This window comes from Aegilops tauschii, chromosome 5 (assembly GCF_002575655.3).
Source record: "Aegilops tauschii subsp. strangulata cultivar AL8/78 chromosome 5, Aet v6.0, whole genome shotgun sequence".
Taxonomy (NCBI): domain Eukaryota; kingdom Viridiplantae; phylum Streptophyta; class Magnoliopsida; order Poales; family Poaceae; genus Aegilops; species Aegilops tauschii.
Window position 1 is genome coordinate 522,481,335 of NC_053039.3, and position 72,089 is coordinate 522,553,423.

Consider the following 72,089-nt stretch of genomic DNA (forward strand, 5'->3'; position numbering starts at 1 on the left):
GACGAGACCACTAGTTTCAAGAAAAGGGCAAAGGGAAGAAGGGGAACTTCAAGAAGAACGGCAAGCAAGTTGCTGCTCAAGTGAAGAAGCCTAAGTCTGGTCCTAAGCCTGAGACTAAGTGCTTCTAACTGCAAAGGGACTGGTCACTGGAAGCGGAACTACCCCAACTGTTTGGTGGATAAGAAGGATGGCAAAGTGAACAAAGGTATATTGGATATACATGTTATTGATGTGTACTTTACTAGTGTTTATAGCAACCCCTCGGTATTTGATACTGGTTCAGTTGCTAAAGAGTAGTAACTCAAATCGGGAGTTGCAGAATAAACAGAGACTAGTAAAAGGCGAGGTGACGATGTGTGTTGGAAGTAGTTCCAAGATTGATATGATCATCATCGCACACTCCCTGTACTTTCGGGATTAGTGTTGAAACTAAATAAGTGTTATTTGGTGTTTGCGTTGAGCATGAATATGATTTGATCATGTTTATTGCAATATGGTTATTCATTTAAGTTAGAGAACAATTGTTGTTCTGTTTACATGAATAAAAACCTTCTATGGTCATACACACCAACAAAAATGGTTTGTTGGATCTCGATCGTAGTGATACACATATTCATAATATTGAAGCCAAAAGATGCAAAGTTAATAATGATATTGCAACTTATTTGTGGCACTGCCGTTTAGGTCATCTTGGTGTAAAGCGCATGAAGAAACTCCGTACTGATGGGATTTTGGAATCACTTGATTATGAATCACTTGATGCTTGCGAACCATGCCTCATGGGCAAGATGACTGAAACGCCGTTCTCCGGAACTATGGAGAGAGCAACAGATTTGTTGGAAATCATACATACAGATGTATGTGGTCTGATGAATATTGAGGCTCGTAGCAGGTATCATTATTTTCTGACCTTCACAGATGATTTGAGCAGATATGGGAATATCTACTTGATGAAACACAAGTCTGAAACATTTGAAAAGTTCAAAGAATTTCAGAGTGAAGTGGAGAATCATCGTAACAAGAAAATAAAAGTTTCTACGATATGATCGCAGAGGTAAAATATTTGAGTTACGAGTTTGGCCTTCAGTAAAAACAATGTGAAATAGTTTCACTATTCCCGCCACCTGGAACACCACAGTGTAATGGTGTGTCCGAACATCGTAACCGTACTTTATTAGATATGGTGCAATATATGATGTCTCTTACCGATCTACCACTAGCGTTTTGGGGTTATGCATTAGAGACAGCTGCATTCACGTTAAATAGGGCACCATCAAAATCCGTTGAGACGACGCCTTATGAACTGAGGTTTAGCAAGAAACCAAAGTTGTCGTTTCTTAAAATTTTGGGGTTGCGATGCTTATGTGAAAAAGTTTCATCCTGATAAGCTCAAAGCCAAATCAGAGAAATGTGTCTTCATAGGATACCCAAAGGAGACAGTTGGGTACACCTTCTATCACAGATCTGAAGGCAAGACATTCGTTGCTTAGTATGGATCCTTTCTAGAGAAGGAGTTTCTCTCGAAAGAAGTGAGTGGGAGGAAAGTAGAACTTGATGAGGTAACTATACCTGCTCCCTTATTGGAAAGTAGTTCATCACAAGAAACGGTTCCTGTGACGTCTATACCAATGAGTGAGGAAGTTAATGATGATGATCATGAAACTTCAGATCAAGTTGTTACTAAACCTCGTAGGTCAACCAGAGTAAGATCCGCACCAGAGTGGTACGGTAATCCTATTCTGAAGGTTATGTTACTAGACCATGACAAACCTACGAACTATGAAGAAGTGATGGTGAGCCCAAATTCCGCAAAATGGCTTGAGTCCATGAAATCTGAGATAAGATCCATATATGAGAACAAAGTATGGACTTTGATTGACTTGCCCAATGATCGGCGAGCCATTGAGATTAAATGGATCTTCAAGAGGAAGACAGACGCTGATAGTAGTGTTACTATCTACAAAACTAGAATTGTCGCAAAAGGTTTTCGACAAGTTTAAGGTGTTGACTACGATGAGAGTTTGTCACTCGTATCTATGCTTAAGTCTGTCTGAATCATGTTAGCAATTGCCGCATTTTATGAAATCTGGCAAATGGATAAACAAAACTACATTCCTTAATGGATTTATTAAAGAAGAGTTGTATATGATGCAACCAGAAGGTTTTGTCAATCCTAAAGGTGCTAACAAAATATGCAAGCTCCAGCGATCCATCTATGGACTGGTGCAAGCATCTTGGAGTAGGAATATACGCTTTGATAAGTTGTTCAAAGGATATAGTTTTATACAGACTTGCGGTGAAGCCTGTATTTACAAGAAAGTGAGTGGGAGCACTACAGCATTTCTGATAAGTATATGTGAATGACATATTGTTGATCGGAAATAATGTAGAATTATTCTACAAAGCATAAAGGAGTGTTTGAAAGGAGTTTTTCAAAGTAAGACCTCGGTGAAGCTGCTTACATATTGAGCATCAAGATCTATAGATATAGATGAAGACGCTTGATAAGTTTTTCAATGAGTACATACCTTAACAAGATTTTGAAGTAGTTCAAAATGGAACAGTCAAAGAAAGAGTTCTTGCCTGTGTTACAAGGTATGAAATTGAGTAAGACTCAAAGCCCGACCACGGCAGAAGATAGAAAGAGAATGAAAGTCATTCCCTATGCCTCGGCCATAGGTTCTATAAAGTATGCCATGCTGTGTACCAGATCTATTATATACCCTACACTGATTTTGGCAAGGGAGTACAATAGTGATCTAGGAGTAGATCACTGGACAGCGGTCAAAATTATCCTTAGTGGAATAAGGATATGCTTCTCGATTATGGAAGTGACAAAAGGTTCGTCGTAAAGGGTTACGTCGATGCAAGTTTTGACACTAAATCTAGATGACTCTAAGTCTCGGTCTAGATACAAATTGAAAGTGGGAGCAATTAGCTAGAGTAGCTCCGTGCAGAGCATTGTAGACATAGAAATTTGCAAAATACTTACGGATCTGAATGTGACAGACCCGTTGACTAAAATTATCTCACAATCAAAACATGATCACGCCTTAGTACTCTTTGGGTGTTAATCACATAGCAATGTGAACTAGATTATTGACTCTAGTAAACCCTTTGAGTGTTGGTCACATAGACATGTGAACTATGGGTGTTAATCACATGGTGATGTGAATTATTGATGTTAAATCACATGGCGATGTGAACTAGATTATTGACTCTAGTGCAAGTGGGAGACTCAAGGAAATATGCCCTAGAGGCAATAATAAAGTATTCTATATTTCCTTATATCATGATAAATGTTTATTATTCATGCTAGAATTGTATTAACCGGAAACATAATACATGTGTGAATACATAGACAAACAGAGTGTCACTAGTATGCCTCTACTTGACTAGCTCGTTAATCAAAGATGGTTATGTTTCCTAGCCATAGACATGAGTTGTCATTTGATTAACAGGATCACCTCATTAGGAGAATGACGTGATTGACTTGACCCATTCCGTTAGCTTAGCACCCGATCGTTTAGTATGTTGCTATTGCTTTCTTCATGACTTATACATGTTCCTATGACTATGAGATTATGCAACTCCCGTTTACCGGAGGAGCACTTTGTGTGCTACAAAATGTCACAACGTAAATGGGTGATTATAAAGGTGCTCTACAGGTGTCTCCAAAGGTACTTGTTGGGTTGGCGTATTTCGAGATTAAGATTTGTCACTCCGATTGTCGGAGAGGTATCTCTGGGCCCACTCGGTAATGCACATCACTATAAGCCTTGCAAGCATTGTGAATAATGAGTTAGTTGCGGGATGATGTATTAGGGAACGAGTAAAGAGACTTGCTAGTAACGAGATTGGACTAGGTATCGAGATACCGATGATCGAATCTCGGGCAAGTAACATACCGATGACAAAGGGAACAACGTATGTTGTTATGCGGTCTGACCGATAAAGATCTTCGTAGAATATGTGGGAGCCAATATGGGCATCCAGGTCCCTCTATTGGTTATTGACCGGAGAGGTGTCTCGGTCATGTCTACATAGTTCTAGAACCCGAAGGGTCCGCACGCTTAAAGTTACGATGACAGTTATATTATGAGTTTATATGTTTTGATGTACCGAAGGTTGTTCGGAGTCCCGGATGTGATCACGGACATGATGAGGAGTCTCGAAATGGTCGATACATAAATATTGATATATTGGACGACTATATTCGGACACCGGAAGTGTTCCGGAGAAGTTTCGGATTAAACCGGAGTGCCGGAGGGTTACCGGAACCCCCTGGGGAAGTATTGGGCCTTAGTGGGCCTTGAGGGGAGAGAGAGGGCAGCAGCCAGGAGGTGGCGCGCCCCCTCCCAGGAGGAGTCCTAGTTGGATAGGAGAGGGGGGCACAGCCCCCTTTCCCTCTCCCTCTCCCTCTCCCTCTCTTTCCTCCCCCCCCCCTCTTTTCCTAGTAGGACTAGGAAAGGGGAGTCCTACTCCTACTAGGAGGAGGACTCCCCCCCTCTCCTTGGCGCGCCTAGGGGCAGCCGGCCTCCCCCTTGCTCCTTTATATACGGGGGCAGGGGGCACCTCTAAACACACTTGATATATGATATTTTAGCCGTGTGCGGTGCCCCCTTCCACCATATTACACCTCGATAATACCGTTGCGGAGCTTAAGCGAAGCCCTGCGTCGGTGGAACATCATCATCGTCACCACGCCGTCGTGCTGACGAAACTCTCCCTCAACACTCGACTGGATCGGAGTTCGAGGGACGTCATCGAGCTGAACGTGTGTAGAACTCGGAGGTGCCGTGCGTTCGGTACTTGATCGGTCAGATCATGAAGACGTACGACTACATCAACCGCGTTGTGATAACGCTTCCGCTGTCGGTCTACGAGGGTACGTGGAAAACACTCTCCCCTCTCGTTGCTATGCATCACCATGATCTTGCGTGTGCGTAGGAATTTTTTTGAAATTACTACGTTACCCAACAGTTTCCTCCCGTGCGCTTGTACTAATTGGAGAACAGAAAAGAAGCAGCACTGGCAGTGATGATAACCCGGTGGCCCGGTCGTTTTACCCTGTAGATTACAAAGGCTCGGCAGTTTATAGTCCAACATATATGGACACGGGTGGTGGTGCAAACAATGGTGCTGTGTCAGGCTACCAACCAAAATTGTCAGGGTTTATGCTCGACGAAAAAGGACGTCATACAGATGTTAAGTTAAAAAAGGGACGTCATACAGGTGAGAAGCAAGTCACCGCTCCACCTCCAACACAGATGAATCACCACCCGCGCTTTGGGCCTCCTCTCTTCCTGAGTCGCCTGGCCTCTTCAAATCGGCCTCTTCAGGTCGCCGGATCACCCCCGTCTCCGCTAAATCACCGAGCGCCTCGAGCCTCCCTTGCTGCTTCTCGCGAGCGAGCTACAGCGCGCCGAGTCACCCAAGTCCGAGCGCGCCGAGCTTGCCACCGTGTCTCAACCTCGCATTGCCCCCAGGCCAGGGTGGTGGCGGAGGTAAGTCGCCGCCGTAGCCCTGCCTTGCTGTTCCGATTCACCAGCGCGGCCTCGTCTCAGGCCTCAACCGCCGAGCCGCCAGCGCTAGGCCGGGCCCGCAACTGCCTCCAAGTCGCCGCCATGGGCTCGCCATGAACAGAAAACCAGCAGCAACACGTACTCCACTATTGACCTGCCTGGTGGTTCGCACGTCTAAGGCCCCATCTCTGAACCGCCGTCCACCCCCGACGGTCATGCCGCGCAGCATGGCCTTGCTTGCCTAAACCGCCACGGTCGTGGTGTACTTCGTCTCAGCGTTAAGCTGTTCCAGACACGACTCTGGGTCACCGTCGCCTTTTCTGGTGTGAGCCCCCCTGCTACTACCTTTTCTACAGTTGTGAGTCGCTGTGTGTTGACCCGCTTTTGCTAGGATCCGGCGCTGCCGAGCCGCCTCCGCTCAACCTCGGGTAGAGCAGCCGCCGCGGCCCCGAGTCGCCATCACCGCCACAAGCTGCCTCTAAGGCGCCGGTCTGCCTCGGCCTGGGCGTTTCCTTGATCCGCTGTCTCTGGCCGGAACCGCTGTGGGCAGACCCGGCTGCCTTCAATTTGACTCGTGTTGGATCCTTGTACGCCGAACAGCTGAGGCCTCGCTGACAATTGTGGTAGCACCTCTTCATCCGCCTTGAGCCGCCAGTGCCTCTCCAACCCGCCGCCGGTCGAACAGCCGCGTCGGTCCCGCTTCTAAACCGCCCGGTCGCCCATGCTGCGGCTCTTTTCCCGTGCACTTGCACTGATTGGAATAAAGAAGAAAAGTCAAAGTGGTCAAAGTACTCAAAAAAAAGAGAGAAGGGGGCCTTATAGAGCCCACAAGAGAAAAACGGACAATGGCTGATCATCAGAGTTCTTTGTTTGCACCGGATGGGCCGTACATCACCAGGTTATGTACATATGCTACATGCGGATCATCCGTCGTCTGAATACATCAGGTGATATTCGTTTCATCTATGTTAATAGCAAATATTAAATTCTTTAAGGACAACTACTGTGGCTCGCGATGCATTTTATGCAGGATAGTTTGTTCAGTGCAAGAGTGATGGTGTTGACATGGATATATAACTCGCGCCACGATTATCATGCACTAGCATCTAACCGTGTCATAATACTTGGTGAATATCTGTGCAAGTCGTCGCCTCTGCGGTCCAGTCTACATCAACATGACGCGGCTGAGTCGCCCGTCTGTGTGGCTTACCGCGACTGTGACTGACTCACCTGTCCGCACCGGTTTAAAACACCGTGGCTGACTCACCCGTGATTGATTTCAGCTTTACTGGGGTGATCATCAACTCTGCGGTGGATAATTTCTGGCCTAACATATCAGGTGAAATCCATCCAGTATATTTTTATATTATATATTGCTTTCTTTAAAAAGAGCAATTACTCCGGCTTACAAGTTCTCTAATGCAGGACAAGTTATCTACTGCGAAAGGGACTATTATATCACTGAGCTGTTGAAAGACTTATGCCGGTTTATATCACGGTTAAATGGAGAGTCTCAAGCCAACTCCTCGAGTAGTCTTAAGACTCGGGGGCTATGATGACATGACTCAGTAAATGTTGCCAGAACTCTGGGTCATTGGAGGGAAGATAACCCGGTCCCGGAGGCTACCGCCATATTGAAAATTCAAAGGCCGTCAGAAAAATTCCGGCTTAAAAAGAAGGATTCCGGTTTAAAACCCGGCTCAAGGGAAAGCTGTCTCCCACAAAGCTTTGAAGCTCTCAATATCCGATTTAAGAATTTCCGGTTCAAAAAGAATAATCTCTCGCCAGTTCGAGTTCTCAGAAAAAATTAAAGGGACCAAAGAGTCTGTTGCAAAAGCACAACTCAAACATAGGTTCCCCTTGAGCACAGCTCACAATATTACTTGGGGCTCTTTTGTTCTAAAGAACAAGAGTTGTTATAACCCTTGTGATAGGCTTAAAAACCAGGCTTGGAAGCCAGGTGTATTCACCCAAACCCCGGGTTATCCTGCCTTTTTAAGTAAGTCACTCCGCCCAGGTAATCCTGGAATGACCCGCCGAACGTTTGACAAGTCAATCTTATACAGACCCTGAACTTGTCAAAGTTAAAATGACGATTGGTTAATGTGAGGTCCATCTTAAAAGGTTTGTAATATGGTTTAACTCAGTGGCCTGGCAGCCCATGAAAAGCCTTGATTTTCGGCCTGGCGGCCCATGAAAAGCCTCGTTTATCCTTCCTTTTTTGCTTGTTTTTATTCAACACATTTTTTGAGGTTTATTTGATGAGGTTTATAATGATTTATGATTATAATTCACCAGTGTTTATTAACCCGACCTGGCTTTCGACTATAAGTCGCCAGTATGAGATAAGATAATATCCGGTGTTTATTAACCCGGCCTGGCTTTCGACTATAAGTCGCCAGTATATATTTGGATTGCGCCATTGGAATCATGCGCTTATAAATCATTGGGTATATTATTCAAATCTTTAATAGCCAACATGGCTAGATTTTATTTTGGTTATCAATAACCAGTATTATGATTGAGGTTTTCAAAGTCGCTTTAGCGCAATAGATATTATTTTATCAATGGATATGATTTATTCTACAATGGATGGAATAGCCCCGAGTCGCTGCAGGCTTACGACCCGGCACTTGGGGGCTACATTATTCAAGTTGAGATTACATCAAATATGCAAGTCCCATGTCACTTCCAGCATGCACCATGACACTTGGGGGCTAATGCAAAGTCATTTTTACTGGCCTTATTGAAGACCCAACTCATCACATCATAATGAGCCGGCCCTTGGGGGCTACCAATTGCTCCAGTCAAAAATTTAAGGTACACAAGCTGTAATCCATTATATTGAAAGGTTCACTGCTCAGTTGGTAAAGCACAAAGCTCTTAACCTTGTGGACGTGGGTTCAAGCCCCATGATGGGGGTTACATCATATGATGTTCTTTTTAATGAAGTATATATAAAGTTCCAGCTCAGTATTATCGTACTGACCCGGCCCTTGGGGGCTACACGTTGTTGTTCAAGTCTATATGATCATATTTATAAAGTCCCTGCTCATTATTGAATAATGACCCGGCACTTGGGGGTTACAATGGTTGAAGTTTTCATGAGCATAAGGCAATTTCAAGTCCCAGGTTGCTGCAAGCATGACAACCCGGCACTTGGGGGTTACATATGTGGAATACTCAGTTTATGACTAATGACTGAGATGAACAAATCGGATTTCTTCAAGGTTGTGACATTTATATTGAAGCAAGTCTTAAGTTGTTGCTACGCTACCTTTTTAAGACTTGGGGGCTACAAGTGATAGGCATATAAGGGGTATATCTTAAAGCTTGATGTTAACTACAATTATGACCCGGTGCCATCAATATTTATAAACCGACAATTTTGGCAATGATAAACCGGCAAGTTTTACATCCTTAAGCCGGCTGAAGATCAGATGAGTATTTCAAAGACCAATATTTTTGTTAAAGCACTGGGAGCTGAGTCAAATGAATTATTCTTCACAATATTTCTCTGTGACAAACCTATGTCAGCAAATTGATTATGAAGCTGGCCTATTGACCCAGATTTTCTAGAAGAAGGAAATAACAAGGACTTAAGGATGATCAGGATCAGTTTAACATGGATAAATCCAAATTAAACTGGGGGCTAATGTCGGGGATATACCCCGCGCTATGACCCGGCCGGAGTTATAACCCGGCTGGGACTTGGTAAACCGGCAGATGGTAAACCGGCAGATGTTAAGTCAGATGATAACCCGGCAGATGTTAAGTCAGATGATAACCTGGCAGATGTAAAGTCAGATGATAACCCGGCAGATGTTAAGTCAGATGATAACCCGGCAGATGTTAAGTCAGATGATAACCCGACAGATGTTAAGTCAGATCATAACTCGGCAGATGTTAAGTCAGATCATAACCCCGCAGATGTTAAGTCAAATCATAACCCAGCAGACAGAGTCGACTGGGGTTAAGAAGCCCGAGATGTTAAGAAGCCCAAGATGTTAAGAAGCCCATGAAGAGATGTCAGAATAGTTTAAGTCTTAGTCCGAGATGGACTCTACATGTAACCCACCCCTTCAACTTATATAAGGAGGGGCAGGGCACCCCAAGAGGGGGGAAGAAATAATCTTTAGGCTAGACATAACTAGGAGAGCCGGTTTACGGCGAATCCCTCGTGATGATAATGAGACCTAGCCACAAACAGCATGTAGGGTTGTTACCGGATGATGTTTCCCGGGGCCCGAAGCTGTCTAAACCCTTGTCTTGTGTTGTGTTTCTTGATTCCGCTCAACCCCTCTCAAGCTACCACATAGATGCGTTAGCCTCACGACTAAGTCCTCACACTAGGACATCTGCCGTGACAATTCCACGACAGGACCCATGTTTCTTCCAAGGAGAGCCGCCGCCGCGACAAGAGCATCTTGAGGACGTTTGGAGCACATATCCAGCGGGTCCGAGAACCACATCACTCCAGAGGCGGAATGGATGGCGAAGCAGGGGTATCGGTGGACTGAGTCTGAGGAGGAGCCCATCCCCGCTGCCGAGTCCGACGAGGAGCATGGCGAGTGATCACTTCAGCTTGAGCCACCACTTGTGTCGTAGGTGTCCTCTCTACCTTTTTGGTGTCTCGATGCCAAAGGGGGAGAGAGTGTAGGATTTGCGAGTCGTGTGTCGTGTTTCGTCTTGTCGCTTTGCTTTTTGTTCCGTTGAACCTCCTTTGCTTTGGTTTGGTTTGTGCTTGTGTGTCCAGAGTCTCTATCATATGGTGTAAGACATATGCACTCTATCGTACCCTTTTGAGCCTATGCTATATCTTGTGCCCGTTAAGTTATGCTCATAGTTATTATCTTATCTCCTTGTTTAGTGTTAGCTTTATCTTTACAACATATGCCTTGTCTATAAAATATAGGGGGAGTGTTGATCCTAGTATGTGTGCCGTGCAGTCCAAAGCACTTCTCTAGATAGCACACATCTAGGGGGAGCCCGTCTATATTTTATAGTTGTGGGGTTTGCCCATGTTCTTTGTTATCTCCCTTTATGCAAATACTGTATTGTCATCAATCCACCAAAAAGGGGGAGATTGTAAGGGCATATTATCCCTTAGTTGTTTTGGTGATTGATGAGAATGCTTTTGTGGACTAATCATGTGCATGGAGTATTTCAGACATATCATGACTAGGCACAAGACGGTTTGGTGCCCCTCGAATACTATTGAAGATGGCGTTTCTCTACGTTTCTTTTCGGTGGATTTCAGTCGTAGGAAAGCCGTACTATTAAGAGGGGGTCCGCTTTGGAAAGGTTTGGGTGGAATCATCACGTACACGTCTACTCCTTTTTGCACCACCTTTTCTTTGGCTCTTTGGAGCATCCTCCGTCTTTCATTGTCTATGCAAAATGAAGGTTTCCGTGCGTTGCTGAACTGGAGCATGCGGTAGTACTGCTCCCCGGAGCGGTAGTACCGCAGGCCCTTGCGGTAGTACCGGCCTCTGGCGCGGTAGTACCGCAAGTGCTCACGGTAGTACCGCACCTTGGGAGCGGTAGTACCATGGGCTCTGGCCAGGCTCAGCCGCAGGAGCAGTAGTAGGCGCGGATGTAATTTTTACATTCGCGCCCTACGCGGTAGTACCGCGCCTGGCCTGCGGTAGTACCATATCGGATTTTTGCATAGATCAAAACTTAGCGGAAGTAGTCACGGATGTATTTTTATATGTCCGTGCCTTCCCGGCCTAGTCCATTCCTGCCTTGCGGTAGTACCGCAAGGGGTCGCGCCACGCGGTTCTACCGCTCCTCGCCTTCGCGTTTCAGGACGGGTATTAGGCTCTGTCGTGGCAGCGGTAGTACCGCGATTCGCCGCGGTAGTACCGCTGTGTTGGTGCGATAGTACCGCAAGTCGCGGGCTGGTTTAGTGGATAACGGTTGGATTTGTCCTCGCACTATATAAGGGGAGACTTCTTCTCTGAGTTGACTACCTCTTCCACTCCCAAGCTCCATTGTTGCTCCAAGCTCCATTTTCGCCTGATCTCTCTCCCTAGCCAATCAAACTTGTTGATTCTTTAGGGATTGGTTGAGAAGGCCCCGATCTACACTTCCACCAAGAGAAATTTGATTCCCCCACCAATCCCTTGCGGATCTTGTTACTCTTGGGTGTTTGAGCACCCTAGACAGTTGAGGTCACCACGGAGCCATATTCCATTGTGGTGAAGCTTCGTGGTGTCATTGGGAGCCTCCAATTAAGTTGTGGAGATTGCCCCAACCTTGTTTGTAAAGGTCCGGTCACCGCCTCCAAGGGCACCAATAGTGAAATCACGGCATCTCGCATTGTGTGAGGGCGTGAGGAGAATACGGTGGCCCTAGTGGCTTCTTGGGGAGCATTGTGCCTACACATCGCTCCAACGGAGACGTACTTCCCCTCAAAAGGAACGAACTTCGGTAACACATCCTCGTCTTCATCGGCTCCACTCTTGGTTATCTCGTGCCTTTACTTGTGCAAGCTTATTTGTGTTATATCCCTTGCTTGCTTGTGTGCTTGTTGTTGTTGCATCATATAGGTTGCCCACCTAGTTGCATATCTAGACAACCTACTTTGATGCAGACTTTAAATTGGTAAAGAAAAGCAAAAATTGTTAGTTGCTTATTCACCCCCCCCCTCTAGTCAACTATATCGATCCTTTCAATGACAAACATCACATGCAAATAATAAAGTGACATGATATGGCCAATATCATCTTGCGCCTTTGATCTCCATCTTCGAGGCGCGGCATTGTCGGGGAAACGACACCTATGGGATCACAAGAATCCCTACTACGGCTGGCGGGGTGCGGGGTTGTGAGAAGAGCAGGTTTAAGAGCCAGACACAGTTCGTTTACCCAAGTTCGGGCCACGAGGATGCGTAATACCCTAGTCCTGCTTTGGTGTGTATTTGAGAGAGTTCTTGAGCTCTCGAACTAGCTATGGTGGCTGCGTAGTCCAAAAGAGCCGAATCCTTCTCCAATATGCCACGGGCCTCCTTTTATAGTCGAAAAGGGCTGCCACAGTGGCACACAGGAGGTGGAAAGGCCTACAGTACTGCGAGCTTATCGCCCGTATTATAGGACAAGATGCATTTAATGTGTCGCTTAGGTGTCCCTTAGCTTTATCAGGGACGGGAACGAGGCCCGTCTCGTCCGTCGCCGCTTCGCCTTGCTTTGACACGCGCCCAGGCCAGCGATGCGTGTGGCGCCATGTAGGTAGGCAGGCAGCTGAGGTGGCGCGGTGGTAGGGTATTCACGAAGATCTGCATGCCACCACGCAGGTGCTTGCTGAGTTGGCTCGGAAGCCGTTCATCGCCACGCAGGTGCTCGCCCAGCTGGCTGGGCCGGCAGCTGTATGGAAACGGTGGTGGAGTCTTGGCAGGTGCGGGCCTGGCTGTGGCCCCATCCATGTCCTCGGCAAGGGTCTTGTCGGGGCCCCGGCAAGGGCCTTTCCGCGGCATCGTAGTCATCCCCGGCAAGGATCTTGCCGGGGGTCTTGTGGCTTTCCTCGGCAAGGATCTTGCCGAGGGTCGTCGTCTTCTGGTTCTCATCTGATCTTGCGTATCTATGATCTTGACAAAGATCTGCATGCCACCAAGGACGTGCCTCCCGAGCCTTTGCCCCAACATGGTTTATTACTTCGAAAGCTGTGGGCTCAAGGGTGGCGCGCTCCGCTGGTGTTGGGCGAGCTGCCCCGGCAAGGCTCTTGCCGGGGCTACTGAGGCCGCCCCGGCAAGGGCCTTGCCGGGGGAACCTGCTTCGTCCCTCTGCTCTTTGTGTCTCTGATCTTGGTGTTATTTTGTTGCTCTTGTGCTCCGGCTCTCCTCCCTTGCCCTGCTAAGTGTGGTCGTGGTCGTGGCTCTGACTATTCGCGCACAAGTAAGGGGTAAAAAGGATAGCCCCTACTTTTGTACACCGACAGGCATGATCACCTTCGTCACCGGCATGACACCATGATCTCCATCATCATGTCTTCATGAAGTTGTCTCGCCAACTATTACTTCTACTACTATGGCTAACGGTTAGCAATAAAGTAAAGTAATTACATGGCGTTTTCACTGACTCGCAGGTCATACAATAAAATAAGACAACTCCTATGGCTCCTGCCGGTTGTCATACTCATCGACATGCAAGTCGTGATTCCTATTACAAGAACATGATCAATCTCATTCATCACATCCTTTTGGACATATCACATCACATAGCATACCCTGCAAAAACAAGTTAGACGTCCTCTAATTGTTGTTGCATGTTTTACGTGGCTGCTATGGGTTTCTACCAAGAACGTTTCTTACCTACGCAAAAGCAACAACGGTGATATGCCAATTGCTATTTACCCTTCATAAGGACCATCTTCATCGAATCCGATCCGACTAAAGGGGGAGAGACAGACACCTTCTAGCCACCTTATGCATCAAGTGCATGTCAGTCAGTTGAACCTGTCTCACGTAAGCGTATGTGTAAGGTTGGTCCGGGCCGCTTCATCCCACAATGTCGCCGAATCAAGATAGGACTAGTAACGGTAAGCAAATTGAACAAATCATCGCCACAACTACTTGTGTTCTACTCATGCATAGAATCTACGCATATACCTAGCTCATGATGCCACTGTTGGGGAACGTAGTAATAATTCAAAATTTTCCTATGTGTCACCAAGATCAATCTAGGAGATGCTAGCAACGAGAGAGAGGGAGTGCATCTTCATACCCTTGAATATCGCTAAGCGGAAGCGTTACAAGAATGCGGTTGATGGAGTTGTACTCGCGGCGATTCAAATCGCGGAAGATCCGATCCAAGCGCCGAACGGACGGCCCCTCTGCTTTCAACACACGTACAGCCTGGGGACGTCTCCTCCTTCTTGATCCAGCAAGGGGAGAGAAGAAGTTGAGGGAGAACTCCGGCAGCACGACGGCGTGGCGGTGGAGCTCGTGGTTCTCCTGCTGGGCTTCGCCAAGCACTACGGAGGAGGAGGAGGTGTTGGGGGGTGGAGGGCTACGCCAGGGGAAGGGGTGCGGCTGCCCTCCCAACCCCCCCCCCCACTATTTATAGGAGGAAGGGAAGACCGGGTCGGCCCCCTTAGATGCATCTAGAGGGGGGCGGACAGGAGGGGAAGACTTGCCCCCCAAGCAAGGTGGGAGGCGCCCCCTCCCCTAGGGTTTCCAACCCAAGGCGCCTTGGGCCCTTGGGGGGCGCACCAGCCCACTAGGGAGCTGGTTCGCTCCCATATTCAGCCCATTAAGTCCTCCAGGGTAGGTGGCCCCACCAAGTGGACCCCCGGACACCTTTCGGTGGTCCCGGTACAATACCGTTAACCCCTGAAATCATTTCGTCGACTGAAATAGGACTTCCCATATATAAATCGTTACCTCAGGACCATTCCGGAACTCCACGTGACGTCCGGGATCTCATCCGGGACTCCGAACAACCTTTGATAACCACATACTATTTCCCATAACAACTCCAGCGTCACCGAACCTTAAGTGTGTAGACCCTACGGGTTCGGGAACCATGCAGACATGACCGAGACATCTCTCCGGCCAATAACCAACAGCGGGATTTGGATACCCATGTTGGCTCCCACATGTTCCACGATGATCTCATCAGATGAACCATGATGTCAGGGATTCAATCAATCCCGTATACAATTCCCTTTGTCCATCGGTATGTTACTTGCCTGAGATTTGATCGTCGGTATCCCCATACCTCGTTCAATCTCGTTACCGGCAAGTCTCTTTACTCGTTCCGTAACCCATGATCCCGTGGATAACTCTTTAGTCACATTGAGCTCATTATGATGATGCATTACCGAGTGGGCCCAAAGATACCTATCCATCATACGGAGTGACAAATCCCAGTCTCGATTCGTGCCAACCCAACAGACACTTTTGGAGATACCTGTAGTGCACCTTTGTAGTCACCCAGTTACGTTGTGACGTTTGATACACCCAAAGCATTCCGACGGTATCCGGGAGTTGTACAATCTCATGGTATAATGAAATGATACTTGACATTAGAAAATCTCTAGCAAATGAACTACACGATCTTGTGCTATGCTTAGGATTGGGTCTTGTCCATCACACCATTCTCCTAATGATGTGATCCCGTTATCAACGACATCCAATGTCCATGGTCAGGAAACCACAACCGTCTATTGATCAATGAGCTAGTCAACTACAGGCTTACTAGGGACATGTTGTGGTCTATGTATTCACACATGTATTACCGTTTCCGATTAATACAATTATAGCATGAACAATAGACAATTATCATGAACAAGGAAATATAATAATAACCACTTTATTATTGCCTCTAGGGCATATTTCCAACAGTCTCCCACTTGCACTAGAGTCAATAATCTAGTTACATTGTGATGAATCGAACACCCATAGAGTTCTGGTGTTGATCATGTTTTGCTCGTGGAAGAGGTTTAGTCAACTGATCTGCGACATTCAGGTCCGTATGTACTTTAAAAATATCTATGTCTCCATCTTGAATATATTCACGAATGGAGTTGAAGCGACGCTTGATGTGCCCGGTCTTCTTGTAAAACCTGGGCTCCTTGGCAAGGGCAATAGCTCCAGTGTTGTCACAGAAGAGAGTCATTGGGCCTGAAGCATTGGGAATAACTCCTAGGTCGGTGAAGAACTCCTTCATCCAGATTGCTTCTTGTGCTGCCTCTGAGGCTGCTATGTACTCCGCTTCACATGTAGATCCCGCCACGACACTTTGCTTGCAACTGCACCAGCTGACTGCCCCACCATTCAAAATATACACGTATCCGGTTTGTGACTTGGAGTCATCCAGGTCTGTGTCAAAGCTAGCATCGACGTAACCCTTTACGACGAGCTCTTCAGCACCTCCATAAACGAGAAACATATCCTTAGTCCTCTTCAGGTACTTTAGGATATTCTTGACCGCCGTCCAGTGTTCCATTCCGGGATCACTTTGATACCTCCCTACCAAACTTACGACAAGGTTCACATCAGGTCTGGTACACAGCATGGCATACATAGTAGAGCCTATGGCTCAGGCATAGGGGATGGCACTCATCTTTTCTCTATCTTCTGCCGAGGTCGGGCATTGAGCTGTGCTCAATCTCACACCTTGCAATACAGGCAAGAACCCCTTCTTGGACTGATCCATATTGAACTTCTTCAATATCTTGTCAAGGTATGTACTTTGTGAAAGACCAATGAGGCGTCTCGATCTATCTCTATAGATCTTGGTGCCTAATATGTAAGCAGCTTCTCCAAGGTCCTTCATTGAAAAACACTTATTCAAGTAGGCCTTTATGCTTTCCAAAAGTTCTATATCATTTCCCATCAATAGTATGTCATCCACATATAATATGAGAAATGCTACAGAGCTCCCACTCACTTTCTTGTAAAGACAGGCTTCTCCATAAGTCTGTATAAACCCAAACGCTTTGATCATTTCATCAAAGCGAATGTTCCAACTCCGAGATGCTTGCACCAGCCCATAGATGGAGCACTGGAGCTTGCATACTTTGTCAGCATTCTTAGGATCGACAAAACCTTCCGACTGCATCATATACAATTCTTCCTTAAGGAAGGCGTTAAGGAATGCCGTTTTGATGTCCATTTGCTAGATCTCATAATCATAGAATGCGGCAATAGCTAACATGTTTCTGACGGACTTCAGCTTCACTACGGGTGAGAAGGTCTCATCGTAGTCAACCCCTTGAACTTGTCGATAACCCTTAGCGACAAGTCGAGCCTTATAAACGGTCACATTGCCATCCGCGTCGGTCTTCTTGTTAAGGATCCACTTATTCTCTATGGCTCGCCGATCATCGGGCAAGTCTGTCAAAGTCCATACTTTGTTTTCATATACATGGATCCTATCTCGGATTTCATGGCTTCAAGCCATTTGTTGGAATCCGGGCCCGTCATCGCTTCTTCATAGTTCGAAGGTTCACCGTTGTCTAACAACATGATTTCCAGGATACGGTTACCGTACCACTCTGGTGCGGAACGTGTTCTTGTGGACCTACGAAGTTCCGTAGCAACTTGATCCGAAGTTTCATGATCATCATCATTAACTTCCTCTCTAGTCAGTGCAGGCACCACAGAAACATCTTTCTGAGCTGCGCTACTTTCCGGTTCAAGAGGGGGTACCTCATCAAGTTCTACTTTCCTCCCACTCACTTCTTTCGAGAGAAACTCTTTCTCCATAAAGGTTCCATTCTTGGCAACAAAGATTTTGCCTTCAGATCTGAGGTAGAAGGTATACCAAATAGTTTCCTTAGGGTATCCTATGAAGATGCATTTTTCCGATTTGGCTTCGAGCTTTTCAGGTTGAAGTTTCTTGACATAAGCATCGCATTCCCAAACTTTTAGAAACGACCGCTTAGGTTTCTTCCCAAAGCATAATTCATACGATGTCGTCTCAACGGATTTAGACGGTGCCCTATTTAAAGTGAATGCGGATGTCTCTAAAGCATAACCCCAAAATGATAGCGGTAGATCTGTAAGAGACATCATAGATCACACCATATCCAATAGAGTGCGATTACGATGTTCGGACACACCATTTTGCTGAGGTGTTCTAGGCGGCGTGAGTTGTGAAACAATTCCGCATTTCCGGAAGTGCGTGCCAAACTCGTGACTCAAGTATTCTCCTCCACGATCCGATCGTAGGAACTTTATTTTCCTGTCACGTTGATTCTCTACCTCATTCTGAAATTCCTTGAACTTTTCAAAGGTCTCAGACTTGTGTTTCATTAAGTAGACATACCCATATCTACTTAAGTCATCAGTGAGGGTGAGAACATAACGACAGCCTCCGCAATCCTCAACGCTCATTGGACCGCATACATCAGTATGTATTATTTCCAACAAGTTGGTTGCTCGCTCCATTGTTCCGGAGAACGGAGTCTTGGTCATTTTGCCCATAAGCCATGGTTCGCACGTGTCAAATGATTCATAGTCAAGAGACCCAAAAATCCATCTGCATGGAGTTTCTTCATGCACTTGACACCAATGTGACCAAGGCGGCAGTGCCACAAGTATGTGGGACTATCATTGTCAACCTTACATTTCTTAGAATTCACACTATGAATATGTGTAACATCACATTCGAGATTCAATAAAAATAAACCATTAACCAGCGGGGCATGACCATAAAACATATCTCTCATATAAATAGAACAACCATTATTCTCGGATTTAAATGAGTAGCCATCTCGCATTAAACGAGATCCAGATACAATGTTCATGCTCAAAGCCGGCACTAAATAACAATTATTGAGGTTTAAAACTAATCACGAAGGTAGATGTAGAGGTAGCGTGCCGACGGCGATCACATCGACCTTGGAACCATTCCCGAGGCGCATCGTCACCTCGTCCTTCGCCAGTCTCCGCTTATTCCGCAGCTCCTGTTTTGAGTTACAAATATGAGCAACCGCACCGGTATCAAATACCCAGGAGCTACTACGAGTGCTGATAAGGTACACATCAATAACATGTGTATCATATATACCTTTGGTGTTGTTGGCCTTCTTGTCCGCTAAGTACTTGGGGCAGTTCCGCTTCCAGTGACCATTTCCCTTGCAATAGAAGCACTCAGTCTCAGGCTTGGATCCATTCTTTGGCTTCTTGCCAGCAACTGACTTACCAGGTGCGGCAACTTGCTTGCCGTCCTTCTTGAAGTTCTTCTTACCCTTGCCTTTCTTGAAACTAGTGGTCTTATTCACCATCAACACTTGATGTTCCTTTTTGATCTCCACCTCCGCTGATTTCAGCATTGAATATAACTCAGGAATGGACTTCTCCATCCCTTGCATATTGTAGTTCATCACAAAGCTCTTGTAGCTAGGTGGAAGCGACTAGAGGATGCTGTCAATGACCAAGTCATCTGGAAGATTAACTCCCAGTTGAGACAAGCGGTTGTGCAACCCAGACATTTTGAGTATATGCTCGTAGACAGAACTGTTTTCCTCCATCTTACAACTATTGAATTTGTCGGAGACTTCATATCTCTCGACCCGGGCATGAGCTTGGAAAACCATTTTCAGCTCTCGGAACATCTCATATGCTTCGTGCTGCTCAAAACGCTTTTGGAGCCCCGACTCTAAGTTGTAAAGCATGCCGCACTGAAATAGGGAGTAATCATCACTACACAACTGCCAGGCGTTCATAACGTCTTCAGTTGCTGGGAAAATAGGTGCATCACCCGGTGCTTCAAGGACATATGCTTTCTTGGCAGCTATGAGGATGATCCTCAAGTTACGGACCCAATTCGTATAGTTGCTACCATCGTCTTTCAGCTTGGTTTTCTATAGAAATTCATTGAAGTTGAGGGCAACATTAGCGTGGCCATTGGATCTACAGCATAGATTGTAAAGACAATTTTAGACTAAGTTCATGATAATTAAGTTCATCTAATCAAATTATTTAATGAACTCCCACTTAGATAGACATCCCTCTAGTCATCTAAGTGATACATGATCCGAATCGACTAGGCCGTGTCCGATCATCACGTGAGACGGACTAGTCATCAAGGATGGACATCTCCATGTTGATCGCATCTACTATACGACTCATGTTCGACCTTTCGGTCTCTCGTGTTCCGAGGCCATGTCTGTCCATGCTAGGCTCGTCAAGTCAACCTAAGTGTTTTGCATGTGTAAATATGGCTTACACCCCCTGGTGCGCCTCGGTCCTAAACAAACGGTTTTTAACCCCTTTCTGCGACGGCATTTGGAACCGTTGCCAAGTGAGTGTGGGCGATAGGGGGGTCCTTCCCACACGACCCAGAAATCATCGGGGATAGGCCCTCCTGGGACCCAGGCTGGGGCCGTGTGCGATCGGGCGAGGCATCGAAACCCAATCATTTCCGTAGGTATGTACATCCCACGCGGTAATCCGAGAAAAACATTTCCGTAGGTATGTACATCCCACATGGTGAATCCCAGAAAAACATTTCATTCGTATATATATCACACACAGTCAATCCAAGGAATACGTTTCCGTTCTTATGTACAACCCACACAGTCAATCCAGGGAAAATGTTTCCGTTCATATGTACATCCCACACAGTTTTATGTATACGCTCGTGTGTGAAAAGTGTAACTATCACACACGCTCTGCCTTGGTTAACTGTTTTCTTTCATTAACTACATCACACACGATTTAATGTAGAAAACTGTGTGGCATTGGGCTATCCATCACAAGAGCTTTTATTGCCAGAACCGTTTGCAAAGTTCCACGACCGTCTGTTCTCTTTTTATTTTTGCCTGTAATTTATCATTCGAATTGGAAATTTTGAAATATGAAACGTGCAATTCAAATTCTCAGCACAATTGTTCAACAACGAATCCATAAATAAAATTGCAGTACAATATGTTTAGTAATTGCAGGATTAGGCAGCAATTAACTATGATGAACCACAGTATTTAAAGGCGGTAAAGGTGAAGAGACAAGTGTAAATCATTTTGACTGCTGACGGTGTTGAAGAAGTGGAATGCCCATAATGTGCCTTCCTGCATGCCATAGGCACAAACCAGTTTTGTCCAACCCCTTGTGATGATCGCTCGCCCATCCTTCACCGCCTTCAGGAAGACTTCTAGAGCATTATCATGGTAGCATGAATTATATACTTTAACCTTAGTTGCCTCCACTCCGGTCATGTAGTTTGCAAGGTAATCGTCAGTAAATAGCTTCGGAAACCACTGAAAAGAGAAAAATATCAGATACTGAGGTCTAATAGAGTAACCTGTTGTGGGCAGGGGGAAAGGCAACACATTACTTACCATCCTAAAGTTCACTATTGTCTTCGACAAAGTGTAAATAAAGAGCTTAATTCCAACCACCCATTTCTTTCGCCTAACAATCTTCCTTAGTTTCCTCAGTTGACGCTTGTTCATGAATATCTCATTGCCCCATACGCAAAAGGGATCGAAGCATGGATCAACACCGCTCATATATGTACCTACAAGCAACCAGTAAATGTTAGAAGCTAAACTGAGATTGCACAAATGATGTAAAATACAACTACCTATGTTCCTAAGTACAAGTATTTGTTTTTGAGATTTCAATATGAACTACATATGGATGTATATAGAATTATAGATATAGTTTAGATTAGAATCTAGATTCACTCATTTTGCTCCTTATGTAGTCTATATTGGAATCTCTAAAAATACTTATATTTAGGAATAGATGGTGTATAAGACATGGGATGCAGCTAACCTCGACGACAAACAACAGCATCACCCATTGTAGCCCTGTGTAAGTACATGGAAATCCAATGTTAACTACAACAGGGTTAACATCCACCAAAAATAGCAAATGGTAATAAAACGACAACATCTGTAGTGATATCTTCATTTTGAAAGAGTAGCACGGTAGCAAAGTGACGGATTAAAAAATAGATACAACTGTTAATTGCAACAGGCTTAACAACATCCTAATTCATGTTTTTTAAGTTTGTAGCCATTGAAATACAACTCTTTAAAAATGTATACAACTGTTAATTGCAACAGGCTTAATGACCATTGAAACCGGTACTGATAAAAATGCAATTGGCAGAGTTAAACATCACAGTGCAGGTGCTGCCAGAGCAGATAATGTCCCATTTGTCTATAAAAAGGTAGGGAAATAGCTAAAACGTGTTAGGCATGTTTACTACAACATGCTTAATACATCGACCGTACAAAACATAGCCATTAATTGCAACTAGTATTGGTAAGATTGAACTGGTGAGTACATACTTGGTAAGTCCTTAGAGGTAGTTGCTCGGGCACTTCATCTTGGCCAGAGCCCGCCCAAAGTCAGCGGCGGCGGAGGCAAGCTGTTCCTCCGGGTCGAAGCGTGGATCAGTGCCACTGACATGTGTACCTACAGGCAACCAGTAAATGATAGAAGTTAAACTGCAATTGCACAAATGATGTGAAATACTGTAAGACATGGGATGCAGCTAACTCGACGGCAAACAACAGCATCGGCCGTTATGACCCTGCGTAAGTACATGGACAAGCATGTTAAGTACAACAGGGTTGGCATCCACCAAAAATAGCAAATGAGCAGCATCTCTAGTATATTTTCATTGCGGAGAGTAGCATGGTAGCAACTGGACAGATTGAAAAATGGATACAACTGCTAATTGCAACAGGCTTAACAGCATCCTAAGTCATCTTTTGTAAGTTTGTAGCCATTGAAATACAACTGTTTAAAAATGGATTCAACTGTTAATTGCAACAGGCTTAATAGACATTGAAATCAGTACTGATAAAAATGCAATTGGCATAGTTAAACATCACAAGGCAGGTGTTGCCAGAGCAGAGAATGGCCCAGATGTCTATAAAAAGGTAGGGAAAGTAGCAAAAACGTGTTAGGCATGTTTACTAGAACATGCTTAATACATCGACCGTACAGAACATATCCATTAATTGCAACTGGTATTGGTAAGATTGAACTGGTGAGTACATACTTGGTAAGTCCTGAGAGGTAGTTGCTGGGGCACTTCATCTTGGCCAGAGCCCGCCCAAAGTCAGCGGCGGCGGAGGCGAGCTGTTCCTCCGGGTCAAAGCATGGATCAGTGCCACAGACATGTGTACCTACAGGCAACCAGTAAATGATAGAAGTTAAACTGCAATTGCACAAATTATGTGAAGTACTGTAAGACATGGGATGCAGTTCACCTCGACGGCAAACAAAAGCATCGGCCGTTATGACCCTGCGTAAGCACATGGACAGGCATGTTAAGTACAACAGGGTTAGCATCCACTAAAAATAGCAAATGGGCAGCATCTCTAGTGATATCCTGAGTCATGTATTGTAAGTTTGTTGCTGGTATTGGTGAAATTGAGCTGGACACGATAATATTTGAACATCACACAGTGTGCATGCAGTACTAAAATAAACAAGGCACAAACATGCTTAATACATCAACCGTACAAATCATAGCCGTTGCAAGTGGTATTGGTAAGATTTAGCTGGTCAGATCTTACATGTTAAGTCCTGGGGGGTAGTCGCTGGGGCACTTCATCTGGGCCAGAGCCTACACCATGTCGGCGGCGGCGGAGGCAAGGTGTTCCTCCGGGTCAACACGCACAGCGGCTATCGTGCCATGGACCGCCATCAGCTCCTGGCGGGGGGGATTTGGAGGCATGAGGATGTTTCACAGGCGCCATTTAAGCAATCAGGCCGGGGCCGTGATAGAGAACGGTGGGTTAGCTGACTGGATCCGATCAAAACGTAGATGTGGTTGAAGTTGTGGTTGCAACGGCGGCAGTTTGAGATGCCGGTAGGGGGAGGCGCGAGGGGGGGATACTGAGGGTGGGGATGATGTTGGAGGAATAAATTCTGAAATCGCGCGCCTAATGAAAATTTCGCTACGAAACTTGAAACTTGGGCGGGGGAAACACACAATGCAGACGAAGCGCATAAAATACTCGTGTACGAGAAAAAAAGAAACTTGGCAGATCCCGTCTCCAAAAAAATGTACACGTGTACTTGATTTTTTTTCAGTCAATTGTAAGCCTAGTTTATTAGGAAACATCGCACAGGTAACTGACTTATGGGTCATTAATGCAAAAAAACGCAGATGGGTACGGCATAGAAACCGTGTGTTTTGTGATCTTCTAATGATTAACGCAAAAAACGCACACGGGCACACATGCTAATCAACGCTCAAAGCCCTCAAAGGATGCTCTTACCGACATTGTACATTAATACTACAAACTTAAAGTACTACTGGTAATTTGCTCTAATACTACAAACTTAAACTACTTCTCACATGCTGCCATCGGGGCATGCTGGCCAGATGCCGGCGTTCTCCTTCCCGGCCTTGTAGGCGGTAGCCCACCGTGCTTCGATCTCCGCCAAGCTCCCATCACCATGGCGTGCGGCCTCTTTTTCTTGCGGTGGCGGGACTCTCTTTTCTTGACTGCTTTCTGCCTTTTCTGCTCCTTCTGTCCGGCTTTGGCCGCCTCTAGATCCACCACCCATTCAGCCATGGCAGCCTCAAAGTCTGCCCATGTAACAGTCTGGCCGCTGGCGGCGAGATGCCATCGCTTCCTTACCATGTGTGTGGTCGCGGGCGGCAAGGAACGCGGCACGGCGGGATGCCATCGCTTCCTTACCAGTTACTGTGCGCCGCGGTGCCATGGGCGACACCTGGAGAGAGCTCTGGGATGGAGGGGCCGGGAAGCTGTACAGTGCGGTGGTATTCAAGAGCTCAACGACAAACGACAATGGAAATTTGGCTTTCCTTACAATTTTTCTCGTTCATTATCGCACACGGTTCATCTCCGTCGCTTCCGGAAACAGTGTGCGCTGAGCCTATTGTGTGTTGCATTATGATTGGCTGGAACCCCAGCCACGCGGATCGCGCGTGTGCATCGTAGGATGCGCCGCGATCGAACGGCAATCCACATCACACCCGTGCACCTGTAGCTGGATTGGATTTATATGCGCTAAATGCCTAGAAAATGCACATGATCCCCTAAATATGGTAAATGAGCCCGGAAAATGACAAATTTGAACACGGTGATTTGCAGGGAGTATGTTCGTCTTAGAAAAACACTCCAGGGCAAAGAACGAAGAAAATTTGGATTCCCCTTCAATCTTGGGGATTTCCCTCTCGAAAGCGTGGAACTACCTCGGTGATGGTTCGATTTATGAAGGGCGTGCATGACGACATAAGCGAAACCTTCTCAAATTTTTACCAGGGCATGGTGAGGTCATACCATGGCACCATGCCAGGCGTCATGATTTCTAAGCATTTATTCCATTTTTCTATAGTTGAAAACCCAACAAACAAACATTTGTGGTTGACTATTGCCACACATTTCATCGAAATATCTGTCCATTCCTTGAAAAGGCATGAGAAATTACTAAATGGCAGGAGCATGGTTTTCCAGGCCGTTCTTGTGGACCCTTTCATGCACCGATTGTTTGAACTTGCCCGAGTCGACCAAGAAAAGAGGGTAACATAAAAATTATGGACTACTGAGCAAGCTAACTGAATGGAACGGCATTAATGCCTAGGAAATGCACATAATCCCCTAAATATGGCAAATGAACCCGGAAAAGTGTCAAATTTGAACACGATGATTTGCAGGTTGTATGTTCATCGTAGAAAAAAACTCGTGGACAAAGGACAAAGGAAAGTTGGACCCCCTTCAATCTTGGTGATTTCCCCCTTGAAACCTTGAAACTCCTCGGTGATGGTTCGATTTTATGAAAGGCGTGCATCACGACATAAGGAAAACATTCTCCAATTTTTACCAGGGCATGGTGAGGCCATACCATGGCACCACGCTAGGCGTCATGTTTTCCAACCATGTGTTTCATTTTTTGTATAGTTGTTAACCCAGTAAACGACGCGTTTATGGTTGACTATTGCCACACTTTCCTTGAAATATCTGCCCATTCCTTGTAAAAGGCATGAGAATGTACTACATAACACCAGCATGGTTTTCCAGACCGTTCTTGTGCACCTTTTCATGCGCCGATTGTTTGAATTTGAATTATGTCCATTAATGCTTAGAAAATGCACATGATCCCCTAAATATGGTAAATGAGCCTGGGAAAATGTCAAATTTGAACACGTTGCATTTGAGGCGGTATGTCGATCGTTGGAAAAAAACTGAATGACAAACTAGGACAGAAATTTGGATTACCCTTCAATCTTGGGGATTTCCCTCACGAAAGCATGGAACTTCCTCGGTGATGGTTCGATTTACGAAGGGCGTGCATGACGACATAAGCCAAACCTTCTCAAATTTTTACCAGGGCATGGTCGGGTCATACCATGGCACCATTCCAGGCTTTATGTTTTTTAAGCATTTATTTCATTTTTTCTATAGTTGTAAACCCAACAAACAAACATTTGTGGTTGACTATTATGCCACACATTTCATCAAATATATGTCCATTCCTTGTAAAAGGCATGAGAATTTACTAAATGGCACGAGCATGGTTTTCCAGGCCGTTCTTGTGGACCCTTTCATGCACCGATTGTTTGAACTTGAATTATGTGCATTAATGACTAGGAAATGCACATAATCCCCTAAATATGGCAAATGAACCCGAAAAAGTGCCAAATTTGAACACGGTGATTTGCAGGTTGTATGTTCATCATAGAAAAAAACTCGTGGACAAAGGACAAAGGAAATTTGGACACCCCTTCAATCTTGGTGATTTCCCCCTCGAAACCATGAAACTTCCTTGGTGATGGTTCGTTTTATGAAAGGCGTGCATGACATTTTTACCAGGGCACGGTGAGGTCATACCATGGCACCACATCAAGTGTCATGTTTTCCAAGCATGTATTTCATTTTTTTCTATAGTTGTTAACCCAGTAAATGACGCGTTTATGGTTGACTATTGCCACACATTTCCTTGAAATATCTGCCCATTCCTTGTAAAAGGCATGACAATGTACTTAGCACGAGCATGGTTTTCCAGACCGTTCTTGTGCACCTTTTCATGCACCGATTGTTCGAATTTGAATTATGTGCATAATTAATGCCTAGAAAATGCACATAATCCCCTAAATATGGTAAATGAGTTCGAAAAAATGTCAAATTTGAACACGTTGCATTTGAGGCGGTATGTTGATCGTTGGAAAAAAACTGAATGACAAACTAGGACGGATATTTGGATTCCCCTTCAATCTTGGTGATTTCCCTCTCGAAAGCATTGAACTTCCTCGGTGATGGTTCGATTTATGAAGGGTGTGCATGATGACATAAATCAAACCTTCTCAGCTTTTAACCAGGGCACGGTGAGGCCATACCATGGCACCATGCCAGCCGTCATGTTTTTCAAGCACATATTTCATTGTTCTATATATAGTTGATAACCCAGTAAATGACGCGTTTGTGGTTGACTATTGCCACGCATTCCATTGAAATCTCTGCCCATTCCTTGTAAAAGGCTTGAGAAATTAGTACATACCACGAGTATGGTTTTCCAGACGTTCTTGTGCACCCTTTCATGCACCGATTGTTTGAATTTGAATTATGTGCATTAATGCCTACAAAATGCACATAATCCCCTAAATATTGTAAATGAACCCAAAAAAGTGTAAAATTTGAACATGGTGATTAGCAGGGTTTATTTTCATCGTAGAAAAAAACTCATGGATGAAGGACAAAGGAAATTTGGATTCCCATTCAACTGTTGGGGAATGCATTAATTTCAAAAAAAATCCTACGCACACGCAAGATCCATCTACGTGATGCATAGAAACGAGAGGGGAGAGTGTTTTCCATGTACCCTCGTAGACCGAAAGTGGAAGTGTTATGAAAACGCGGTTGATGTAGTCGTACGTCTTCATGATCGGACCGATCCTAGTACCGAAAGTACGGCACCTCCGCGATCTGCACATATTCAGCTCGGTGACGTCCCACAAACTCTAGATCCAGCTGAGGTCGAGGGAGAGTTTCGTCAGCACGACGGCGTGATGACGGTGATGATGAAGTTACCGACGCAGGGCTTCGCCTAAGCACTACAACGATATGACCGAGGTGGAAATCTATGGAGGGGGGCACCGCACACGGCTAAATAATCAACTTGTGTGTTCTAGGGTGCCCCCCTCCCCACGTATATAAAGGAGGGAGGGGGAGGCCATCCGGCCCTCCTTGGCGCTCCCCCAAGAGGGGATCCTACTAGGACTCCAAGTCCTAGTAGGTTTCCACCAAAAGGGAGAGAGGGGGAAGGAAAGAGAGGGAGAGGGAGAAGGAAAAGGGGGGCGCCCCCCCCTTCCTAGTCCAATGCGGACTCAAGGGGGAGGGGGCGCGTGGCCTGCCCTGGCTACCCCTATCTCTCCCCACTAAGGCCCATCAAGGCCCATTCGTTCCCCCGGGGTTTCCGATAACCCTCCGGCACTTCGGTTTTATCTGAAACTTCTCCGGAACACTTCCGGTGTCCGAACATAGCCGTACGATATATCAATCTTTATGTCTCGACCATTTCGAGACTCCTCGTCATGTCCGTGATCACATCCGGGACTCCTAACAAGCTTCGGTTCATCAAAACACATAAACTCATAATACCGATCGTCATCGAACGTTAAGCGTGCGGACCCTACGGGTTCGAGAACTATGCAGACATGACTGAGACTCGTCTCCGGTCAATAACCAATAGCGGAACCTGGATGCTGATATTGGTTCCTACATATTCTACGAAGATCTTTATCGGTCAAACCACATGACAACATACATTGTTCCCTTTGTCATCGGTATGTTACTTGCCCGAGATTCGATCGCCGGTATCTCAATACCTAGTTCAATCTCGTTACCGGTAAGTCTCTTTACTTGTTCCGAAATGCACCATCCCGCAACTAACTCATTAGTCACATTGCTTGCAAGGCTTATAGTGATGTGCATTACCGAGAGGGCCCAGAGATACCTCTCCGGCAATCGAAGTGACAAATCCTAATCTCGATCTATGCCAACTCAACAAACACCATCGGAGACACCTGTAGAGCATCTTTATAATCACCTAGTTACGTTGTGACGTTTGATAGCACACTAAGTGTTCCTCCGGTATTCGGGAGTTGCATAATCTCATAGTCATAGGAACATGTATAAGTTATGAAGAAAGCAATAGCAACAAACTAAACGATCATCGTGCTAAGCTAACGGATGGGTCAAGACAATCACATCATTCTCTAATGATGTGATCCCGTTAATCAAATGGCAACTCATGTCTATGGCTAGGAAACTTAACCATCTTTGATTCAGCAAGCTAGTCAAGTAGAGGCATACTAGTGACACTTTGTTTCTCTATGTATTCACACATGTACTAAGTTTCCGGTTAATACAATTCTAGCATGAATAATAAACATTTATCATGATATAAGGAAATATAAATAACAACTTTATTATTGCCTCTAGGGCATATTTCCTTCAGTCTCCCACTTGCACTAGAGTCAATAATCTAGATTACACAGTAATGATTCTAACACCCATGGAGTCTTGGTGCTGATCATGTTTTGCTCGTGAGAGAGGCTTAGTCAACGGGTCTGCAATATTCAGGTCTGGTACCTCCCTGCTAAACTAATAGCAAGGCACACATCAGGTCTGGTACACAGCATTGCATACATGATAGAACCTATGGCTGAAGCATAGGGAATGACTTTCATTTTCTGTCTATCTTCTGCAGTGGTCGGGCATTGAGTCTGACTCAACTTCACACCTTGTAACACAGGCAAGAACCCTTTCTTTGCTTGATCCATTTTGAACTTCTTCAAAACTTTATCAAGGTATGTGCTTTGTGAAAGTCCAATTAAGCGTCTTGATCTATCTCTATAGATCTTGGTGCCCAATATATAAGCAACTTCACCGAGGTCTTTCATTGAAAAACTCTTATTCAAGTATCCTTTTATGCTATCCAGAAATTCTATATCATTTCCAATCAACAATATGTCATCCACATATAATATTAGAAATGCTACAGAGCTCCCACTCACTTTCTTGTAAATACCGGCTTCTCCAAAAGTCTGTATAAAACCATATGCTTTGATCACACTATCAAAACATTTATTCCAACTCCGAGATGCTTGCACCAATCCATAAATGGATCGTTGGATCTTGCACACTTTGTTAGCATCCTTTGGATTGATAAAACCTTCGGGTTGCATCATATACAACTCTTCTTCCAGAAATCCATTCAGGAACGCAGTCTTTACATCCATTTGCCAAATTTCATAATCATAAAATGCAGCAATTGCTAACATGATTCGGACGGACTTAAGCATCGCTACAGGTGAGAAGGTCTCATCGTAGTCAACTCCTTGAACTTGTCGAAAACCTTTCACAACAAGTCGAGCTTTGTAGACAGTAACATTACCGTCAGCGTCAGTCTTCTTCTTGAAGATCCATTTATTCTCGATGGCTTGCCGATCATCGGGCAAGTCAACCAAAGTCCGCACTTTGTTCTCATACATGGATCCCATCTCAGATTTCATGGCCTCAAGCCATTTCGCGGAATCTGGGCTCATCATCGCTTCCTCATAGTTCGTAGGTTCGTCATGGTCAAGTAACATGACCTCCAGAACTGGATTACCGTACCACTCTGGTGCGGATCTTGCTCTGTTTGACCTACGAGGTTCAGTAGTAACTTGATCTGAAGTTACATGATCATCATCATTAGCTTCCTCACTAATTGGTGTAGTAGTCACAGGAACTGATTTCTGTGATGAACTACTTTCCAATAAGGGAGCAGGTACAGTTACCTCATCAAGTTCTACTTTCCTCCCACTCACTTCTTTTGAGAGAAACTCCTTCTCTAGAAAGGATCCATTCTTAGCAACGAATGTCTTGCCTTCGGATCTGTGATAGAAGGTGTACCCAACAGTCTCCTTTGGGTATCCTATGAAGACACATTTCTCTTATTTGGGTTCGAGCTTATCAGGTTGAAGCTTTTTCACATAAGCATCGCAGCCCCAAACTTTAAGAAATGACAACTTGGGTTTCTTGCCAAACCATAGTTCATAAGGTGTCGTCTCAACGGATTTAGATGGTGCCCTATTTAACGTGAATGCAGTCGTCTCTAAAGCATAACCCCAAAACGATAGCGGTAAATTAGTAAGAGACATCATAGATCACACCATATCTAATAAAGTGCGGTTACGATGTTCGGACACACCATTACGCTGTGCTGTTCCGGGTGGCGTGAGTTGCGAAACTATTCCACATTGTTTCAAATGAAGACCAAACTCGTAACTCAAATATTCTCCTCCATGATCAGATCACAGAAACTTTATTTTCTTGTTACGATGATTTTCCACTTCACTCTGAAATTCTTTGAAATTTTCAAATGTTTCAGACTTATGTTTCATCAAGTAGATATACCCATATCTGCTCAAATCATGTGTGAAGGTCAGAAAATAACGATACCGGCCACGAGCCTCAACATTCATCAGACCACATACATCAGTATGTATGATTTCCAATAAATCTATTGCTCGTTCCATTGTTCCGGAGAACGGAGTTTTATTCATCTTGCCCATGAGGCATGGTTCGCAAGTACCAAGTGATTCATAATCAAGTGATTCCAAAAGTCCATCAGAATGGAGTTTCTTCATGTGCTTTACACCAATATGACCTAACGGCAGTTCCACAAATAAGTTGCACTATCATTATCAACTCTGCATCTTTTGGCTTCAATATTATGAATATGTGTGTCACTACTATCGAGATTCAACAAAAATAGACCACTCTTCAAGGGTGCATGACCATAAAAGATATTACTCATATAAATAGAACAACCATTATTCTTGGATTAAATGAATAACCGTCTCGCATCAAACAAGATCCAGATATAATGTTCATGCTTAACGCTGGCACCAAATAACAATTACTCAGGTCTGAAACTAACCCCGAAGGTAGATGTAGAGGTAGCGTGCCGACGGCGATCACATCGACTTTGGAACCATTTCCCACGTGCATCGTCACCTCGTCCTTAGCCAATCTTCGCTTAATCCGTAGTCCATGTTTCGAGTTGCAAATATTAGCAACAGAACCAGTATCAAATACACAGGCACTATTGCGAGCATTAGTAAGGTACACATCAATAACATGTATATCACATACACCTTTGTTCACCTTGCCATCCTTCTTATCCGCCAAATACTTGGGGCAGTTCCGCTTCCAGTGACCAGTCCCTTTGCAGTAGAAGCACTCAGTTTCAGGCTTAGGTCCAGACTTGGGCTTCTTCACTTGAGCAGCAACTTGCTTGCCATTCTTCTTGAAGTTCCCCGTCTTCCCTTTACCCTTTTTCTTGAAACGGGTGGTCTTGTTGACCATCAACACTTGATGCTCCTTCTTGATTTCTACCTCCGCAGCCTTTAGCATTGCGAAGAGCTCGGGAATTGTCTTATCCATCCCTTGCATATTATAGTTCATCACGAAGCTCTTGTAGCTTGGTGGCAGTGATTGAAGAACTCTATCAATGACACTATCATCAGGAAGATTAACTCCCAACTGAGTCAAGTGGTTGTGGTACCCAGACATTCTGAGTATATGTTCACTGACAGAACTATTCTCCTCCATTTTGCAGCTGTAGAATTTATTGGAGACTTCATATCTCTCAATCCGGGCATTTGCTTGAAATATTAACTTCAACTCCTGGAACATCTCATATGCTCCATGACGTTCAAAACGACATTGAAGTCCCGGTTCTAAGCCATAAAGCATGGCACACTGAACTATTGAGTAGTCATCAGCTTTGCTTTGCCAGACGTTCTTAACGTCATCAGTAGCATCTGCAGCAGGCATGGCACCTAGCGGTGCTTCCAGGACGTAATTCTTATGTGCAGCAGTGAGGATAATCCTCAAGTTACGGACCCAGTCCGTGTAGTTGCTACCATTATCTTTCAACTTAGCTTTCTCTAGGAACGCATTAAAATTCAAAGGAACAGTAGAATGGGCCATTGATCTACAACAACATAGACATGCAAAATACTATCAGGTACTAAGTTCATGATAAATTAAAGTTCTATTAATCATATTACTTAAGAACTCCCACTTAGATAGACATTCGTGTAATCATCTAAGTGATCACGTGATCCAAATCAACTAAACCATGTCCGATCATCACGTGAAATGGAGTAGTTTTCAATGGTGAACATCACTATGTTGATCATATCTACTATATGATTCACGCTCGACCTTTCGGTCTCAGTGTTTCGAGGCCATATATGCATATGCTAGGCTCGTCAAGTTTAACCCAAGTATTCTGCGCGTGCATAACTGGCTTGCACCCGTTGTATGTGAACGTAGAGCTTATCACACCCAATCATCACGTGGTGTATCGGCACGACGAACTATCGCAACGGTGCATACTCAGGGAGAACACTTGTACCTTGAAATTTAGTGAGAGATCATCTTATAATGCTACCGCCGAACTAAGCAAAATAAGATGCATAAAGGATAAACATCACATCCAATCAATATAAGTGATATGATATGGCCATCATCGTCTTGTGCCTTTGATCTCCATCTCCAAAGCATCGTCATGATCATCATCGTCACCGGCGCGACACCTTGATCTCCATCGTAGCATCGTTGTCATCTCGCCAACTGTTGTTTCTACGACTATCGCTACCGCTTAGTGATAAAGTAAAAACAGTTACAGGGCGATTGCATTGCATACAATAAAGCGACAACCATATGGCTCCTGCCAGTTGTCGATAACTCTGTTACAAAATATGATCATCTCATACAATAAAATTTAGCATCATGTCTTGACCATATCACATCACAACATGCCCTGCAAAAACAAGTTAGGCCTCCTCTACTTTGTTGTTGCAAGTTTTATGTGGCTGCTACGGGCTGAGCAAGAACCGTTCTTACCTACGCATCAAAACCACAAAGATTTTTCATCAACTATGCTGTTTTAACCTTCAACAAGGACCGGGCGTAGTCACACTCGATTCAACTAAAGTTGGAGAAACTAACACCCGCCAGCCACCTGTGTGCGAAGCACGTCGGTAGAACCAGTCTTGCGTAAGCGTACGCGTAATGTCGGTCCGGGACGCTTCATCCAACAATACCGCCGAATCAAAGTATGACATGCTGGTAAGCAGTATGACTATTATCGCCGACAACTCTTTGTGTTCTATTCGTGCATATAACATCTACGCATAGACCTGGCTCGGATGCCACTGTTAGGGAACGCAGTAATTTCAAAAAAAAATCTACGCACACGCAAGATTCATCTAGGTGATGCATAGCAACGAGAGGGGAGAGTATTGTCCACGTACCCTCGTAGACCGAAAGCGGAAGTGTTATGACAACGCGGTTGATGTAGTCGTACGTCTTCACGATCCGACCGATCCTAGTACCGAAAGTACGGCACCTCCGCGATCTGCACACGTTCAGCTCGGTGACATCCCACGAACTCTAGATCCAGCTGAGGTCAAGAGAGAGTTTCGTCAGCACGACGGCATGATGACAGTGATGATGAAGTTACCGACACAGGGCTTCACCTAAGCACTACAACGATATGACCGAGGTAGAAATCTGTGGAGGGGGGCACCGCACACGGCTAAACAATCAACTTGTGTGTTCTAGGGTGCCCCCCTCCCCACGTATATAAAGGAGGGAGGGGGAGGCCGGCCGACCCTCCTTGGCGCGCCCCCAAGAGGGGAATCCTACTAGGACTCCAAGTCCTAGTAGGTTTCCACGAAAAGGGAGAGAGGGGAAGGAAAGAGAGGGAGAGGGAGAAGGAAAAGGGGGGCGCCTAGATGCTCATATTGGTTCCTACATATTCTACAAAGATCTTTATCGGTCAAACCGCATAACAACATACATTGTTCCCTTTGTCATCGGTATGTTACTTGCCCGAGATTCAATTGTCGGTATCTCAATACCTAGTTTAATCTCGTTACCGGCAAGTCTCTTTACTCGTTCTGTAATGCATCATCTCGCAATTACTCATTAGTCACATTGCTTGCAAGGCTTATAGTGATGTGCATTACCGAGAGAGCCCAGAGATACCTCTCCGACAATCGGAGTGACAAATCCTAATCTCGATCTATGCCAACTCAACAAACACCATTGGAGACACCTGTAGAGCATCTTTATAATCACCCAGTTTCGTTGTGACGTTTGATAGCACACTAAGTGTTCCTCCGGTATTCGGGAGTTGCATAATCTCATAGTCATAGGAACATGTATAAGTTATGAAGAAAGCAATAGCAACAAACTAAATGATCATTGTGCTAAGCTGGGTCAAGACAATCACATCATTCTCTAATGATGTGATCCCGTTAATCAAATGACAACTCATGTCTATGGCTAGGAAACTTAACCATCTTTGATTCAACGAGCTAGTCAAGTAGAGGCATACTAGTGACACTCTATTTGTCTATGTATTCACACATGTACTAAGTTTCCGGTTAATACAATTCTAGCATGAATAATAAACATTTATCATGATATAAGGAAATATAAATAACAACTTTATTATTGCCTCTAGGGCATATTTCCTTCATCAATCTCGGTGATTTACTATCGCACACGATTCATCTCTGTTGCCTCTGCGAACCGTGTGTGTTCACTCACACATGCAAAAGGAAAAAAGAAAACCTCGCCCACTTCCTCCCCACTCACTCGCCGCGGACTCCTCCGCAACTCTTCACCCTAAGCTCGACGGCTGTTGGCGGCGGGCGTAGGTCGCGCTCCAAACGGCACCGGATTTCGCCCCTACCGCTTTCCGCCGCCTATCTGCATACCGACATTCTAGACTCTGGTCGACTGGGGTTTTCTGCGGGGATTGGGCCAGGGATTTTTCTCATGGAGAAGGTAATCAACTTAATTATCAAAATATTCACTCGTCTCTTATCGCAGTCCGTCCGTCGCTGTTAATCAACCGGCGGAAATCGTCGTGGAATCATTTTTGTTCTAGCTAATTCGTGGGTGTTTATTCATGTGTCCACAGTGCGAGCACAACTCGGGCAACTGTGGTCGTGGCCAGTCGGAAACGAAGTTCTATCTCACCATTCCGGATGACTTCAGGGAGCGCTCGGTATGTTCAATCTCAACCTACTACGGTCGGCATGGTTTAAATTTGTGAACATATACCGTGTGTTGCTACATTATCTATATATTTGCATCAAATCTTTGTTACATTATCTATTTTTAATCCTATATTTTTTGTACTTTGCTTTCATCTATATATGGATCTGTTTTATCAGTTACTCCCATATTTGCATCTTCCTCTGTTATTTCAATATATCTAATATCTTAATTTTCATTTCAAGCAGTACATCCCTTGCTTTGCAAGAACAGGAGTAGAAGGAAATCTTGGGCTTTACTTTGCTGATGACCCCCAGGATGTCATATTGACAATGCAGCATGGATTTACAATGACGGTTAGCGTAAAACTTGATAAAGGTTGTCACTCGTATTTTAATGCGGACCTTTGGAGCAAAATGTCTAAGTGTTATGAACTGAAAGCTGGCAATAAATTTCTAGTGCGTGCACCACAGCCTGGTCTAATTAACATGGATGTTTACTTCCCCAACGTCATCAGCCGATCAAAGTCTGATCAAGGTTAGTGTCCTTTCAACTTTCTCCATGTTGTCATATTACTATTTAAGCAACCAATTGATCACTATTTAAGCAACCAATTGTGATATCATATTCTGACTCCGTTCCTAGGCAGTAATAAATTCTATTTACCAATTTATGCGCACTACATATTCTTCTGCCAAGTTCTGAATAAATAATACCTTTCCACCTTTTAAGCGGGATATGTTGGATGCATAGTGAACGATCTGTATGTTACTAAGCGTACCAAATTTCACTGGAAGGACTTGAAGCATGTCATAAACTTTGTTGATAATCTGACAGAGATAGCTCAGCATATGAACGCTGGATTTTGGATGGGATTAATTAGACCTATGGTGCACACACTAAACAAGACCAATTGTGTGCACAAAGCGTTGGTAAAAAAGTCTTATTTTAATGTTGATGCTCATAAACTATATATATCTTCAACGATATGTTACAACTGTTTTTTATTCTACATGTCAATAGAAATTGCCCCCTGTAGCAGTTCCTAGATCGATTTCTCGGCGTGGTCGAATTACACTTGTGCCTGCTAATAACGCCAAAGTGATTGCAAGGTATTGCATTTCCCGCAAAAATGGAACCATTCAAATTAACAAGTTCTCGCTTCTCGTGGCAATGCATCCATATTGGAAAATTGGAGACACTGTTCTACTCATGCTCTACCAAGGCACAAGAGGGCTCTTCCTTTTCACTGACGAGATGTCGAGCCGCCGTTTCTGTTGTTCTGCCTCATTGCAGACAGTTTGAATGGATTAACCGTGTGTCCTTCATCGCACACGCAACTAAAATCTGAACCATGTTTGATGGCTCCGCCATCGCAAACGTTTTGCACCTTTTTTAATGTTTTTTTACACCACCGTTTGCGATTATTGCATCGCACACAGTTTCGGTAAAGGGTCTCTGATTGTAGTGTCGCGTTAGCAGTATCCTGCAGTAGTGACCCGTTGTATGTGAACGTTAGAATCTATCACACCCGATCATCAGGTGGTACTTCGAAACAACGATCTTCCGCAACAGTGCACAGTTAGGGGGAACACTTTTCTTGAAATTTTAGTGAGGAATCATCTTATTTATGCTACTGTCGTTCTAAGCAAATAAGATGTAATCATGACAAACATCACATGCAAATCATAAAGTGACATGATATGGCCAATATCATCTTGCGCCTTTGATCTCCATCTTCGAGGCGCGGCATGATCACCTTCATCACCGGCATGACACCATGATCTCCATCATCGTGTCTTCATGAAGTTGTATCGCCAACTACTACTTCTACTACTATGGCTAACGGTTAGCAATAAAGTAAAGTAATTACATGGCGTTTTCATTGACTCGCAGGTCATACAATAAATTAGGACAACTATGGCTCCTGCCGGTTGTCATACTCATCGACATGCAAGTCGTGATTCCTATTACAAGAACATGATCAATCTCATACATCACATATGTCATTCATCATATCCTTTTGTCCATATCACATCACATAGCATACCCTGCAAAAACAAGTTAGACGTCATGTAATTGTTGTTGCATGTTTTACGTGGCTGCTATGGGTTTCTAGCAAGAACGTTTCTTACCTACGCAAAAGCCACAACGGTGATATGACAATTCCTATTTACCCTTCATAAGGACCCTCTTCATCGAATCCGATCTGACTAAAGTGGGAGAGACAGACACCCGCTAGCCACCTTATGCATCAAGTGCATGTCAGTCGGTGGAACCTGTCTCACGTAAGCGTACGTGTAAGGTCGGTCTGGGCCGCTTCATCCCATAATGCCGCCGAATCAAGATAGGACTAGTAACGGTAAGCAAATTGAACAAATCATCGCCCAAACTACTTGTGTTCTACTCGTGCATAGAATCTACGCATAGACCTAGCTCATGATGCCACTGTTGGGGAACGTAGTAATAATTCAAAATTTTCCTACGTGTCACCAAGATCAATCTAGGAGATGCTAGCAACGAGAGAGAGGGAGTGCATCTTCATACCCTTGAAGATCGCTAAGCGGAAGCATTACAAGAACGCGGTTGATGGAGTCGTACTCGCGGCGATTCAAATCGCTGAAGATTCGATCCAAGCACCGAATGGACGATGCCTCCGCGTTCAACACACGTACAGCCCGGGGACGTCTCCTCCTTCTTGATCCAGCAAGGGAGAGGAGAAGTTGAGGGAGAACTTCGGGAGCATGACGGCGTGGTGGTGGAGCTCTTGGTTCTCCTGCAGGGCTGCGCCAAGCACTACGAAGAAGGAGGAGGTGTTGGGGGTGGAGGGCTGCGCCAGGGGAAGGGGTGTGGCTGCCCTCCCACCCCACCCCACTATTTATAGGAGGAAGGGAAGAGGGGACCGGCCCCCTTATATGCATCTAGAGGGGGGCGGCGGCCAGGAGGGGAAGACTTGCCCCCCAAGCAAGGTGCTAGGCGCCCCCCTCCCCTAGGGTTTCCAGCCCTAGGCGCCTTGGGCCCTTGGGGGCGCACCAGCCCACTAGGGGGCTGGTTCCCTCCCATATTCAGCCCATTAAGTCCTCCGGGGCAGGTGGCCCCACCCGGTGGACCCCCAGACACCTTTCGGTGGTCCTGGTACAATACCGTTAACCCCCGAAATCATTCTGGCGACTGAAATTGGACTTCCCATATATAAATCGTTACCTCCGGACCATTCTGGAACTCCTCGTGGCGTCCGGGATCTCATCCAGGACCCGGAACAACCTTCGGTAACCACATACAATTTCCCATAATAACTCTAGTGTCACCGAACCTTAAGTGTGTAGACCCTACGGGTTCGGGAACCATGCAGACATGACCGAGACATCTCTCCGGCCAATAACCAACAGCGGGATCTGGATACCCATGTTGGCTCCCACATGTTCCACGATGATCTCATCGGATGAACCACGATGTCGAGGATTCAATCAATCCCGTATACAATTCCCTTTGTCCATCGGTATGTTACTTGCCTGAGATTCGGTCGTTGGTATCCCCATACCTCGTTCAATCTCGTTACCGGCAAGTCTCTTTACTCGTTCCGTAACGCATGATCTCGTGGCTAACTTCTTAGTCACATTGAGCTCATTATGATGATGCATTACCGAGTGGGCCCAGAGATACCTCTCCATCATACGGAGTGACAAATCCCAGTCTCGATTCGTACCAACCCAACAGACACTTTCGGAGATACCTGTAGTGCACCTTTATAGTCACAACGTACGTTGTGACGTTTGATACACCCAAAGCATTCCTACGGTATCCGGGAGTTGCACAATCTCATGGTCTAAGGAAATGATACTTGACATTAGAAAAGCTCTAGCAAACGAACTACACGGTCTTGTGATATGCTTAGGATTGGGTCTTGTCCATCACATTATTCTCCTAATGATGTGATCCCGTTATCAACGACATCCAATGTCCACGGTCAGGAGACCACAACCATCTATTGATCAACGAGCTAGTCAACTAGAGGCTTACTAGGGACATGCTGTGGTCTATGTATTCACACATGTATTACGGTTTCCGATTAATACAATTATAGCATGAACAATAGACAATTATCATGAACAAGGAAATATAATAATAACCATTTTATTATTGCCTCTAGGGGATATTTCCAACATTCTCACCACGGGCCAAGCCCAGGTCGATGGAGAGGCCAAGGTAGGCCGGCTCGCTTGCTGGATCGGGTCGAGGTAGACCCGGTGCTGTCAACGCGCGCACACACTCGTGCCTGGACGGACGCGAAGCAGGGCCGGGTCGTTACATATGATCATTGTTGTAGTTTGCCGATCACGGATTTAGTCGATTGAGTTTTTCTTTTTCACCCGCCTACGCATAGTTTTGGTCTTATATGACTTTACATTTTGCGGGCGTGTTTTTTGTTTGCGTGCGTTGTGGTTGACTGTGTGCATCCTAGCTATGCAAAGGTCGGATGTGTGCTCTTTCTGTTTATCCTCTTGAGCTTCATTTCGAGCCAATAAAAATCACCCTTTTGTCAAAAAAAACTGATGTCACAAACGGGGAGCCCAAACTATGATCCTAAAGCTGGATTTTAGAAATGCCTATGACTCTGTCTCCTGGCTTCCCTTCTCAAAATCTTGCGACACCACGGTTTCCCAGACCGCTTCTACGCTTGGATCAATGACATCCTAAGCTCGGACAAAACTTATGTTCTATTAATTGGAGTCGAGGGTGATTGGATTAACTGCAAAAATGGTCTTCGTCAAGGTGACCCCCTCTCGTCGTACCTCTTAATTCATTGTGGTAGATATCTTGCAATAGCTAATCTGTAATGCATTCACTACATCTAATGCTGCTCTCCGGCACCCAATCTACCATGATCTCCCCCCGTGGTGCTTCACTACGTCGACGACACCCTAATTGTAACATGCATCTGATGAAGCAGCTGCCACTCTTAAATCAATCTTGGAATCCTTCTCCGCAGCTACTGGGCTTCACATAAACTTCTTCAAAAGCACCTTCGTCCCACTGCACTTAGACAACGCTACCGCTGCTACAATTGCTTCTACCTTAGGTTGCCCCATCTTTAATTTTCCACATAAGTACCTAGGGCCCCCTGTCACCCTACAAACTGCCAGCTTCCGCTTTGAAGCCGATCATCTCTAGCTGCCTAAATCGCCTGCCTGGATGGTGGGCCAAACTGCTCTCCCGTTCGGCACATTTAGTTCTCATCTATTCGGTTCTCGACTCGCTAGCCACGTACTTCATGTCTGTTTTCAAACTCCCTAAATAAACGGTGAAAGCCATTGATGCTATTCGGAGAGCGTTCTTCTGGGCCGCCGACGAGTCATGTTCTGGCGCTCAATGCCTTATTGTCGTTTGCAAACTGAAAACAAATTGGTGGTCTTGGCATAAAAAATATAGCTTTATAAAATGATTGTTTGCTAATGAAGTTTGCTCACAAGCTCCTCTCTGACAGCTCTCCTATTGTGCTGCCCTGGATTTCATGGCTAAACAAAGTACACACCTAAACAACCTGCCACACATTGCCTCCTGCAACAACCCCACCTTCCTGACCAAAATCATATAATGCCACATAAAAACCCTATGTTCCATCTCATCTGTGCTCACAAATAATGGCCTCAGAACTTTCTTCAGGCATGACACCTGGCTACAGCAAACCTCCCTAGCTTAGAAATTCCCAAGCCTCTACTCCCACTCAAGAGACCCACACATCCTTGTTTTCCACGTCATGCAGTACGGCTTACATGCGAACCTGACTAACCGGCTATCTAATGCTACTTCGGCCGAGCTTGTTGCCTTGAATGTACTGTTACAGGACTTCCAGCTCTCTGAAGGACCGGACGATCGGATCCTCAACCATGGTGCGCCATTCTCCTCAAAGGCAGCCTATGCGATCCTCACTCAGGGGGAAACTGAAGATGATCACGCGAACCTAATTTGGCGATCAAGAGCTCACCCCAAGCTAAGGCTCTTCGGCTGGCTCCTCTTAAACACGAGCTAACCAGTTTCACAAGCATATAATCTCAGATGCAGCCTGCCCATGCACCTCTAAAGACATTGCACATTTGTTCTTAAACTACCCCAAAGCGTGCCAAGTTTGGGTTCAACTTCAAATCAACCCTTCTCACAGGTTTTAAGACCTTTTGTCTGCCATCGCCCCGACTGGTCTTGATCCCTCCGTCTGACCTGAGGTGCTGCTTCCATCCTCTGGAAGATCTAGCAATCTAGGAACGCTGCCGCCTTCAGAAATGAACACCATGATGCTCTGCTTACTATTTGAAACTTATGAACTTTGGTGCAACCGGTTTTGGGAACCGGTAAGCAAGGTAGCAGCCAAGACAGACAAGGAGGCAGGCAATTTTTGGCTGACCCACCTCTCCTCACGGCTTGATGTGCCCTTATAAACTCTTATTGGCCTGGCCAATCTTTGAGAAATATACATTCGAATGTAAACACCAACTATAATACTGCACGAATACACTGAAGCAACTAAGCTCAATAGGAAGCAGGTAGCATTGGTAGCATCAAGGAGAACCAGAACAAGACCAGGTCGCATTGCACGGAGAACTACCTGATCAAATGATCTTCCATTCCATTCGACAGAATGAAGCATAGGTGATGGCAAAACGAATATCACCAAAATGCACCGCAAATGACGGCGGTTCCAACCAGATTAAGATCCATAACTGGAACGGGTCTTAGTGTCTTACAAGTTGAAATCGCTCAGGCAAACTATGTCCCAACTAAGCAAAGACAAGGACAAAACCAAAAGATAACTCTATGCTGATAAGACCTCACAACTCTCAGTGAATGAAGCTTCAGATTCATGGAAGACGATCACGAGCTCAGGACGCCTTCACTGAGACTCGGTTGCCGCCGGTACTTCTGGCATCACACCCGGAGTCTCCTCCTTGACCTCAGGCTCCACCTTCTGCCTGCCAAATGCCTGCCACCCATCACAAAGCATCAAGAGGTCAGCCATCAGATTCAATCAGACGCATCAGAAAACAGTAGCAGATTGGATATCACAATTCGGAAGTTCAGGACAGAATCCATTACAATAAATGGCATTGGCATCAGTAGTAACCAGAGCAAACTAGATACGTGGGGTGTTGTGACATCACAAGCAGAAACAGAGAAAGATTAGATGCCAAGATTTTTTCAAGATCTTTATCGCACATGCAAGGACTTCGTGTAGACAGTAGAAACTCAAAAATTCTAAGAAAATAGCCCCGTGGTTATCAGCTTGTGGTCATCAGGAGATGAAAACAGAACAATTCGTACAAGAACATGCATTCCGATCCAAGAAACAAAGAGGGAACCAAAGACTAGGAACAATGTTATCCAATTTTATGTCCCTATCTAAGAATCTACCACAAATTATCCAAGAAATATTTACCCAACAGTGGCTATAAGAACAGAATTTAGGAACAAATGACTTGTTACCTTTAAGCAAGGGCTTTATGAACTTCATAGCCCTTTAGCATAAGACCCAAGAAAGAATCCTGAACAAAATCTCCGAAGCACGCAACTGAGGCATAATCAAGCAATTCCCATGGCAACTGTAATTTAAACTAATCTTTAGAACAACAGCAAACAATAAAAGGGAAACAGTTATAATAAAGAGATTAGACATTTAGTACCACTTTGCCGTGCTCATTATGGTTTCGCAACATGAGTAAACAAAAAAAGTGCGCTTCTAGGTATGTATCGAAGCCACGCTTGTTCACTTGATAAGTAACCAGAGGTTCAAAAATGCAGTAACTTTTTGCAGCAGGCCACTTGGGGCAATCGATGCTGGCCAATGTTGACCGGAAAGCCTTCTGCTGAGTACCATTGAGCCGGAAATAAATCTTCAAAAGATTATCCAAAGCAGCAGCTACAATTGCAGTAAAAAAAGCAGTTATTCAATAATGTAACTGCAAATAGTTGTTAGTATAATGCATTAGTTAACCCAACAGTGGATAAAAGTGCAATTAAGCTATCACTAACTAAGCTACTATAAAATGACACAGTTTCTCAAAAAAATAAGTAAAAGCATAGAAGTTCAACAACAATTACCTCTTTCTAGTGGGGACATAAAAACCAAGGGGCGCCGCTTGTACGGTAGCAGTTCTGGATGATTTCTAAATTTGCTCTTCTCGATAAATGTAAGAAAGCCTTCAAAGTATGGTAAATTCTTCCCCTTTGGAAGGAATGTACCTCTCAACATTAATACGAGGACATGGATATCCTTGTCAAAATCATCTTGACTCGTAGCCACTCTTGGCTTTCTATTCACCACGATTCGACCATAGCTTACTTCAATATCTTCAAACATCAATTCTCCACCCCACGTCAAGTTCTCTTTGTGTGTGTCAAAGTAAGCTATAAGAAAACTACTACCGAGTACCCTACCGATGTCGTCAAAATCATATCTATATTCCTCTCTACCTACAACTGTAGAGGTACAGTCCTGAACTCTCACTTTGACGATGAAACTATCGCGATGTGCTTTAACATAGTCCACAAAAGGGACGCGACCGGCATTACTTATGTTGGATATTCTGTTGCCTCCCAAAGTTGGGTGATCGGCCGATTGAGATGAAGAACCCGATTCTTCCTTACGATGCCTTTTACGAGGCCTTCCAGTACCCGGACTGCAAAACAGTAATAACATTAAAGCTTGGCATAGAGAAAAAAGACAAACATTTATAGACTGGAAATAGTACTAAGATGTCAGTAACTAACTTGTCACCACCACCAAGAAGTTTAATATTTAGTTCCCCAGTTGAGCCGTCCCCTTCCATGTAGTGGCGAGTACAGACTCTAGCTTTTACATGAGCATAAAAAGCCGGTGCCACTGCAAAACATGTTAAATTTTAGGTTCTGAAAATAAACAGCACAAGATGTAAACGTCAAAACAGAGGACTAGGAAGCAGTAGAACAAAGGCCATTGGCAAAGCACAATTAAGCAGACATACAAGCAACTGATCCAATATTACGAGGCCTAAGCTGCACACTAGCATGATTATCTTATCTACTTAGAGGGAAAAAGAACAGACTTCAAGTAAAATTAAGGCAGAAACTGAACAAGAAAAAAAACTCACCTGTGGAGAGTCCTGGAACGCACCGAGCATAGCTGCAAAAGACAGATCAGAAGTGGTAAGATTCATAACACAGCGCAGCACAACACACACACACACACACACAGAGAAAGAGAGAGAGAGAGAAGATTACGTATTACAGAGCTTCTTCGTCAGGGATTGAAGCGCATCAGCCGTGAAATTGTTCTCATCATAAAGAACATGGTAATTACAACTTGTTCCCTGCGAGTATTTGCAAGCACTCAGTATGCAAACACTGAAGATCAAATGCATAGAAAAATGACATTTGGATCAAGTGCCTACCTGTATGTTGGTATTGTTGCACAGGTAAAAGCCAAAGTCTGTTGGGTGGCAGGTCATGAGTTCAAACACACTTCCTGCACGACAATAAAAATAGCAATCACAGTCAGCAATGCTTCAACAAGTAGCAGATAGTTGCTACGAGTGACATTGAACTACTAACCAGGAAGTATGTTCCCACTCTTGTCAGTCATATCACGCCTCCCATGAACATCAGGGAACAGCCTGGTGTGATCCCTTTTCTGGACAACCACAAAGGTGACTGGGGGCATATACCCCTCCTCCAATGAGGCGCAGGCCTTGCAACAGCAAAATTAAGAACCATCAGAATGAGAAAAGCCAAGGATAACATCAGAGGAGGTAGACAAAACAGAAATTTGCATGTAATCATATGCTGCAGGCTTACCTTCCTGATTGCGTCCATTTCATGAAGCAGAACATGGCTGAATTGGCCTTCACTTACGCCATCCCTGTACATGAGAATGATCGGTCAGGCAGTTCCATTGAATGGACAGGATGAAAAGAGTGTCATGAATTTGTGCACACACCTGTAGAAGAGTATCCTCTCAGGCCTCCGGCCTGTCTTCCTGCGGAATGCAATCAGTAACTCCCTGTAGAGACAATTATGTCAGGTTAGCAGTTGATCCACAGGGCAATTGCTAGCAAACGTCTTTGACTAATCACAAAACTCACCTGATCATGCCACCATTGACATTACCCCTCTTCGGATCTTTGGTGACACTGAAGAGGTCTTCGATTATCTCCTGCCTGTGTGGTTGAGCAGAGACAAGACCTCTGTACTTGGTGATCTCTGGCCAGTCCATTGATGCCACCACCTACATCAATCCAATAAAAGAAGCGGATAAGTCTATTTGTACTCAACAGGCATGTGCATCGAGATGATAATTCCATTTGAAACATAAAATCAGACAGAAACAAATAACGAATTGACAAACTGTTAGCTACGGGGAAAGAACTAACCGCAGCAATAGATGATGCAGAGTCCTCTCCAGGTGGGGGGGTGTAACATCAGCACCAAAGATGATTGTTGGGACTTCGGACACAAACGGTATGCCATTTCGCACAAAAGCTCTCTCCAGAACTGTGTTGCGTCCTCCGACCTAGTTAAGACACAGAATTATCACATTCAACAGAAACCGAAGCAGACAACAAATCAACAATCCATGGAAACTGAATGTAAAACATAGACCAGTTGGTTATGTTACCTTCACATTGATTTTGAGTGCAACATTCTCCAGATATTGCTTGTTCGGTCTGGCAGCATGCCTTGGCAGGCAACACTGAGACACGATCCCAAGGTCGGTCTCGCAAACCTTCTTGATTTTACCTGCAAAATTAAACGTGGCACACACATAAATCTACAGAAATCCAAGAGAAGGTGGAAGGGGATTGACCAGAGGAGACATATGCATACCATAAGAACCACTGACTTTAGGTAGGATTACGATTAACAGTTGTAGCTGTTTTTCGTGTCCCTGTTTTCCAAGCATTTCGGTAGTCCTCCTGTAGACATCCCTCAAGGCATTCTCGATGTGGTTGGGGTTAGCTGATCGGTTGTCTACAAGTGGCCTTGGATTGACAGACTACAGGGTTGGAAAACACAAGTCAGTCAGCTATAACATACACACATAAATCATAAATGCCTTAGAAACAGGAAAGCAATGCAAGCCTTTACCATTCCAGTCATATTGCACATCTGAATCAGATCACAACAGAACCTGTGTACCTCCTCAGGAGGCATGCGTGAAAAACTCACACAGGCCCAGTTGTCTATGATTCCTCCATTGATCATTTTCTGCAGTAAAAAAACTCAAATGAGACCTATCATTTGTACCATCATGGATATACTACATACAAAATAATGAGCCAAGTCGCAAACAAGCTCAACTGTTTCTCAATTTAAGTAACTAGTGTGAAAACTACATGATCAATAAAGTGTCAAGCAAAATAATTTGAGTTGCTACATACTCCTCTGTAAACTAATATAAGAGCGTTTAGATCACTACTTTAGTATTCTAAACGCTCTTATATTAGTTTAAGGAGGGAGTACAAAATGATGACCTGTCCAATACATTTAGAACAACCAAAGAAGAAATTCAACAAGTTCTCCCACTCCTTGTTCCAAGAAGAAGTAATGCTTAGTAAAATTGGGAGTGAAGACACTGAACAGGGAAATACCTTGTTAATCATGTTCCACTGTCCAACACTTGGCGCACAAGTTTTCTCCTTTCCAGAATCATGATAACTCAACTGAAACACATACGAAGGATGTGATTACTACAAATCCTTCCAGTTAAGTAACTCAGAGAAAGGGGAAAAAATGCAGCATCCTTACCATGGGGGGAGGCAGCACACGGGCTGGAACAGAGACCAGGTCACTGCAGACGTTGATTCCGAACTCCTGAGCAAACTTGTCCTCAGCATACTTGTTGTGCAGAACCATCTACAGTATGAAAAAGAGTGTTATGAGAAAGACTGCACATTACAGGCAAACATGACATACATGCCTTGAAAAAGACATTCCTAACTACATGAGTTACAACAGATTGGAATGGTCTACCACATGTGAGAAGATATGGGCAGGCATTTACAGAATCCAGTTGACAACAGGTACATACCTCACGAATGCTTTGCTCCCTCTGCTGGGGACGTTGACGGGTAGCTCTAAGTATGTTGGTGACCTGCTTGTCATTCAGTTTCTTAGAGTACCTTTGCCCTTCAACAATCTTGCACGCCTACAATCAATTTGTAGAGAACCATGAGCAAACAATGCATAATTCAAATATGACGAAGCAGGCATGGACACAATACCTCCATAGGCAGATACACAGGCCGAGCATCACTTCCAGACTGCAAACAGGGCCAAGAAGTATACTGCAAATTGTATTTGTATCGTTGCATGAAGTACTGAACAACTGACATTCTTGTTCCCTCTCATCAACAGGAAATCTAACAACAAACAAAACAACACGAGTAGAGTGCTATTAGAAAGGGAAAAATTATCATGGATAGATGCTAAAAAGGAAACAGTGGTCTAAACATTCATAAGGACAATTGTAAACAGGAAACAATTTCGCACAAACAGATCTTTGCTATGCTGCAGAAATCAAATGCATATGCCACAGGAAGAATGTTGTAAACAAAATTATTCCCCTAACCAGTTCCTGACACACCAACATCAATGAAGAAGCAATAACCCGGAAATCTCTACACAACTACGCATCTTTCTAATATTCCAGCAACCCTGATTAGTTGCACCCGAACATAGAGATAAAAGACATAATGGAGAATATTATAGCATTGGAGGGAAGTTATTCACATGAGCTGGCTCATGGGAACAGGAGTAATCCCTGTTATCTTGTATCTTCTGATCTGGTCTTCCTGGTGGTTTGTTTCGACACGCACCCCACGGAGTGCTTTCTTTATCTGCATATAGTGCATACGATGAGGTTAGTCAACTATTTCAAGACAATAACATGGTGCAATCTACATAACAACTCTAGAACTAGCTTAGCATAGATGAATAGTACCTTAACACGGTCCCTGTCTGTCAGAGGCCGCGAGGCATCACGTAAGTTGAGGAACTCTAGCACAAACTGGACCACTGTCACAGGCTTGAAGAAGGATGTTGCAGATATGTCTGGAAAATGAAGTGCAGATCATCAGATAAACAAGGCTAGGACACACTGCAATCGGATAACAGTAACAGTAACAGACAGGGGAGAGGAGAGGAGTACCTATATTGAGTGACAGCCCCATCTGGGTTGGCCGTAAGCTCTGGTAGTAACCTCTCCAGCACTCTAATCCTTCACCAATGTCTCCTCTGTGACCAAAGGTGGTGGAGAAGAAGGATCTGGACACTGTGAGATAGCTGCAATGAAAAGGAATTGCCAGCAATAGTGTTAGGGCTCCAGAAAACAAGCTAGTATGATGAAGAAAAACTGGTACCAAGAAACTGCTGGAAAGTGGATGTCATACTTCCAGGATGATGACTCCCTGAGGACAACATCAAGAACTTGGATGGTTTCTTGAGGCATATCCCTCTGTCTTCCTTTGAGAAACTGCTGGAGGTGGTACAGGTCTGTCCTCCCAGCAATCCTAATGGTGATCTTGTACTCCCTTTCAGCCCTGCAAATGATGAGGGAGCAAGTTAGTAGCTGCAAATACAATGGATAAGCAAGTTGGACAAGATTGAAGGTAAAGAATCCAATCTTACTTTTCTTTGTCTTTCTTTTCGGGATCAACCAGTGTAACAGAAAACTCCTCTGACTCAAAAGGGAGTGAGCCTGCAGTGTACAGACTCTTTCTTCCATCATAGGCAGGCAATTTGCCCCCAAGGGATGTCTTTCCGTGCAACTTGATTAGCTCACTGAGTACCTCCCTGTTCACAGCTCTTGATTTTGACTCCGGGTTAATTGAAACCTACAGGGACACATTTCAACATCATTATGTAACAAACAAGAGAGACTCTGTTCTACATTCAGTGTACAGAATAGAGACAATTAGCGCTCTGCTTTGTCCAATCACTTTAAACAAATCAAATGAAATATTTTAATTCTCAGTACTTATTCTATATTTCATTCAAAATGGTCGAATCGTGCAGATTTAAGTAACACACCATGGAATATGTGAGGGAAAACTACCAGATCTTAAGAAACCACTAAACCAAAATTAGGCAACAAAAGGAATTAGCAGCTACTGGCATCGCAGGACTGTAAATCTAGCAAGAACATACCACGTGGTGGCCTCCATTTGGACTTACAGAGCCCAGAAAAAAATCCACTTGAAACGGAGGAACTCTTAAGAGTCAATCAACTGGGGAAGAACTCTAGATCCCAAATCGAACACCCAAACTCAAGGGGGGGGGGGGGGGGGGGGGGGGGGGGGGCACAGTAAAGTAATTTTTTGGCACGGCCATACTTGGGGTCCTGACTAAGGGCCGCGGATGAGCAGGCCGGTAGCGGAGAAGGGGTGGCGGCGGTGGGCGAGGAGGGGTTGAGTGGGGGAGGTGGGGTGGTGTACCGTGTCCGTGTGTAGTAAAAAAAAGGACCCTGCATACTGTATATGTGGTATAAAAAACGACCTGCACCTAAAAAAAAGGACCTACGGAATATACAACAAAATACTTGGACACGATCCCTCAAAAAAAAATACTTGGACACGTACATAGTTTGCAAAAAAAAATGAGAAAAATGTATCAAACCCCACATCAAATTTTAGAGCTCAATGTAAAAAGTTGAAAAGCAAACAATAATATTAAACCTCACGTAGAAATTTTCGGGTAGATTTTCGAATTAAATCCCCGTACGTGCCGACCATTCGGCGAAAAAACAGATCTACAACTGTTGTTCCACCCACGCACACACAAAGAGGAAACGTCCAAGGCTGGACCGAGAGGGTAAAAAAATCTCCCGGAAAAAGAAATTTGACCACGCCGTACTAGATGCAAACACAGAGGGCCACGTGCCTGAGTGCCACACGGAGTAGCACTGGAAGTGGCGATACAGGAGATCCGAGCAGCGGAGGAGCACGGCCTCGGCGTTGCATGCTTTGAACCAAAGACAAAACCAAAAGCTGCATGGCCTGCCCCGGGCAACAAAGGTGGCAAGGGCAACATACACAGGCCTCCTGCTTTGCCAAAAACGTATGGCAGCCACGTCCACGGACGGATGGCTTTCTTTTTGTGTTGGTGGTACGTTGCTTTGCCCCTCTGTCGCCAAACGAGGACAAGGACCAGACCATGGACACAAGACCAAAACCATGCAAGAAGGCCAGAAAAAGACGCAGGAGACCAAAGCAAAAGGTTCGTGGCTTTGCATGAGACGAGGAGGCGTTGATCGGCACCCACAAGGATCGGATATCACGACCTCCCGCCTATAGCAAGCCAATACGGATCCCAAGAATCTGCATCCAAGACCGCAAAGTTGCCAAAAAAATGACTATTACTACTGCTAGTTTCCAAGATAACAACAGAGCCGAAACAAGAAGCGCTAGCTAGCTAGTGTCTGCTAGATGGCTTTGCACGGAGGCGATTAGCTTTCTGTGTGTCCCTTTCCAAGTGACGCACGTCCCATCTATACTACTATTAAACAAGAGAACACATTCTTTTCTGTAACCACCCCGTTTAGTGTACACCGTTAATTATCACCGTCTGATTATCTAGATTAATCAAATCTAACAGACCAGATTAATCTAATGAGATCTCATTGGTGTACTTAGCGATTACAATAGGCGGACGAAAACTCTGCCGCACGACGCCTCCCACCATCGCATCCCATCCCCACAATCCCCGGCACCCGCACTGCAACTATTCCCTGCCCGGTTCTTCCCCAGGCGACAGCCCGCCGATGCCTCTCATCCCCGCACTCGTCGGCAACCCCTGCCCCACAAGGTCCTCGGCGCCCCATAGCCACCTCGCTCGCACCTCCCTGCCCTATCTCTGGCCCCGCAACTGATCCTCTGCTGCCCCATGTAGGCCGCGGCCCCCGCCGATCCTCTTCTGCCGGACACGAGAGCAGGCCGCAGCCCCAGCCGTTCCTCCTCTGCTACTTCAGGTACGCCAGCGCCGAACAGACAGCACGGCCGCCGCTGCCGCCCGCCGCTCCTCATCGTCTGCACCCATGAAGTTGCTGCAATTAAGGTGCCTTAGCGCTCTGCAGATCGAGTGATTTGTAGGATTCGAATTCATTGGATTTTTAATGGTTTCTTAGCACTCTATTTGTGAGGAAATTCATATCAATTTCTGATTAAAATTCTTGTGGTCCTCCAATCTTGGACAGGTGTCACTCCAGTAGGAGGGGCGCTAAGGAAGGCGCATCAGGCACGTTGTTGCGGCGGCCGTGAAGGCCGGAGAAGAGGTGGATGGGTTTCTCACAGTTTCTGTGGCTCGCGGTGTTCATCCGACTCTCTAGAATAACTAGAAGATGAGTTCCCACAATTTCTACATCAAAGGTTGTATCTTTCAGCACTTTGTTATTGGGCGTGCCTACTTACTAATTCTATTTGATAAGTCAACCTGGGAAACTGCGGAATGGTGCTGAATGAAGTTGTTAATATGATTTCTTTTGTGTTTGCTACTGATATATCTCTAAACTTGCATTTCTCTGCTATGTTTGTCTGTCAGAGCTGTTGCTGGATAAGGCTGACGTGCACCAATGTAAACTTCAGATTGAGCTTACAACACGGTGAGGGTTTACCTTGATTCTGCATGATGCCGGACTACCAACATTTCAGATTTCACTGCAAGCACATATTTTTCTCTGAACTTTGGAGCTGAATCAAGAGTAACCACTGAGTATTTCAGTTATTTTCCGGCGAGTCATACTACCTCAATTAAACTGCCCCAGCATCATATATTTAGGAATGGAGGTAGTACATCAGACTTAATGCAGATCGACCAGCTGAAAGTTTATTTTTATGATATGTTTATTACTTGGTGATTCCAGCTGATGTACAACAAAAATTGTGTGATCCAGCATGATGTTCTTCCTGTTCTACAGGTTCATTCTAATGATTCTTATTTGCGTTCGGTCACAGGATTGTTCCCTCCAGCTGTTCGATTTGCACATGCGACAATCGAAGTGTGCCTATGTTTGGCTGCCCCGTTCACAGATATACAGGTTGAATTCTTCGTTCTTTATTATAGGCCGGTTCATGTGCTTTGACTTGTGATCTGGGTCGGCGCATCTATTATTTTCGGTCGCAAATGTGCGCTAGCTCATGCCTCTCTTGGGTGATATAATCTTTTTGGGGTTTCTCATAAACTGCAGTGTATGTATTATGCAGATGAACAAAAACCATTCAGGTTCCGCATCCACCCATCAGGTTCTCTATTATACTGCAGGAGGAAATCCTTTCTTATTGACCCTTCAAGCGGTAGTCTTTTAGAGGCAGCTTTTGTGCTTTTCCCTTCCGCTGGAACTGCATGCAGAGTTTGAGTTCATGGAGTGCCTTTGGCCTTCAGAAAGAAGAAGAATAAATGTGTCGTCGTTGATCTTTCTTATGTTCCTAGGTGCATTGTTTTAGGTTATGCCCTCATATGCAGAGATGGAAAATCACACATTTTGCATCCAGCTTTCAATGGGAATAAATTGAATTTTGTTTTGAAGCTTGCCGATGAATCAAGAATATATCTCTGAAAGCTGCTTCTTTTTTGCAAAAAAAAAAGAAGCTGATTTAAGCATCATTGCAATTCAAAACCTACACAGTATTTATTTCTGCATTTATTTGAAGATGAGAATATACTGACTTCAATATCGAGTGTCGATCCATTGTTTTCTGCAGGTAAGTATTATTTTTTATTTCCTAAAAAGGATTTGAATATCATTTTGATCTGTTATTGACTGAGGATCAGCATCTTGTACAGTATGAATTTATGGTTCCTCCTTTTTTTATCTCGGTCCTAAAATGTACAGTATGATTTTATGGAGTGCATTATGCCAATGGATTACTGCATTTTTATGTTAGTTTTTAGACTTTGAATGTAAGGACTATACATAATCTCTTTGACAATCTACGGCAAATCATTTTCTGCACAGAAAATTCAGTACATGCTTCTGTGAATATCTGCAATACAAGAAGCATAATTGTTCTTATATGTTGGCCTGCCGATTGGTATTGGCAGCCTTGCATGCATGTTTTTAAAATTCTTAATCCAAGCGCCACTTCTGTAGTAAATAAGCTGAACCTTGATTTAAATAACTAAATGTTGGTTTGCCGAAGTTTTCTTGTGACCGAACCACTGAATTATGGAACTTCCATTGTGCAGTTTTTACATATGGTCATGCAGTCATTTTGGCTATTTATATGTAACAACACATTGTCCAGTTTGCAAGACGTTCTGTCTATAGGTTCTTCTGTACTTATCTTGTGTTTAATAGGTTTGACTGTTGTTCCTCTACTATACAACTTCATCTTTTAGTATCGACCAATACTTCATAGTCAGTACATGGTTCTTCAATACTGTGGTAACAATTGAGGGGAATATTAGGGCTTTATGTTATCTTACCATAATATCCAATAAAAATGATTCTCTTCTTCAATACCTGTCTAACCAACTCTGACATGTTATTTGTTGGCTTAGCCTGTACTCTTTTCACAGAGAGGTGTCGAGTTGTGATGCAAGGTTTTGCCATGTTGTTGGTGAAAAGATATCGACATCGAAGACTATATACTCGGATCGCATGGCATGTTTAGGAACCATGGCTCTACTACTACTACACATCCACTAGCCATTGTGGTCATCTACTGAAATTTAGTCAAAATCGATATTTGTAAGTTGAAAATTTCTTTTTGGCGGGCTAAAAGGACGGAAGTTGTGCGGGAAGAGACTGTTGTTATTTAAAGCCAATTATTGTTGTTGAGTCACTTCCTCTTTCTCTTGCTGGTATGCGGTTATCCATATGATAACTGTTATTGAAAATGCAACTACCTACCCAAGCTCAGCAAGCATTAACTATTTTTTGTCTTCATAGTTCACTTTTAATCTTCATATTGCAGTATTTATTCAATTATTTAATTTAATGGTCACATTGCAGTATTCCTTGGAACTCTAGACTGACTTGTAGGTGAGTTAATTAGGAATCCATTTCTAATTTCTGGGATGTCCGCAAAGCAACCAAACTTGTGCTGGGCGGGACATTCTTGTTGGCCTTCTATTTGAAGAAGCTCGCTATGTACACCACATGTCAGAGTGGTTGTTCCCCTACTCCATAGGGATGTGATACTCAGAGGCGTTGGTTGAGACGATGACGACGGCAAAAGAGATAGATGATTATGAGAAGTTAGACTTGTAAGAGAATAATCATATTACTAACAATAGATGTAGATCTTGAGTAGATAGAAACATTAAATAGTGATTGTAACCAAGTACTTGAACATGTTATTCAAGATTTATAGAATAAAAAGGGCACTAATGGTTTGAAACATGAATGCAATACCTTTTCTTTGGTGAAAAATCAACTTTTTGTATACAATAATTCATTTTAAATATTTCTTGCTGCTATCATATTATCCTTTTACATACGAATTTTCACATATAATTTTCATATTAGTCTAGACGTGCGTTGCACGTGCACACTTACTAGTGGAGAAAAACGAACGAAGCGAGAAAACAGCACCATCACAAGCGTATACTGGTAGATCTAAAACGTACGACAACAATCGACAACAATACGATCACCACAACCATGTACAAGTAGATCTAAGGGAGAGGGCGAACAAAAAAAAACGTTCGACAACATGCACGGAACGCCAAATCTAAGCATGAATAGGGTCGGAGACCCACTTCGCATGGAAAACAGAACACACTGCAGGCGTATACACTGTGGTAGATCAATGACTTAGCTAGCGCCGACAAGAGAAAAACGTAGGACAACATGCAGGGAACGCCAGATCTGGACAAGAACTACTAGCTAGTACGATGATACGCAGGGAGGGGGAGGGGGTTGGGGGTGGCAGCTCACATCGTAGTGGAAGAGGTTTTTGTTGGCGACGTTGACGAGGAAGTGGTTGGCGCGGATCATCACCGTCTTGCCGACAGTGCCGGCGCTGGGCCGCGCGGGGTGGGCGAGCACCTTCTTGGACACCGGCGCGAGTTCCACCTCGGGGGCCTTCTCCGCCTCGGGCTGGCCCTCCTGCGTTGCCGCGACCGCCGCCGTGGCGGGCGGCGCCAGCGCGGTCTCCGTGATGAAGAGCTTCTGCTCGAGCTCCTTGGCGACGGCCGCGGGGGTCGGCGGAGCGGGAGCGGGGGCGGAGACGCGGGCCGGCTGTAACGGGGTCGCGGCGGGCGAGGCGCGGACGGTGGCCGGCGTGGGCGAGGGCGCGCGGGTGGTGACCGCGGGCGAAGGCGCGCGGACGGTGGCGTAGGGTACCGGCCCGGGGTTGCGGACGACGACGCCGTGCTGGTAGGCGCCCTGGTGCGGCCCCGTGGCGTTGGGGTTGTCGGCCAGCACGGGCGCCGTCGCGGCGGGGCGAGGCGCTGAAGACGCGCGCGGAGGCCGCCAGCCCGTGGCCCCACGCCCTCCTCCCGCCGGCGCGCCCCGGCCTCCGCCTCCGCGGTAGGCCATGGCGGGAGGGAGAGCGCGGTGGTGGTGGTGGGAGGGCTAGGCTACGGTAAGTGGATTGGAGAGGAAGAAAGGAGCGAGGAGGCGTGGGAGGGAGCGGATGAGGGCGGTGATGAGTTGGTGGGGATCGGCGCGGCCGGGGCGGCTTTCAGGGGCGAGGCAGTGTGTGACGAGCGGGCAAAACCCTAGCCCAGCGGGGGGGTGAGCGCATGGCGTGGTCCGTGCGTGGGGGAGGGAGGGAGATGTGGGCCGAATTTCGTGATTCTGTAAGGATCGGCGTGTAAAAGGGCGTCGTCCAGAGGAGAAATATCTGGGTTCGCTTCGGGTGCGCGGATCAGAACGCGCGCGCGGGGGGGCGGCCCCGGAAATGCGCCGCACGCGAGGGGCCTTTCTGCAAACTGCGCGGCTGTGCCGTGCGCGCCTGGCTTGCTTTACCAAAAGTAACCATGGTAGAGCGGGAGTGGTAACCGCGGTTGGGTTTGGGTCAGGTGCAAACGGCACTGTACACGGGGGTTTCGAATCTCGTTTCAAATTGTGTAGCCGCTGGTGCGGTTCCGATCGACGGAGAATGATTGAGCCGGTGGAAAATCTTTGATTTTTTTTTTGGTACAGGCACTTTCTTGATCTTTGGTTTTATTTGGTACCACATTTATTTAATTAAAGAGTAAGTATGTGTGCGAAAACAATTTATTCTGATGCATTGGTACAACCCAGTGTTTGTGCCGTCTCTCCTTGGTCTGTTGGTTATCGAGTGAAATTTCTACGTACACAACTATCCACATAATAAATAGACTTTTCTCACCCGAGAATGATTTCAAAATGGCAACATCATCACAAATAGAGCTTATTTGGAAAGTGTTTTTAGTTACTTCTAATCCGGGTAGATGCTTCCAATACACCTTTATTGGATGAATAGTAATGTGAACTGTGTCCTAAAAAAAATGTTGTGAGGTCTCTTGCACCAAACTATCTCGCAGCTGGGTTGCCTGGCCAACCACTCCGCATCAACTAACTACGAACCGCTGACTTGCTCTCTCTTTCCCCATCCCTCTGTCTAGCGTAGTGGCATATTCAAAAGCTTGGCACGGGAGTGTTAAATTCTGACATCTTCCTTCCTCTCTCCTTCGCCGGTGTTGCCAACCGTGATGGGGGAGGAAGGAGGGTGTGTCTTTACAGGCTGAGACGGTTTCTTGGGCCACATTATCTCGCAACTACATGCTGGCTAGCCAATCCACTCTGCGTCAACCAACTACGAGCTACCGACTTTATAATCTCTTTCCCCTTCCCTATATCAAAACTGGAAAATTCGTCTTTGCCGAGTGCCAAGCTCCCACTCACGGGCACACGGAAAAACAACTGTGTGCCAAGGACATGACTCGGCAATAGAGTGTACTCTGTGTAATCCTTCGTCCGCCGAGAGCCGTCGGTAAAACAAAAGGACTCGACGAATAACCCTTCTGTCGAGCCACGTGGAACGGCCGTTCGGGATTTTCATTGGTTCATATACTGATGGGGACCTCATATTATAGAACTTGTCTCATACAATGACGAGCCTCCTCAAATTAGCTTTAGGTCTTCATTAGCAAGCAAATTGGATGCACCTGCACTAGCCCAGAGGAGAGCTTTCATTCAAACATAGCTCCATGTGCATTGTAGTTGCATGGCAATCCAAACTCCTCGCATTAATATTAAGAGAAAAGTATGTTTTTGGTCCCTCAAGTTCTCACAAAGTATAGACTTGGTCCCTCAAGATTTTTTGGTATATATTTGGTCCCTCAAGTCTCAAAACCGGATAAGCTTGGTCCTAAACCAGATTTTGAGCATGTTGACCGGTTTTGACCGCCACAAAACCGCTCGATGAACAGTAAATTCGAAAAAAAAACTTCAAAAAAATCTGAAATTATTTGGGGTCGAATATGGTTACATGCGCAAGATGCGAACAAAATTTCGGGCTCTTTCGGCACTCGAGGAGCTCGTGGCAAAAAAATCTGCCTGATGAATAGTAAATTCGAAAAAAATCAAAACAAAATAAAAAATCCTGCAAATTTTTGGGGTCCAATATGCTTATGTGCGCAAGGTGCGACCAAAATTTTGTTGTGAGATGACATCGGACGGGCTCTAGCAAAATTTTATCATTTTTTTGAAGTTTTCTTTTTCAAATTTACTATTTATCGGGCGGTTTTGTGGCGGTCAAACCCGGTCAATGTGCTCAAAATCTGGTTTAGGACCAGACTTATCCGGCTTTGAGACTTGAGGGACCAAACGTATACCAAAAAATCTTGAGGGACCAAGTTTATACTTTGTGAGAACTTGAGGGACCAAAAACATACTTTTCTCTAATATTAATTATAAAGTCTTCTTCGTGGCCTAATTATCAGTTGCATTGATGCAATATTTTCTTTGTTTTCGACTTTTTGAAACCCCAACATTGCACTCTCATGCCAATGATTAGGGCATGGAACCTAGACTTGTGCTCATATTCTATTCTAAATTGTGTGATTGGTTGAAATAGCGCATAAAAGAAACAATTGTTTGTATTTGATCTTGTCTCAAGGGTTGGGCTTGAAGTGATTGCCATGTTAAACATTATTTGTGCTAAAGGTAATCACCGTGTTTTCCATAATTATGGACATTCCTTCTAAACCTTTGGCAATGATATTTTTGACTCGATCAATTTGATTATCAAAGAACATGTTGGGAATTCTTTTATATGCATCAGGTAGTTTAATATTGTTAAATACAAACCATTGTCACGCATCTTTATTATTGATAAAGACTCGAAACCTTAGCTAACGCAGTGACCGCATTACATGCACGTACATGGGAGAGTGGGTGGCTAGGGTTCTAAATTTCATGGTTCCGTCCGGAATCATGCGTAAAAAGGTTGTCGTCCGTAGGAGAATTGTCCGACTCCGCTTGGGTGCATGGATGACAGTGTGTGGCGGTCTCGGAAAATGTGCGGCGGCGCGAGGGCCTTTCTGTGAGTGAGTATACCTAGTTGCTTTTGTAAGCATGGTTCCGAAAATGATAACCACGGGTGGGTCAGGTGTAAACGGTATTGTAGACAGGAGTTTCAAATTTCGATTCGATTTCTGGCTAGCTAGCTACAGGTTGCGACTCGGGACGTTTCCATATCATACGGACAATCTTAATTTTAGTTAAAAATTTCATAAGTATGTGTGCAGAAATAATAAAAACCGGTGCATTTATAGAACTAATATTCTTTTTTAGCTGGGATAGAATTAATAGTTGCCTCTGTTGGACACACTTATTACACATATCCACATAACTAACGCAGCCTCTGTTTTTATTTACTCCACATATTAATTTTGTCTAATGTCAAACTTTCTAAACTTTTATCAAGGTTGTAGAAAAAAATCAACATATACACAAATCAATATCACTAGCTTCACCATTGAACATATTTTCAAGTTATAGGGATTTGCCATAGTAAATGTTCATATTGTTTCCTATAAACCTGGTCAAACTTTAGGTCAAAGTTAATAAGCGGACGAGTTTCCCCTATGGCGTGGCTAGGGTTCTTTCCTCCATGGCCTAGGGTTTGGACGAACGTGTGGCGGTCGTCTCCTCCGACAACCCATGTGTGATGTTTTCGGACGCCGGTCTACAACCAGCTGCGACGGTGTGGCCATTGGAAATTCTAATATAGGTGAATTTTTACCAGCTCGAACTGAACGATGAAGTCTTTGACGATGTTGAGATAGATGAGGATGATCCAGCATTCAACTATAGTGTTCATTGGCTTGCCCTAGCTAGATTTCATACAGAGAAGTCATCTAGTCAACCGCTTTCTATAGAGATATGAGAGATGCGTGTAGCCCGACGGAGGAAGTCAGATTCCGCCCGACAGGACCGAATTTTTTAACTGTCCAAGCATCTTGCCTGGGGGATTGGGAGCACAAATTTGTTATTCATAAACTGGGTGGTCTTGATGTGCCCATATGATGGATTTACCAAAGCTTAGGGAGGTGACCATTGTTTACATGCCAGTTTAGCTACAAATTCATAAGCTCCTGGATGGTATTGCTAGAAAGATCTCATGCATAAAATGTTAAAAGGGAGTAGATTTACATTATATGGAGCTCCTTACCTTTTATCTAGTTCATTTTTAGCAACGACATTATATGGTTTATTCCTCTAGACTCGACACAGACCAAATAGTGTGACCTAGTACGAATTGTGTCCCAAGACCGATGACGCGGTTATTCGAACAGATTTACACTCTACAGACGTCACGCACTTAACCCACACTATGGAGCTCCTGGCCTCGTACTTTAGTACATGTTCCCATCAGGTGGACCGGTGCTGCTCCAACAAATTATTTTTTAAATTAGACCATGGTAGTTTTTGTTGTAGTTAGCATGGCATTTTAATTAAATTTTTTTGCGGGTGCAATTAACTAGACCATGGCAAGAAAATTATTTAGACCATGTTAATTAGTGGTTATTCCTTAGATCTAGGCACTTTTGTCAGTTAGATCATGGAAAAAAATTCTATTAATTAGATCATGGCATTTTCACTATTTTTAACCATGGTATCGTAGTTAGGCCAACTCCACCGCGCGACCCCAAACGGACGTCCGTTTTGTCCGGTTTCTGTCCGTTTGGGTAGGGCAATGGGGTCGTGTCCAGGCTTGTCCTGGGATGCGGTGGCCGTGTGCCCAACGCGCGGACGCATCCCGGCCGCATCCTGTCCGCGTACTTTTTGTATGCAAGTCCTTAAACTTTTTTTCATCATTCATTCTTGGTACATGAGAACACATCACCAAATTTTGACTAGAAAAGCAAGACCAAAGAAAACAAGAACCACAAGAATACATTTTAGAAGATATCCAACTTCCATAACTGCTCCTGTAAGTTGGATTAGTGCCTTCTCGATGCATTCATTGTTGATCTGCGGAGGAGCCACCTCCATCTTGCGTGTTTCTTTCTTCTTATTCGAGCCTAAAGAAGTAGAGGTTGCTTCCTCGCATCTAGTCTCGTGTCTAGCCTCTAATCTAGCAACAAGTGCACTTGTCTCATCTACAGCCTCAATGCTAGCTAAAAGTGCACGAACATCTACTAAATTGTGCTCTATCAATATATCAATGTACTCTTCTTCCCAATACCAAAACTTGCATCCATTCTACACAACAAAATTTGAAGTTAGCGCAACTTGTCAAACCTAGAGCACAAACCGAAGCTAAAAAAAGCACATACCCCATCGTTTAAGCACTTGATGAACACCCATCTAGGATGTTCCGGCGTTGTAGACACGCGGCGCACGACCATCTTTACGCAATGGTCGCACTTAATGAGCGGCAACGGTGCGCCGACGAGCTTTTGGGCTAGCACCGAGCCCGGCCGACCGCCATTCGTGTATCTGCCGGCGGACCACCGATGATGTAGATCCGAGCGGCTAGAGGAGGAGCCACTGCCTGCATGTGGCCTTGCGGCCCTGCCATGGCCTTCCGGCCCGGTGCCCGGCCAGTCCATGGCGTGGCGCGGCCTCCCACAGCCGGGCGAGCTCAAAACCGACCGGATCCGGTCCAAATCCGGCCGGTGGGTGCGCAAAACAGGTGGCCGTGGTTGGGTAGCTCGGGGGCGCTGAGGGGAAGGGGCGGGGCGAGTGCGCGTCCGAGCTGCACAGCTACAATGGCAGCGGCGTCGGCGAGGGAAGAGTGGGGAAGGGTGAAGAAGAATGGAGGGCGTGCGGCCGGAGGGAGGGAGGGGGCGGATAGAAAAATACGCCCTTGTGCCACCGACGGGCGGGCCAAGGGAGGACACGCGCAGACGGCCCGAGCGTCCGCGTGCTGTCTGTTTCACCCCAAAGCGGCGCAAACTTGGGCAGGGGATGGGTCGAAAGCGGACACAAAACGGACAAAAGTCCGTTTGCGTCCGCGCGCTGGGCCGTCTGGTTCGTCCGTTTTACCCCAAACAGACGCGCGCGGACAGGATGGGGTCACGCGGTGGAGTTGGCCTTATCATGGAATAGTACCATGGTGAATTTCTTGTCTCGGAATTATTTGGTCTTCCTTCCTTCATTCATTCATTCCCTTTGGTTGTATAAGAGCACGAGAGAGGGCAACGGCATGCATGCAGCGCCCATCGCCTCGCCAATGGAAGGCCGAGAGAGGGGACCAGGTGATCACAGGCGAGGAGGAGAGGTGCGCATCATCTGGTGCATGCATGCATGCAATGGCCGAGCCGAGACGGCTGGCCCGCGCTGCGGAGCAAAGGCTGGGTGAAGTGGAGTTTGGTGGGTCCCCACGCCAGCCGGCGACTCCCAGCTTGATCCGCATGACCCCACCCAATCCCGATGGATAAAATATTGTGGGGGAGGGGGCGAAGACACCTGTCCCTGCCTGCTCCTCTTTCTCTCTCCCTCGGTCTCCAGTCCACAGCATATAGAAAGCCAAGCAGGGTCCGCCCGTCCGGTCCGGTCCGGTCTGCTGCTTCTGGCAGAGCCGTTTCGAGTCACCGATCCGCCTAGCCTAGGCGGCAGCAGCAGCAGGTGCGGTCCGGTGCATGCGCTCGCCATCTCCACCTCCACGGACGCCCCTGCCACGCACACATCCATCCCTCCCTCCCTCCCGCGGAGCGCGTACGATCCACGCCACCTCCATCTCTCTCTCTTTCCCTGGCCGCCCGCGCAGATGGACAGGAACGTACGCACACGCACGTCACGGCGCCGCAGCCCACGCACCTCGCTGCGCGGCTTGCTTTAGCTTTGCTTTCGCCCGGCCGGCCGGAGCAGCTCGCAGCGCAGATCAGGGCACGGGTCGGAGGGCGCAGGCCGTGCATGTCCCCCGCCGGGCCACGTCCTTTTCCTCTCCACCAACACTTTCCCTCTCTCGCATTCCCGTTGCACCGGAACGGCTACTGCGCGCAGCGGGCGTACGTGTGTTTCCTCTCTTCCACGCTCGCTCGCGCGCGCGCCAGCCCGGCTCGGCCGTCGATCGGATCACGCGCCCGTCATGCCCGCACCGGTCACGTATCGCCCTCAGACCTTGTGTACATGCATGACTGTACCGTATGCATGGCCACTCCCGTGCACCTGCCTTCTAGTCGTGGCTCAAGGTTTCAAAACCCACGTAACATGCATATACTCCCCTCCTGCCACGTACTCTACGCCCAACGATTGTTAAAACCCACTCATATTTCATATTTGCCTTCATCGCGTCCAGTTCAAAGCACGCCAAGTATTCTTCTTACTTCCTTTAGCCGTCAAAAAATTCAGTAATCGCATTTAATGTACCAGTGATGACTATACCAGGCAAGGAGTACAGAACAAGGACCATGCACTAGTAGAAAACAGGGCTTTCGTTCGGGCATGGCAAGCCCATTAGTCCCGGTTCAGTCACGAACCGGGACCCATGGGGCCATTCGTCCCGGTTCGTGAGCCCAGGGGCCGGCCGGGGCCTTGTGGGCATTGGTCCCGGTTCGTATGGACCCATTTGTCCCGGTTCTAGGCACGAACCGGGACCAATGGTCCTCGCTCCTGGCCCACAATCATTGGTCCCGGTTCTTGGCTCGAACCGGGACAGAAGGCTGAGCTTTAGTCCCGGTTTCTACCACGAACCGGGACAAATGAGTTGCCTATATATACCCCATCGCCACAGCAGAGCACTCCACAGTGCTCTGTTTTTTCTGGCCGGCGAGGGGAGGGCATTTGGGTGCTCTAGCTCACCTCCTATACACATGAGGTGTTCGATGAAATGTCCGAGCCATACTAGTTAATCTTTCTCCTCTCGAAACTCGACCTCCGAGCTCCATTTTCCCCGAGATTTGTCTAGGTTTAGCGGTCCGTCACGTCCCGTCCCCGTCTTCACCGCCGTCGATCGCCCGCGCCGATCTCGTCGCCAGCACCACCGTGGTGAGCCTCTTGTTCTTATCTTCTTTCTGAAAGAAAGAAAAATTCTTACTTTAGATAGATACTTGTCTAATTTTGTTACTTTTATTATTCTTTCTTATTACATAGTGCGACGGTTTTGGTATCCGCCCCCGTCGGCCCTCGTCCTGTCTATGATTCGGATGTGGTATATATTATCTTTTTATAACTATTTGGTTCATTTATTGTTTATGACAAATATGCCGACCAACGTGACATAGATTTTATTTATCTAGGAGGTGGTTGAACCGGAAATTCCAACCGACCCTATTGTCGAGAGGTTAAATTTAGTTGAAGAAGAAAACAATTACTTAAAGGAAAAAATAAAAAAAAATTGAGGAGGAGAAGATGATATTGGAGTTGCATGTTGCGGATGTCGTCGATGATCACAAGATCAAGATGGATGCAATGCGCTTGAAGATTAGAAAGATTAGAAAATATGTCATTCATACCGAGGCTTGGTATCATTATGCCGTTGGATCAATTGTTACCTTGGTTGCGATTATGATCGCATTTGTTTTCGCATTGAAATGTTTTACATAGTTTCAATGTATGGTTTAATTAATTAGATGCTCTGGAGAGCTATATGTTGTTAGATGAAAACTATGTATGTACTTTGGTTTTAATGTGACGATGAGCTTCTATTAATTTGGTCACTTAATTATCTATTCATGATGTTCTGTAATGATTTTTGACACACTTAATTATATATAATGCACGCAGATGAACCGGCAATGGATGTACGGTGACAGACACACCTCCGAGTACATTAAGGGCTTGCATGATTTTCTCGAAGTGGCTGAGGCAAACAAGCAGAATGGTTTTATGTGTTGTCCATGCCCTATATGTGGGAATACGAAGTCTTACTCTGACCGGAAAATCCTTCACACCCGCCTGCTTTACAAGGGTTTCATGCCACACTATAATGTTTGGACGAGGCACGGAAAAATAGGGGTTATGATGGAAGACGGCGAAGAAGAAGAGGACGATGACAACTATGTGCCCCCTGAATACGGTGATGCTGCAACGGGGGAAGCTGCTGAAGATCAAGAGGAACCAGACGATGTGCCCAATGATGCTGCAAGGGGGAAGCTGCTGAAGATCAAGAGGAACCAGTGCCCCATGATGATGATCTCCGCCGGGTCATAGTCGATGCAAGGACGCAATGCGAAAGTCAAAAGGAGAAGCTGAAGTTCGATCACATGTTAGAGGATCACAAAAAAGGGTTGTACCCCAATTGCGAAGATGGCAACACAAAGCTCGGTGCCGTACTGGAATTGCTGCAGTGGAAGGCAGAGAATGTTGTGCCTGACAAAGGATTTGAGAAGCTATTGAAAATATTGAAGAAGAAGCTTCCAAAGGATAACGAATTGCCCGACAGTACATATGCAGCAAAGAAGGTCGTATGCCCTCTAGGATTGGAGGTGCACAAGATACATGCATGCCCTAATGACTGCATCCTCTACCGCGGTGCGTACAAGGATCTGAACGCATGCCCGGTATGCGGTGCATTGCGGTATAAGATCAGACGAGATGACCCTGGTGATGTTGACGGCGAGCCCTCCAGGAAGAGGGTTCCTGCGAAGGTGATGTGGTATGCTCCTATAATACCACGGTTGAAACGTCTGTTCAGAAACGAAGAGCATGCCAAGTTGATGCGATGGCACAGTGAGGACCGTAAGAAAGACGGGAAGTTGAGAGCACCCGCTGACGGGTCACAGTGGAGAAAAATCGAGAGAAAGTACTGGGTTGAGTTTGCAGCTGACCCAAGGAACGTATGGTTTGGTTTAAGCGCGGATGGCATTAATCCTTTCGGGGAGCAGAGCAGCAATCACAGCACCTGACCCGTGACTCTATGTATGTATAACCTTCCTCCTTGGATGTGCATGAAGCGGAAGTTCATTATGATGCCAGTTCTCATCCAAGGCCCTAAGCAACCCGGCAACGACATTGATGTGTACCTAAGGCCATTAGTTGAAGAACTTTTACAGCTGTGGAATGGAAACGGTGTACGTACGTGGGATGAGCACAAACAGGAGGAATTTAACCTGCACGCGTTGCTGTTTGTAACCATCAACGATTGGCCCGCTCTCGGTAACCTTTCAGGACAGACAAACAAGGGATACCACGCATGCACGCATTGTTTAGATGACACTGAAAGTATATACCTGGACAAAAGCAGGAAGAATGTGTACCTGGGCCATCGTCGATTTCTTTCGACCAACCATCAATGTCGAAAGAAAGGCAAGCATTTCAAAGGCGAGGCAGATCACCGGAAGAAGCCCGCCATGCGTACCGGTGATCACGTACTTGCTATGGTCAATGATTTACACGTAATCTTTGGAAAGGGTCCCGGCGGACTAGCTGTTCCGAATGACGCTGAGGGACACGCACCCATGTGGAAGAAGAAATCTATATTTTGGGACCTACCCTACTGGAAAGAGCTAGAGGTCCGCTCTTCAATCGACGTGATGCATGTGACGAAGAACCTTTGCGTGAACCTGCTAGGCTTGTTGGGCGTGTATGGGAAGACAAAAGATAAACCTAAGGCACGGGAGGACCTGCAACGTTTGCACGAAAAAGACGGCATGCCTCCGAAGCAGTATGAAGGTCCTGCCAGCTACGCTCTTACGAAAGAAGAGAAAGAAATCTTCTTTGAATGCCTGCTCAGTATGAAGGTCCCGACTGGCTTCTCGTCGAATATAAAGGGAATAATAAATATGCCAGAGAAAAAGTTCCAGAACCTAAAGTCTCATGACTGCCACGTGATTATGATGCAACTTCTTCCGGTTGCATTGAGGGGGCTTCTACCGGAAAACGTCCGATTAGCCATTGTGAAGCTATGTGCATTCCTCAATGCAATCTCTCAGAAGGTGATCGATCCAGAAATCATACCAAGGCTAAGGAGTGATGTGGCGCAATGTCTTGTCAGTTTCGAGCTGGTGTTCCCACCATCCTTTTTCAATATCATGACGCACGTCCTAGTTCATCTAGTCGACGAGATTGTCATTCTGGGGCCCGTATTTCTACACAATATGTTCCCCTTTGAGAGGTTCATGGGAGTCCTAAAGAAATATGTCCGTAACCGCGCTAGGCCAGAAGGAAGCATCTCCATGGGCCATCAAACAGAGGATGTCATTGGGTTTTGTGTTGACTTCATTCCTGGCCTTAAGAAGATAGGTCTCCCTAAATCGCGGTATGAGGGGAGACTGACTGGAAAAGGCACGCTAGGAGCGGACTCAATAATATGCAGGGACGGGCATTCTTGGTCTCAAGGACACTACACAGTTCTACAGAACTCTACCTTGGTGACCCCGTATGTCGATGAACACAAGAACAGTCTGCGCTCCAAACACCCGGAGTAGTGTGACGTCTGGATTACATGTGAACACATCAGGACTTTCAGCAGTTGGTTGGAAACACGTCTCAGAGGTGACACCACTATTTGTGATGAGTTGTACTCGTTGTCCAGGGGACCATCTTCGACTGTATTGACTTACAAAGGATACGAGATAAATGGGAATACATTTTACACGATCGCCCAAGATCAAAAGAGCACCAACCAAAACAGCGGTGTCCGCTTTGATGCAGCAACCGAGAGGGGAAAGGACACATATTATGGTTACATAATGGACATATGGGAACTTGACTACAGACATGATTTTAAGGTCCCTTTGTTTAAGTGCAAATGGGTCAATCTGTCAGGAGGCGGGGTACAGGTAGACCCACAGTACGGAATGACAACAGTGGATCTGAACAATCTTGGGTACACTGACGAACCGTTCGTCCTAGCCAATGATGTGGCACAGGTTATCTATGTGAAGGACATGTCTACCAGACCGAGGAAAAGAAAAGATAAGGAAGCGAATACATCATACGATGAGCCAAAGCGCTACATAGTTCTTTCAGGAAAAAGGGACATTGTGGGAGTGGAGGACAAGACAGACATGTCTGAAGATTATGAAAAGTTTCATGAAATTCCTCCCTTCAAAGTCAACGCTGACCCAAGCATCCTGATAAACGATGAAGATTATCCATGGTTACGGCGCAATAAGCAAATGGCACAAGCGAAGAAAAAGTGAAGACTTTCTCCCGCAACTATTATGATGATACCATGCCAACTTTGTAATAGACGAGTATGATACCATTGTCCGTTTTGTACAAGAAGTGCATCTAGTTTTTGCCGTAACCCTCTCAACTTTCTTGCACATGCTATGTGGATGAAATGATGATACCATGCCAACTTTCAACCTTTTCAGAGTTCATTTGAAATGCTTTTCAATTTTAGGGTCTTATAGCTCAAAATAATTAGTAAATGCATGAAAAATAACAGGCCAAAAATTAAAAATTATGCCACCTACTGGGCCACCACGGCCTGAATACGATTAGAAACCCGTCCATGGGCCAGGATTCAGGCCCGCAGAAGGCCCAGTAGGCCCACAGGCATGTACAGAGAGGTTAGGCCCGTAAGCCTGCTTTAGAGAGGAGCTCGACAGCTCAGGCGCACCGCACCTTATAAACAGGTGCGGCTCTCTCTTAGCTAGCGAGGTGGGACTAAACTCACCACCACGCCGCTGTGCAAGGCCATTGGTCCCGGTTGGTGGCACGAACCGGGACCAATTCCATCCTTTGGTCCCTGTTGGTGCCACGAACCGGTACTAATGAGGCTGTGGTCCCACGAGCACCTTTAGTACCTGTTCGTGGCACGAACCGGTACTAGAGTTTCTTACTAGCTAAGCAGTTTTTTAGTCCCACCTTGCTAGCTGAGAGGCACTAGGAGCGGTTTATAAGCCCTGAGTGCAGAGACGATGAAGAAGAGGCGCAATGCTCACGTTGCTTAGCTTCAAGCCTTGAGGAATAAGGTAGACCGCATCGAGCTATGTGCAGTGCAGTCTACACTATTCCGAAAGGCTTGAAGCAAATCAACGCGCATTGCGCCTCTTTTTTATTTTTAATCATTAAAAGCAAAAAGAATTTTCATAAAGAACTTTTTTTGATAGAAACTTTAATAGCAGAAAGAATTATCATAAAGTAAAATAAATAAGTAATTAAAAACAAAATAAAATAAAATAAATAAGTATTTTGTTGTAAGTAGAAACAAAACAAAATAAATATAGCAAAAAAGAAAACAAAAAAACTAAATACATCAAAAAGAATTTTCATAAAGAACTAATGGCACTAATAGAAAGTTTATATTTTTTCTAAAACTAATGGCACTAACAGACAGTTTATAATTTTGCTGACCTAAAAGCAAAAAGAATTAAAAAATAAAGCAAAAAACAAAAGAAAATAAATAATGCAAAAAACAGAACCAAAAAACTGGATTTTTTTTTAAAAAACTGCCACCTATTGGGCCACCACGGCCTGAATACGACTAGAAACCCAACCTGGGCCAGGATTCAGGCCCGCAGAAGGCCCAATAGGCCCACAGACAGCACAGTGTGACATTAGGCCCGTAAGCCTGCATTTGAGAGGAGCTCGAGAGGGCAGCCGCAGTGGGGCTTATAAACCACTCCGAGCCCCTCTCAACTAGCGAGGTGGGACTAAGCTTTTGGCCGCGGGCAGCGCAAGGCCTTTGGTCCCTGTTGGTGGCACCAACCGGGACCAATGCCCCCCCTTTAGTCCCGGTTGGTGCCACCAACCGGGACCAAAGGCCGCCGCTTCCCGCCCTTTGGGCTGCTGAAAAGGGACCTTTGGTCCCGGTTGGTGCCACCAACCGGGACTAAAGGGTGGCATTCGTCCCGGTTTGTGCGTTGAACCGGGACCAAAGGCTTTGCTATATAAGCCAGCACTTAGGAAATTTTCAGATTTCCATCGCCAGTTGCCCCCGACGCCACCAGGCTGCCCGTGCTCGCCGTCGCCGCCCGCTCCTCGTCGCCGTCGCCCCGTGCCCTTGCCTCGACGGGTCGCCGCCCGGTGCTCGTCGCCGACGCCCTGCCCCCACGCGTCGCCCCGCCTCGTGCTCCCCTGCTCGCGCGCGCCGCCTCGGCGCCCCGAGCCCCCTGCCCGGCCCGCGCGTGCTCGCCGACGCCCTCGCCGCCCCCGCCCCGTCCCCCCCCCCCCACGCTCCGGCGCCCTCGCCGCCCCCGCCGTCGCCATCGCCCTAGCCGCCCCCGCTGTGAGAGCCGCCGCCCCGACTCTGTTTTTTATTAGTTAATTGTTTTTTGATCATATTATATATAATGTATATGTGTATGTATGTGGCTATATGTTTTTGTTCATATGTGGCTATATGTTTTTTTTATTAGTTTAATTTTTTTGTTCATATGTGATGTATATGTGTATGTGGCTATAATGTATATGTGAACAAAAAAAATTTGTATGTATGTAGATGTTCAAAATGTATGAATATATATGTCAAAAATGTTTTTTTGTTCATAGAAAGTTTTTTGTTCATATATAGAAAGTTTTTATATATGACAATGGATATATATTCGATATATATGAGAAATGATGATCCACATGGAAAAGTTTTATATATGCAGAAGTTACAATTTTAGATAAATAAGAAGAGGAAAGAAAGAAGAAGAGGAGAGGTAGAAGAGGAGAAATAAATAAGAAGAGGAAAAAAGTAGAAAAAGAATCTTTTTTTCCTTTCTTCTTCTCCTCTTTTTTTCTTCTTTTTTTTCTTCAATCCTCTCCTCTATTCCTTTCTTCTTCTCCTCTTTTTATTTCTTCGTTTTCTTATGTTTTATCGGGTCTGTCGTCGTCGATATATACCCCTCCCGATAACTTCAACACGAGGGGGGATAACTTCAACACGAGGGGGGGTCGATATACCCCCTCCCCGATAACATTATTTTCCCGTGTATGTATGTTGTCGTTGTCGATATTACCCCCTCCCAATAACTTCAACACGAGGGGGGGTCGATATACCCCCTCCTCGATAACATTATTTCCCCGTGTATGTATGTCGTCGTTGTCGATATAAAACCCCCTCCCGATAACTTCAACACGTGGGGGGGGGGGTCGATATACCCCCTCCCCGATAACATTATTTTCCCGTGTATGTATGCCGTCGTCGTCGATATATATAACTCCCTCCCAGATAACTTTGACATGATGGACGGTCGATATGTATACCCCCTCTCGACCGTGATAACTATACCACGGGAGCACCCCCCCGGCCCTCTCGCTCGACCAAAACTCTCGAGGACACCCAAACCCTAGAAAAAAAACGATGTCGGTCTCCTACCCCCTCCCGCCGCGCCCCTACCCTTGAAGCGTTGCCTAGGCCACCCCAAACCCGGAATAAGCTAGGTCTACGTTTGCACTAATATATCCACCTGCTGTCATGTTTGTGTAATAATTGCCATGTTGTAATATTTGCAGAAACAATGGAGCACGGACGAGATGAGCAAGCAGAAGCGGTGTTGGGGGACATAATCTTAGCCGGAGGTGATATCTTGCGTATCTTAACGCCAATGATGGTCTGGAAGAATAGGGTGAAGAAGCAGGCTACGGTGATCGAGGAGTGGAGGAGGAAAGACATGATTATGATGGCTCCGGTGACCCAATGCTGGTGCAAGAAGGAGCCCATGGTGACGGCTCCGGTGACCGAACAGAGTCCGGCCAGGTAAATATATTAGTTAAGCCTGTGCTGACTAGCTAATTGATGCATTCATTGTTTTGGTATGTACACATATTAATTAACACTCGTC

The 72,089-nt window shown here is 45.4% G+C and overlaps 1 long non-coding RNA gene and 1 pseudogene across 1 annotated transcript; one reads left to right on the forward strand and one right to left on the reverse strand.

Annotated features, from left to right (window-relative positions):
• Positions 1-42,636: 42,636 nt before the first annotated feature.
• LOC109775557 (protein argonaute MEL1-like) lies at positions 42,637-50,560 on the reverse strand (annotated as a pseudogene).
• Positions 50,561-51,754: 1,194 nt separating this feature from the next.
• Positions 51,755-53,804, forward strand: LOC109775558 (uncharacterized). Its single transcript, XR_006664681.2, has 3 exons — positions 51,755-52,115; positions 52,255-52,659; positions 53,012-53,804. It is a non-coding gene; the product is annotated as an uncharacterized lncRNA (long non-coding RNA).
• Positions 53,805-72,089: the final 18,285 nt, after the last annotated feature.